Below are 72,089 nucleotides of genomic sequence, written 5' to 3'. Positions count from 1 at the left end.
GTTGAGTTGAAACACTCATTTGTTGTTATTACCGAGACTGTCCATGAAATTATTTCTCAAATGAAATTAAGGTATCAGGAACGTCGTAGAATAAAGAAGAACTTTTCAGTCTTATGCAGAACACTAGCAAAGGGAAAATAAATGTGTTGAGGCGTATTTCTGGTTGTTCAAACACATTGTAGGCTACGAGTCACGTTATAGGTGACGATTAAAGTGCTTACGATTGAGATACCAAACAAATGTCCAGATGAAGCTGCATGTCATGATTGCCATTATGCCTATCAGTTGCGTATGGACAAGCACAGGATGTTCAGCGTTACCACCCAGCATTCTTGGAATTGCATGGAATCATCAACAGACCTCTTATTACTCTTAAAAATTCAATGGTTACCAAAAATACATGAGGTATCCAGAGCAAACATAACACTAGAGCAAACAAACTTGTAGGAGAAACCGTATCTAAATTGCATCAACATACGCAATCACTCAGAGGCCGCAAATCACATTACAGCATTACCCAGAAGAACTTAATATTCGGAAGTTACATGTATTACATGCAGAGAAAAATTCTACAAACCCTGTCTCATATGAATAATATCGGTGGTTTTTAGTTACTGATTGTAACATAAGGTTTTGGAACCCAAGAGCTGACACTTGTTCAGTGAGTAAGAAATTTAGAGACACTGTTCTAGAGTTGATTCAGGTAAACAACTAGAAAGATGCAAACCAGATGCAAACTTCGAATAAGCAGAAACAGCATCTAACGACTTAAAATGAACTACATAAGAGGACACCAGACAAGTTTTACGCGTCTAAACGTTCCGAATGTTTGAAGTCCACAAAATCTGTGATTAAGGAAGCAATCTGCATGGATTACCACAAGAATTTTCCGCTTCCTAATAAATCAAGCAGTGAAGCGTATTAGCGTAGGTAGCTATCATTTTATTCGTTCAATACAAATGACCCAAGGTGGCATCAAATAACTTTCACGATCTGAAACAATCAGAACACTTGCAGGTAATGTTTAGGAACAACTAAGATGGCGGACGTTTTTGGCGTCATGACAACTATCCTTACTTTTACCTTCATGGACGTAACATACGCATCATAACAGACTCACTGTGTCAATGATATTCGTTACTTATCGGATTTTAAAGACAACAGCAATCACGGTGTAGGCCGCTGATAATAAGACCAATCAACACGGATTTCAGCTTAATGTATCCAATACGTGAGTCGAGATGCAGCTTTCATCCACATTTCTTTACATAATTTCATCATTAGTTTCTTATAGGATATTTTGGAAAGTTCACAACAATGAACGGACGTAAATTGTTATATATATGGCCAGGCATTTTTTTAAGTAAAGAAATGAAAAAAGAGAAAATAAGAGATAAAGCAAACAAACTATAAAATTTAGCCCTATATTAGATAGCAAATTCCATAAAGATACATTTTCAAAGAATACCACTCATAGATGTCCCATCAAACTACAGTTTATTGGAAATGAGGAAAGTTGATATTATCCTGTAACGAAAAGAAAGAAAGGTACATCAAATATCAACGATGTGTAATAAAATGAAATTTAAAAAATTCGGAAAAGTGAAACTTGTACTGAAAACAGTCACATTATAAGAAAATAATACCTGATTACATTATATAAAGAGGGACAGCTAAATCGTATCTCTTCTTTCGTATTATTTGCTGTTTCTCTTTCGTGACATTTTCAGTGAGACATTAAACATGCGTTTATTTAGACATAGCGATTTACGTTCTTCTATCCCTAAAGGTCCATTGCAATGAGAAATGCTGAACTCGCTTCAGGGCAGCTGACGAATAAGTATATCTTATGCAATTAATCACTGCCTTGAAAAATGAACTTTGAACTTTTTTCCTTTGCGATTGAAACAGGCAGCTAAGGCAACAATTTGAGACGACAGACACTGCTTGATCTTTCACACGGTCTAGAACCTTACAAGACATCATGCACATTTGTTAACAACTTCAAAGATGCGTAGTTTATGACGAAGATACAGATTCCAGTATCATGTGAGCATCTGTTTTATTACTGAAGGATTCTAACGTCATTCTAGAGTACACGTTCTGCACTAAATAAATGTTAGATATAATAAGAAACATCCACCACTGGAAAACAAACGCATGACAATGTAATGCATCTGAAGAATATAAAGGCTATCCATCGCAGGATGTAGTAGCATCTAGCGTGCATTCTGTTGACGTAAGATAGTGTGCCAATACAAGTAACATTATTACGAGAAATATTATGCCCTCTTGGAGACTTTAGATACTTTGTCGGCTCTTACTTCATATGAGAGTACAAATCAGCCACTGGACGAGACACTTTAGAGAAAAGAAACAGGAAAAGAGAAGTAGTAAATTCCAGCGCTGTTCACTGCAGTAGGGACAACGGCTAGGTGTACCATACATTATGATTTGTACCTGTAACGTACATTGTAGGGAAGCAGCATACTCACGCCTTATAAAATTCACATCAGTCTTTCCATTGTGCGCCATCCTAGTCCGCTGTAACTAGCTCTGACGTCATAAATGTTGCGCAATACTTTAAAAATCAAGTAAATAACCTGAAACGTTTCTAGAATGTCAGGAGTAATACTAAATCAATATGTGTTGGATATTAGTTCAATAACTTTAACCATTTTCGAAATTTGGGTGTTTTTCTGTAAAAATCATTGGCGCAACAGAAAAGAGCTAGCAACTTAAAAATTTATATTTAGATTCATTTTTCATAATAATTTAGTAGAAACAGTATTCTGGATCTCACAAATTAAAATTTTAGTTGAAATTCATGATTTTCTGGTTTTTGTCTTAGAAATTAAGGAAGCAAGATAGATTAAGTAGGCGAATAAATAAGGCTAAGATGTTTAATTTAAGTAGAGGGGAGATCCGCTATAATCATAAAGATGTGAGAAGTTTCAACTGAATAACTATAACCATATAGCGATAGCGTATCTCCAAAGGGCAAGTTCAGAGCTCGTCTACTGCGTGTAGTCTAATTAAATTAATTCTCTCACCCAAAATATTTGTCTTAGCCACGTCAGACTTTCATTATGATTCTACACCTACATCTACATCAATACTCCGCAAGCCACCTGACGGTGTGTGGCAGAGGGTACCCTGAGTACCTCTATCGGTTCTCCCTTCTATTCCAGTCTCATATTGTTCGTGGAAAGAAAGATTGTCGGTATGCTTCTGTGTGGGCTCTAATCTGATTTTATCCTCATGGTACCTTCGCGAGATATACGTAGGAGGCCGCAATATACTGCTTGACTCTTCGGTGAAGGTATGTTCTCGAAACTTTAACAAAAGCCCGTACCGAGCTACTGAGCGTCTCTCCTGCAGAGTCTTCCACTGGAGTTTATCTATCATCTCCGTAATGCTTTCGCGATTACTAAATGATCCTGTAACGAAGCGCGCTGCTCTCCGTTGGATCTTCTCTATCTCTTCTATCAACCCTATCTGGTACGGATCCCACACTGCTGAGCAGTATTCAAGCAGTGGGCGAACAAGCGTACTGTAACCTACTTCCTTTGTTTTCGGATTGCATTTCCTTGGGATTCTTCCAATGAATCTCAGTCTGGCATCTGCTTTACCGACGATCAACTTTATATGATCATTCCATTTTAAATCACTCGTAATGCGTACTCCCAGAAAATTTATGGAGTTAACTGCTTCAGGTTGCTGAACTGCTATTTTGTAGCTGAATGATGAGGGATCTATCTTTCTATGTATTCGCAGCACATTACACTTGTCTACATTCAGATTCAATTGCCATTTCCTGCACCATGCGTCAATTCGCTGTAGACCCTCCTGCATTTCAGTACAAGTTTCCATTGTTACAACCTCTCGATACAGCACAGCATCATCTGCAAAAAGCCTCAGTGAACTTCCGATGTCATCCACCAGGTCTTATGTATATTGTGAATAGCAACGGTCCTATGACACTCCCCTGCGGCACACCTGAAATCACTCTTACTTCGGAAGACTTCCCTCCATTGAGAATGACATGCTGCGTTCTGTTATCTAGGAACTCCTCAATCCAATCACACAATTAGTCTGATAGTCCATGTGCTCTTACTTGCTTCATTAAACGACTGTGGGGAACTGTATAGAACGCCTTGCGGAAGTCAAGAAACACGGCATCTACCTGTGAACCCGTGTCTATGGCCCTCTGAGTCTCGTGGACGAATAGCGCGAGCTGGGTTTCACACGAGCGTCTTTTTTCGAAACCCATGCTGATTCCTACAGAGTAGATTTCTAGTCTCCAGAAATGTCATTATACTCGAACGTAATACGGGTTCCAAAATACTACAACTGATCGACGTCAGAGATATAGGTCTATAGTTCTGCACATCTGTTCGACGTCCCTTCTTGAAAACGGGGATGACCTGTGCCCTTTTCCAATCCTTTGGAACGCTACGCTCTTCTAGAGACCTACGGCACACCGCTGCAAGAAGGGGGGCAAGTTCCTTCGCGTACTCTGTGTAAAATCGAATTGGTATCCCATCAGGTCCAGCGGCCTTTCCTCCTTTGAGCGATTTTAATTGTTTCTCTATCCCTCTGTCGTCTATTTCGATATCTACCATTTTGTCATCTGTGCGACAGTCTAGAGAAGGAACTACAGTGCAGTCTTTCTCTGTGAAACAGCTTTGGAAAAAGACATTTAGTATTTCGGCCTTTAGTCTGTCATCGTCTGTTTCAGTACCATTTTGGTCACAGAGTGTCTGGACATTTTGTTTTGATCCACCTACCGCTTTGAAATAAGACCAAAATTTCTTAGGATTTTCTGCCAAGTCAGTACATAGAACTTTACTTTCGAATTCATTGAACGCTTCTCGCATAGCCCTCCTCACACTACATTTCGCTTCGCGTAATTTTTGTTTGTCTGCAAGGTTTTGGCTATGTTTATGTTTGCTGTGAAGTTCCCTTTGCTTCCGCAGCAGTTTTCTAACTCGGTTGTTGTACCACGGTGGTTCTTTTCCATATCTTACGATCTTGCTTGGCACATACTCATCTAATGCATATTGTACGATGGTTTTGAACTTTGTCCACTGATCCTAAACACTATCTGTACTTGAGACAATACTTTTGTGTTGAGCTGTCAGGTACTCTGTAATATGCTTTTTGTCCCTTTGGTAAACAGAAAAATCTTCCTACCTTTTTTAATATTTCTATTTACGGCTGAAATCATCGATGCCGTAACCGCTTTATGATCGCTGATTCCCTGTTCTGCGTTAACTGTTTCAAATAGTTCGGCTCTGTTTGTCACCAGAAGGTCTAATATGTTATCGCCACGAGTCGGTTCTCTGTTTAACTGCTCAAGGTAGTTTTCAGATAAAGCACTTAAAAAAATTTCACCCGTTATGAACTTTTGAGTCTCCCAGTCTATATTCGGCAAATAAAAATCTCCACCCAGAACTATAACATGGTGGGGAAATCTACTCGAAATATTTTCCAAATTATCCTTCAGGTGCTCAGCCACAACAGCTGCTGAGCCAGGGGGCCTATAGAGACATCCAATTACCATGTCTGAGCCTGCTTTAACCGTGACCTTCACCCAAATCATTTCACATTTCGGATCTCCGTCAATTTCCTTCGATACTATTGCACTTCTTATCGCTATAAACACGCCTTCCCCTTCACTGTCCAGCCTGTCTCTGCGGTATACGTTCCAATCTGAGTTTAGGATTTCATTACTGTTAAGTCTGGTGTCAGCCAACTTTGTGTCCCTAGTACTACACGGGCGTTGTGACCGTTTATTAATGAGAGCAGTTCTGGGACATTTCCATAGACGCTCCTGCAGTTTACTATTAGCGCATTAATATTGTTATTCCCTGTTGCATTTTGCCTACTCCTACCTTGCCGCGTCTCAGGAGGCGTCTTGTCGGGCCTAGGGAGGGAATTCTCTAAACCTCCCATGTGCACTCCACACGTACTCCGCTACCTTTGTAGCCGCTTCCGGCGTGTAGTGCATGCCTAACCTATTCAGGGGGACCCTACATTTCTCCACCCGATAGAGGAGGTCGTGAAATTTCCACCCTAGATCTCCGCAGAACCGTCTGAGCCTCTGGTTTAAGCCTTCCACTCGGCTCCAAATCAGAGGACCGCGATCGGTCCTGGGAACGATAGTACAAATAGTTAGCTCTGATTCCACCCTGTGAGCGAGGCTTTCCGCCTTCACCAATTCCGCCAACCGCCTGTACGAACTGAGGATGACCTCTGAACCCAGACGGCAGGAGTCATTGGTGCCAACATGAGCAACAATTTGTAGTCGGGTGCACCCAGTGCTCTCTATCGGCGCCGGTAGGACTTCCTCCACATCTCGGATGACACCCCCCGGCAAGCAGACAGAGTGAACACTGGCCTTCTTCTCCGACCTTTCCGCTATTTCCCTAAGGGGCTCCATCACCCGCCTAACGTTGGAGCTCCCAATAACTAATAAACCCCTCTCCCAGCATGCCTGCTCGGACCTTGCTGAAGGAGCAGCCACATGTCCACTCACAGGCAGAGCGGGCGATGCCACACGGCCAGCCTCCACATTTACCCTCCGCCTCGTGCGCCGAGAACGCCGCCGAACCCGCCACTCCCCTTGGGGAGAGGGTGGCCCAACCGCGCCCAGTACCCGCGAAGATGTCTCGACAGCAGGGACAGTGGGTGAAGCATGTAACACCTGGGGTGTACCTTGCAACGCACCAGACGCCCCACTGCCACTGCACTCCGAGGCAGCAGCCGGAAGACGGCTGTTCGCGAACAGTGGCCAGCTCCTCCTGCATCTGTACACAGCAGTCACTCATGCTATCCATCCTAAGGAATCAATTTACTGAAGAGAGTTAATCAACTTTTTACTGGACTGCTAATTCACTGAAGCCGGCTGATTATTGACTAAACTGCGATTGCTAGCCACTTCTTGTAGAAAACAATGAAAATAGCACTCCCTGTCTCTGGACTGTATTGAAAACAAACACTAGCACTACTGGCACTATGGTTGAGTAAAGGGACTGTCTCTGACTGTATTCAAAACGAATATGAAATCTATGGAACACTATTAATAGCACTTACCTGTGTGCTGATTGCACATTTAAATTGAGAGCTTCATTGGCCATCAGCAAAGGAAGCAATGATTTATTCAATAACTTAAAGTGGTGCGTTACTAGCCCAGCAGCTAGTCGGGAGAGCAGATTTGATCAGGTGTTCCCTTAGCCGTCCGCACCGCAGCTGTATATATAAGAACGCTGCAAGAGAGAAAAAGGCCCCAGTTCTCTCCAGACGCTGATTAGCGCACCACCTGTGCCGGGAGTCGCGTCGCGTCGGTATCATTGCTATAAACAGCCTCGGATGCCGTAATAAGTTACTCGTGATACGCGTAACCATGAAAACGTTTTTGAGTGAAGTGTTAATTCTGGGATGACTTTAATGATCTATCTTCAGTTTGCTTATGTCGTATTTTCACGTGCCGCCGCGGGACAGACATTCTACCATTATTTATCGTGGCGTTTGATGAACATTATCATCAAATTATGGCGAGCATTCACTTAAACATTTAATCTGAACAGTTATAGCTGCATCAGCGCATTAGACTATGAACTGCTCTGGTAGTTGGTTTGTGTGGATTCTTTTTTGGTCTGTGACTTTCAGAACATAGTGAACATTTTAGAGAGAATCGTTTTTGATTATGAATCCCAGACAATCTCCTAATTCCTCAAAGCTATAAGCTGTAGCTCTAAATGTATTTCTCAGATGATGTGGGCACTAGGAATTCTAATTACAGGCTTCACGTTTTGCTAATCACTTTCTGGTTGCCAATATTGTAGTTAGAGAGCCAGTGTTGAGAACGGCAAACAACAGTATTAAATAAATAACAGGAACACATAGGATAAATTGCATTCTTGTACTCAAACATATATATCTCCAAAAACATTACTTTTAAAATAGTAAAACTTGAGACTACTGTGTACAACATAATGCTGGATACTCTATGCCATTTTCTTCTGAAAACGCTCATCGACATACATTTTATAAGCATTTCAATTTTTAATTACCATTGTTTCTATAATGTACCTTTTCTCGTAAACTAAACAAGCAACAAAACTAGGATTTCACGTTTACATCTGCGTAAGAAGCTAAAAAAAACTTGTGGAAGAGATTTTTGTTTTAGGTCATAGTTGATTTGAAATTAATTTTTAAGTACTTTGTTACCTGGGACTGCTCTATTTTTCTCAAATTTTAAAGGGGAACTTTTCTCAGAGAAACGATAACGGAAAATTGCTCCACAGGATTATTCAGTAAGTAATTCTTAAGAACTATGTCAGATCTCAGGATGTTAGCTTTTATATTTCCTGGGAAAAGGTACATTATAACTCAAAAAAGTTTAGGGCAACTCACATTTAAAGTTTTTATTTCAGTTTTTAACAATATTGCTACACCTCTAGTTTCTAATGCTGTCCATATCCATGATCATTATTCACATCCTCGTGTTCCTGCAATGATTTCTTCCCCTGCCTTCTTTGCCTAGATAACTCTTGGATTTTTCTTCTGCTGCCCAAGCTTTGTCTGTTCGATGTTTCTCAGTATCTTCAGTATCAATGCACCTGGATGGAAGCCTAGTCTCTGCAGGCACTTAATCCTACATACATTTCCACTATTTACCTCTAGACAGGCATCCCATACAGCTATCTTCACAAAAATTGAGGAAACAAATATTATTTTGGACAACGCATCCATGTAAGACGATTTTAGCTTTCATCTTTATTCTGAGTTTTCCCATATACGCATTTTTTCAGCAGTTCACGATTGGCTAGGTACCTGAATGCTTCTGCCTGAAGATATTTCCACCACGATACGTCACAAAGTAGCAGCATCTCTAACATTGTTATTAAAATTTCCTGTACATTTTACTCGTGAAATTCGACATTTTCTCACTTTTTTGAGTATACGTTTACTGTTACGACCCATTTCGAGCAAAACAGGTTGATATATGAAAACCTAAAAAGTGAAATACGTTTGTACCACGTACTATTAAAAAATAGCACGTTGTAAATAAAGCAACAGGCAAAGATCATCTTTCTCACAGGCTTGTAGACTTACCTGCAGTTCGTTTCGAATATGTGAACGAAAAACTAATGCCCAAAAACTTTCTAGCGTAGAGAAGGTGTGGATCTCAACATAGAAAAAGGAGGGTGTAGCAGGCACAGACACCCAAATAAACTTTTTAAAACGTATTTCTAGCTAGAAGTCTATCATGAAACTTTCTGATGTAATTCTTAAAAAATCAATCTATCAAATTATGCATTTAAAAATTCTGAATTTTTTCTCAGTTTTGCCCTACATCTGGCCTTAAACGGGAGCATTTGGTGAGACCAAAGATAACTGCATGTGATCCATTCAAACAATAACAATTATTTCATAAATTTACTTCATAATTTAAACCACTCCATATTATTTCTAAATTGGGAATTTAAATACAAACCGAACATATCATCGCCATTTACAAGATTGATATGAGCTGTATTGGCTTCACTTAAAATAGCAAACATGTAGAACAAAAGAATTGAACGAAAAATTGAACACCACCTCAAACAAATATTATGAAACTGATCTGACGTCGACTTTTGTTTTAACCACTATCACTACTAACGCAGAAAATGTTTTTGTGCGTTACCCGATATGTATCGTAGAACAATTACCAAACAATAGTGGTGATTTGGGGTTGTTTAACTACCGATGACGTAGAAAAACGAGCATAGGTACTCTACTACCTATGTAATTTAAATTACAGACTGGTGTACCACCACACTTTCCTCGGATCTTAAAATTCGAATATTTATCAACTTAATAAATGCTACGCCTTCAGGTTCTCCAATCACGTAAAGTACAGTGATTAATACATTAAAACAGCGATGGGAGGGGCTAGATTTTGAATAACTTCCTTCTATTAAAATTTCGTTTACCGTTGTTTTCTTAAATCACTTTAGGGATATACCTGCAGGGTTCCTGTGTAACTCACTGAGATTATAGCCAGTCTCAGCTGATCTCTATGCTGAATAGTCGCTCAAGTCGAACATTATGTTTCTTAATGTACTTGATGAACTAGTCGTGCTGTCTGTAGTAACTTGCATAGGAGATAAGAAATTGCACCAAACCCAGGTCGGATGAGGGCCGTGATAAGAGGTCATTCTAACATCCTGCTGCTTAGAACCCGCGGCAATGAACCGCTGGCCTTTAGAGCTTCATATCTTTTGATGGTGAAAATGATCTACCAAAATGATAATCTATGATAAATGCGGAAATGACTGAGAGCAGTTTATTGACACGCGAACAAACTAATATCGGTATTTATTTATGCTGTGGAACTTAGATTAACATTTTTAATCTTTGGAGAAAGAGAGATGTCTGAAGATAACTGATGTTTATTTCAAAGAAAAATTACTTTCAAAAAGGATTCTCATCTAAAACTGTTTTTACAACTGTAGGCAATTTACTTTTTAGAGAAATTGTAGTGAAAATCAAAAACAGATCACTAGCTGCAGTGAAACGTTTTTTCCGGAAACGTAAAACCTGTGACAGGGTTCGCAAGAAGCGGAGCAGTGCACTGTTCAAAGACTGCACTCGAAACCACTGCTCTTTACTATCATGGAAGTTTGCACTTGATGGCCTCATACCTCCTAATCACGTTACTTAACCACTATGGCGGACTTGCAGTCCCGTTCAAAGTTATCACTGGAATCGAGGTGAAGTTTACACTGAGGGTCTGTCAGAATCTTCTAACGGTGATACGGAACCGTCCTATTCTCTACCTTTATAACATCCATGTGAGCAACTAAAGAGTTTTGGAGTATACTCATATAAAGTGTAGTTATGTTAACAAACTTGCTACAAATGTTAGCTAGTTAAATGGTAACACTTTATTTAGCTGAGAGTATCTTTTAAGGCTCTATTCTACCAAAAGACTGATGCCATTCTTCACCTATTTAGTGCTAGTCCTTCCTGCTCTACATGCCCCTTGTAGTTTAATATCTCTATAATCTGTGCTGTACATTGTGATCTTCTCTTTCTGCTGGCCCTCACGAATTGGCAGTATCAGTTGCTTGATATCGTACTAGATGACCCACTAATCTAAATACAGAACGCGTAAATATTTTCGGCAGATGTATTTTGTGAGCGTGTTTTTTTCTAGTAGTCTCCCTGTTAGTTTCGTACCCAGTCAGGCTGAATAACGCTCAATATTCTTGATACCATCATTTGATCCGCCCCAAAAGCTGAGTGGTCAGCGTGATGGATTGCCGTCCTATGGGCCTGGGTTCGATTCCCGGCTGGGTCAGGGATTTTGTCCACTCAAGTACTGGGTGCTGTGTTGTCTTCATCATCATTTCATCTCCATGCGGCGCGCAGGCCGCCCAATGTGGCGTCCAATGTAATAAGACCTGCACCAAGGCGGCCGGACCTGCCCTATAGGGGGCCTCCTGGCCAATAACGCCAAAAGCTCATTTACATTTCCAAGGCATCATTTGAATAAGGAACTGGTATGAAAATAAACCCCAAAACCTAGTAAGATAAATTAAAAAATGATAACTATATGAAAACATTAATGTGTCTACTTTCTGCAGAAATTAATTCTTAGGGGTGATGCCACATTTGTATTTCGATTCTGAGATCAGAGGGATACTCAGTCGGAAACTTATGGATTCAAGTGTCACACTGTAAAAAAGTCCAGTTAGTAATACACCCTGAGGAAGGCGTCTTACTATAGTCGCCGAAATGTCGGAATTTTATAGTTGGCAATGCGGTCCCAAACACGGTAGAATTTTATTGACTGTAGTTTTTTATGTTGGTGTTTCCTTCTACAGCACTGAAAAGAAACTTCGCGGCAGCTCTTGATACGAGTGTTTGAGTTAATTTTATAATTAACATTAGCACAATAAAAAACAATAAATTTCATGATATTTAGGGAGTTGCAGGGGCTTGGCTTGAGACCCCATCTGTTGTCCGTATTACGGCATGTGGAGTGCAATGGAGCAGGCAGGTCAATGCGCTGAGCGCTAATGATACATCATTAGTGGAACGAGAACTGATTCCATTAAAGTTTACAATTGCGTATTCCTCTCTGTTTCGGCGCCCAGGACAACGACAACGCGGCACACGGCCTTCGAACATGATGACACAGCTCATCGCTGCCTCAGCAATCTGCAGAGGAGGGCGTCGCCCGGCGGCGACCCGTTGACGTAATTAAGGTGTCAGGCGGGTGGTAGGCCTCGGTGGCGACAGGCATAGTCTGCACAGCAGGCGTTGTTGCCCACAGCGACTGGGCATTACAAGCGCACTCTCGTAGACATCGAAGGATTGTGCTTGGGGAATCTCTCAACAACTCTGCGTCGCATGGAGATGAAGTATAGCATAACTTCCCACCGAGGAAGTCTCCTTCTCACCAGCGCTTGCGAGGTCGGCACCTCACAGCGACCGAGAAGACAGGTAGCAGTCTCGAAGACGAGCGATCTCAATGCATCACAGGTTTGACCTCAAACCTGGTCTACTGCAAAGTAAAGACGTTGAGGCTCGGCGCTGTATTTGTTACGTCAGATGCAGTGATGCTGTGTCTGGCTGGCGATGGCTGAATTTGGCCTACTTTTTCGGGCTACCAGTGATGTTCACAGGCCCTCTATTTCGCAAAAATGCCTTCCAGGGTTTCAGCTTGTTGCCTTTCTGCCGCATCAGCAGGCTGATAGGCGTTATTTTGAAACTTTTCCTCTTTTAGAATGACATGGTGTCTTGTTGCTGAGTTTGCGATTCCGACTTCTCGTTCGCGGGAGGTGAGTCCAGGGTTTTTTCTGCTCTCCACAGTGTTGGCTTCCTGCCTGTTTACTGTTTCGATTCCGATGCGGGGTGTTGTCTGGTTTACCTTCGCTTGGTACTGACTGGTGAGGACTTTGAGAAAATTTTAGATTTTCCCGTAATATAAGGGGCAGTCAAATCAAAACCGAATACCTGCCACAATGGAACCATGGAATTCGTCTGTTCAAAAGACGATCAATTACTGTTTCGTAGAACGCGGCTGGCCCTGACGGATTCGCAACCGCAGCCACTCTTGCACTTCCTCACTGAAACCGACGTCTACTTACCTCTCTCTTCAGGTTGCCAACGATGTGAAAATCACATGGCGAAAGATCCAGACTGTACGGAGGATGTAGCAGTGTTTCCCAACGAAATCGCTGAAGCGTAGGTTGACAGTGTCGGGGCGGGATTTATCATGCAGCAGGATGATTCCGTGCGACAACATTCCTGGCCGTTTTATCTTTGTGGCTCGTCGCTGTGTCTGCAATGTTTCTTCATAGTCCAATAAAATTTTTCTGGGTTTGTGACCGCATTGTCAATATATATAAAACTACCGACGTTTCGGTCCCTGTTGCGACAACCTGAAGAAGGTCGCTTGCAACAGAGACCGAAAGGTCGGTAGTTTTATACATATTGACAATGCGGTCACAAACCCAGAAAATTTTTTATTGAATTTGACAAAGGCCGCGGTAGCCTACGTTTATATTTCTTCATAGTGCTGCGCAGTGATTGTGGTTGAACTCGACGAGCAGAGGAAGCATGCTGTACGGTAACGCCCGCCCCAACACTGCCAATCGGACAAAGGCTGCGCTTCAGCGATTTCGTTGGGAAACACTGCAACATTCTACGTACAGCCCACACCTTTCGTCATGTGATCTTCGCATCTTTGGCGACTTGCGAAATTGCATGCATGGGCGTCGAGGAAGAGCAAGATTGAGTGCGGTTGTGAGCCGCGCTCTACGAAACAGGAACTGATTGTCTCGTCTCCCATTATGACAAATGCCTATGATAATTATTTTTAAATGGAACCATTCCATGGCCTCATTGTAGCGGGCGTTCGGTTTTCATTAGACTGCCCCTCATAAATTTCTGTTGTGTAACACAAGTAATTTGTATGCAGTGTTGACTAATTTCTACCTCCCAGAGACCGTTGTCCTCGGTTTCCATGAAATATTACGAGAGTAATGTAATTATTACTTTTTATTTAGATTATGTGTAACAGGGATCTATTGAGTTACAGAATACTGTCATTCCATCAATTTTTACATGCAAATAAAATTCACTTACGGTTTTAAGAATAAAAAAGATGTGGTGAATAAGAAGGCTAAGTATGTATCAACATTCTCGGCAAGATGCCTCTTACGTGTTGATCTGCGACCAACTACAGTTCCTAAAATCAAATTTCGCCTCTCGTCTTTAATAGCCAGGTCTCGGCGTTGCTATGTGCTGTTCGATCGATGGTTTCTCTTTATTGGGTTTTATCTTAAATAACAGTCAAGTGCAGGATCAACTCAAATTATTGTGGACAAAGTCAAAGTTAATAGGTCAAGTAATTCCGTTCGTAATCTACTAGCACCTATACATCCAACAATATGCACTATTTTCTTTTCCTCTTTGTCGTCTCTGTTTTTTTACGATATTCATACGTCATTTGACATTTTCATATAAAAACAGGAAACAAACACATTTGAAAAATAATTTCATACATTACAACACTTCCACATTCCAGTCTTTCGTACGGAAATCTGCAAGAAATAGTCCATTGAATTATTTCTTAGATGACTCTTTTGTAGAATTCAGATTCCATGACCATTCACGTCAAAATACGTTCATAAGCTTTACATATTGGAATCTTGAGAAAATTCAGGAACGTAATCCTGAATGTAGTATGACGTGTTACCTACATTCATCCAATAAGTAGGCTAGATAGTATAAGTTGTTCGTTAGTTTAAGCCCAAAAATTACACGAATTGTGTGTGCCATGATCCACGTTGTTGCGTGTCGCTTTTTTTTGGGGGGGGGGGGGGGGAAACGCTTTCTATTCGGGTATCATAGCGTTAAAAACCTGTATATTGCGTATGTCCGTTCCATTGATCAGTCGAATCATGTCCCTTGCTGTGTTACATATCACGACAGATTTCGGGCACTCAAGGCGATGTTCGATTTTGTCCTCCGAATTACAATTTACACATGCCGCTGACGTTTTTAACTAGATAGAGTAAAGCTTGGAGCTTTGACTATTACGAATTTGGGTTTTAAGAGGTCTGTTGGTATTTAACTTTTACTGAGATAATAATTTCGGCGAGTGTGATTGCTTTCCTATTACACACTTAGTTCTGTTGAGGAGTAGTGCCGTGTACTTTACGTGAAACTCTGTCAGTCCTAGTCCACTCTCATTTAAGGTGAGGGTGCAGGTCTGCAAAGGAACCTTAAGCTTTCACCCCTCCATATAAGCTAGTATATCGCTTGCTGTATAGCCCTCCCTGTTATTTTGGTCACCGGGAAGACCTGAGGTAAGTGCCACGCATTTGCGAGTAGTTGTGTATTGCACAGCTTGACTTTTTCTGTCATAACTAAATTTCTGCCCTCTTGAATATTTATTACCGCCACTATTTTATGTAGCGCCGTGCGCCAATTGAGAGCCTCCATTCTTGGCGTGTTATTTTTCCATTACGACGCCTAGCATTTGGTGCTGATTTCTGACAGTAAACCAATTCCGCCGTATATTCCACTTATTATTTGCAATTGGCAGCATAACAGGCTTTGTGGAGTTAATAAGAGCATCTCTAGCATCTTCGTGCACGGAGGATGTTATGTAAGATATGAAAATCTCGTTAGCTTTCCATGAAAACACCCAAGTTCAAAAATGGTTCAAATGGCTCTGAGCACTATGGGAGTTAACATCTGAGGTCATCAGTCCCCTAGAACGTAGAACTACTTAAACCTAACTAACCTAAGGATATCACACACATCCATGCCCGAGGCAGGATTCGAACCTGCGACCGTAGCGGTCGCGCGACTCCAGACTGTAGCGCCTAGAACCGCTTGGCCACTCCGGCCGGCAAACACCCAAGTCATCAGTATCATCGCTGCATATTAGCCTTTCATTTCCTATTGATATTCCTTGGCAATCACAACATATAGTACGGAGCTCCTTTAAGAGGTATGGCAGGCAAAATACACTGTCCAAGCAATGGAATTTCCTGTCTTTTGTAAGCAGTGAGGTGCTTGCTAGATTTAGAGCCTAACTGTTGGTACGTGGCACTATTAAACAAAGTGATTGGTGCACCTGAAAGTTACACGAAGGCCAGCAATTCGTAATGAGACAAATAGTTTGTTAGAACGTCGTTGCACAGCACGAGGGCGAGAAGGAGGCACAACTTTAATCTCACTTTTGTCAGAAACTGTTATAGGTTTAGAAAACACAGCGTTTATTACATGTGCACGAGCCTGTTTCTTCTGAGAGCGGGCAAAATCGGGGGTTTTTGTGCCGTTGTAAACAAACAGCTTGAACATGGCCTTTTGTTCCACACGTGTAACACGTTGCGTTCCGTGTGGGCAGTCTTGTCTTTAATGGCGAGCAAAACATCTAGGGCAAGACTTGACTAAGTTCACCGATCTGTTTACATGTTTACGTGGCTGTCCGCGCGGCTGTGTACGCGCTCGCTATTGTGGCAGTTTGGGGAGGTCGCGAGCAAGGGGCGACCCGACCCAACAAATCGGGGCCTGGTCAAACTTATCGGCCACAGTGGCACCCGAATCATATTGCTGCAACATTTGAGGAAGTGAACGATCAGAGTACTTTATGATGTGTTCCCGTATTCTACTATCAGGGTCACTGAACGTTATAGCATCTCTAATCATTAAGTCACTGTAAGAGTTCCCACAGCTACACATGTGAGTGAGCGAGAATTCCTAAGGGACAAAACTGATGACGTCATCGGTCCCAAGACTTACACACTACTTAAACTAAATTAAGTTAACTTATGCTAAGAACAACAAACACACACCCATGCCTCAGGGAGGACTCGAACCTACGGCGGGAGAGGCCGCGCAGTCCGTGACATGGCGCCTCTAACCGCGCGGCCACTCCACGCGGCTCAAATTTACGCTTGCTAGTCATGCTGGTGATTTCTGTAAACCACTGACGGTACGTCTGTTCCGATTTTTTTTGTAAACGAAAAAATTTGTTGGTTATGAAACTGAAAGGCTTGTTTTAGATCCATCACATTGGCCATCTGCGGCTGTGGCGCGGGGTCAGGGGTTGGAAGGGTGGTGTACCCATGGTTTACACAAATACGTTATAGTAAAACAAAAAAAGCAAGCAAAGCCTCTGAAAAGAGAAATTTGCGGCTCCCCTCCGGGAGTACACGCAAGAATACAACCATAAATTATCAAACACATTAACAAGAGCACCCCTGCAATCTGAAATACAAGAGAAGCAAGCAAAATCTTTTTCACTAACTGATCACCGTCGCCATCTTTCGTGTGGTCTCGTTGCCTCTGTAGAGTTGTACCACGGGAAGCACTTTGTTTGGTGGCCGGTATCCTCTTTCCATAATACAAGCACCACGGAATTATTAACTGGGTTGTTTATTTACATAAACAAAGAGCTACTTAATTTAAGTTTAAATATACTGTAGTGAAAGATCTCTGTTCTAGGCTAGTATAGATTCACTGCTGGTGAAGTATAAAGTCCGCTATGTACACTTTTATGGTTGCTATGAGCTGCCTGTCTCTAAGCTAGAGCCTGTGACTGCGGCTCCAACTCGGTGACATGCTGGAACTCACTCTGTGCTATCGACTCCGACAGACTCCAAGTAAATAGCCTTCCATCTTTTTTTTCCTTTATTGAGATTCGATTCCCCCCAAAGAGGGCGGGCTGGCAGCATCTTAGTACGCCGCTCTCCAGCCTACAGAATTTGCTTTAAATAAATGAAGTTAATAAATAATAAAAACAGGCGATAAAATCAGTGACTTACATGCTAAAATAGCAGAAAATTGTGGAACTTAAAACATAAAACAAAGGGTTGGCGATGCTAATAAAATACACAGTAAGCAGACAGGTAAAATAATAGACAGACAATTAAAAAACACAGCGACAGTCTGGTTTCTGTTCGCAAGAGATATAACAATCACACCCAGCGACAGCATGTTTCTATTCACAACATTTTGGGAAGACACACAACACTGAACACTCACGAACCTGGACAGGTGATGGGAAAGAAAAGGGGGGAAGCAGAGGAAAAACGAAGAGGGGGGAGGGGGGGGGAAGGAGCCGACAGGGGACGAGGACTCATAAGAGGGGGGGGGGGGGCTTGGCAGACAAGAGAGGGAGTCGGGAAAGGCAGAGGAGGGGAATGCAAAAGGACTCAGAGCAGGGGGGGGGGGGGTTGCCCTCCAGTCCATATCAGCTATTTAACTACTGGCGGCTGAGAGAGCTTTGGCGGCGCGTTTCCTGTGAGTCTCTTTTTGGCCTCTGTCGATTTTCGCGTAACCTCTATGCTGCATGCCTATGCTGGCACAGTATGGCACATTATCCACACAATAACGGAATTGGGTGGAATATTAGGAACCCCTCTTCCACCGAATTCTGTCGACATCAGCTAGAATTTCAAGAAATTCGCCAGTTAGTGGAAACAGTTTCTTGTACATAACTTTCTATCAAATTAAAACCATGTCCCAGACTAGGCATTCACTTTTAATTTCTCAGGTAGTATAAAACCAATGCACACTCGGCTGCAAAGAGAAAATTCGTTCTAATTTCTTGTATCTTGCTGCAAGTACTTGCCAAATTTGTCATTTCGTAAAAGTTTTTCTCAAACGTGCAGAAGCTGTGTGCATTCAGTACTGGTGCGAAAATATCAGTGTCGAAGAGGAGAATGGCACAAAGACCGATGGGTCAAAACAAATATACCATTGGAACCCCTAAACACATATATTTGGCACCACCAGTCTAGGGAATGCGAAATAAGTTTACCAATCAATTCGTTTCACTAGAAGAGAAAGTTGCATGGGAGTATAGATGTCTTTATATTTCAACTGAATTTTTAATGTTACTGTCAAGAATAGATGTATTACATTATTAATAATAATAGTAATTACTGCTTGCAAAAATATAATGGCAACAGAAATGTAGTCTCTTCGTGACATATCGCGTCGAATTTCTGTTTCCTGCTATGGAATGTTTAATTACACACATACAAAATGTTTTGAATCACCTCAGTTCCGAGAGTTCTGGAACATTTACAGAAAATTGGCACAGAGATCAACACAAACATCATTTCCGTCCTTTTTATTGCTAATAAAAACCACACATTGCATGTTGTAGCACAATGCAGCAAGACCTTCAGAGGTGCTGGTCCAGATTGCTGTACACACCGGCACCTCTAATACCCAGTACAACGTTCTCTTCTGTTGATGCATGCCTGTATTCGTCATGGCATACTATCCACAGATTCATCAAGGCACTGTTGGTCTAGATTTTCAAACACCTCCCTAAGTTTGGTTGGTGGGCCACGTCGTCCATAAACAGCCCTTTTCAGTCTATCCCAGGCACGTTCGATAGGGTTCAAGTCTGGAGATCATGCTGGACACTTTATTCGAGCGATGTCGTTATCCAGAAAGAAGTCATTCACTAGACGTGCACAACTGGGTCGTGAATTGCCGTCCATGATGACGAATGCCTCGCCAATATGCTGCCGATATGGGTGCACTATCGGTCGGAGGCTGACATTCACGTATCATACAGTCTTTACGGCCACTTACGTGACCACCAGCGGCGTACGTCTGCCCAACACAATGCCACCACAAAACAGCAGGAAACCTCCACCTCTCTGCACTCGCTGGTCAGTGTGTCTGAGGCATTCAGTCTGACCGGGTTGCCTTCAAACAAGTCTCCGACGATTGTCTAGTTGAAGGCATATGCGACACTCATCATTGAAAAGAACGTGACGCCAATTCTGAGTGGTCCATTCGGCATGTTGTTGGGCCCATCTGTAACGCTCTGCATGGTGTTGTGGTTGCAAAGATGGACCTCGCCATGGACATCGGAAGTGAAGTTGCGCATCATGCAGCCTATTACGCAAAGTTTGAGTCGTAACACAACGTCCTGTGGCTGCATGAAAAGCATTATTCAATATGGTGGCGTTGCTGTCAGGATTCCTCCGAGCCATAATCTGTAGGTCATCCGCTGCAGTAGTGGCCATTGAGTGGCCTGAGTGAGGCGTTTCATCAACAGTTCCTGTCTCTTTGTATCTCCCACATGTCCGAACATCGCTTTGGTTCACTCGTAGACGCCTTGACACTCCTCTTGTTGAGAGCCCTTCCTGGCACTAAGTAACAATGCGGACGCGATCGAACCGCGGTGTTGACCGTCTAGGCATGGTTCAACTACTGACAACACGAGCCGTGTGCCTCTTTCCTGGTGGAATGGCTGGAACTGATCAGTTGTCGGACCCCCTCCGTCTAATAGGCGCTCCTCATGCATGGTTGTTTACATCTTTGGGCAGGTTAGTGACATCTCTGAACAGTCAATCTTCAGGATTTCTGGGGACCAGGTTGATGCAAAACTAAAAATAAATATATGCTCTCTACAAAGGTTTTCTGTTTTTTATGTTTGTGTTCAACACGATTTTTGTACATTAATAATAATGCAATAACAGTGGCGGGCGACTGCTCTGGTTTTTAAGAAAACTGCCGTTCTTCAACAAGCAATTGTTGCAGTAAGTTACTGAAATAAATTTGCCCTAGTGACTGGAAGCAGTCAGTTGAGTAACACCACAGCAAGTGCTTGCAGAAGTTACTTGCTAATGGACACAAGCCTTTCGCAATACTTGGCGACTAGGGGCTGCTTGACGTTGGCAGTACTGAGACAAATGAATATCTTTCCAGTAGTGCCGATTTTCTCTGCTTCCTAGCGAAATCGTCAAGTTATCATGGCCAAACAGCAGTAAGGTCGATTGGACTATTCCTTTACTATCGAGGTCTTGCAGACAACTCTGATAGAACTCTCGGGTTGATCAGAGTCAATGGGCTTTTACGACACTATATCAGATTAATAAATTTCAAACAGCAGGTTTAGCTTCCGTGCGTAACCATTCCAATGAGTGTTTAGCGTCGACCACTTTTTGAGTACCTCTTGCGATGTGACCAATAAATCTTGTCAACATGTGATCTTCCAAATGACTAATATTAAGCTTTCAAATGTCTTAACAATGACGAAAATGTGTTTTCGGGAATTTAATTTTACAATTTCAGATTTACCAAACCCGTAAGTCTACTCATCAGAATGTCTGGCTGCACCAGATCAGAAACCAAACATCAACAAAGACAAACTACGTCCTGTCGTCTTTTTACGAATCGACTCCTACGAAGCTCATACGTGGAATGCCGATCCTTCTCAAGTAAAAAGTCGTTTGGGAAGCACGTAATGCCTCCCCCGACTTTTGACAGGGATTTCATTATTATTATGGGTCTTCGGTGTGCTCGAGCTTCGGCCAGCAACTCCGCAGTGTCGTTGCATCTCTGGTTTCTCCAGCTAACGGCTGCCTCGCTGCTACTTCGTACCTTAATCTCCTTTTGCCCTCCAAGGAACCGTGTATCTAGAACACTGTAACAACAAACATACAAAATATGTTATACACAGAGTTTTACGTAGATAAACTTGTTTCCTGGCCCATATGTAGTCGGAACAAGAGTAAAGGCGAACTTACCTCGTCCCCATGACACAGCACAATCGCCCGACATGAATTCCACAGAACATTTATGGGACGTAATCGAGAGGCAAGTTCGTGCACAAATTCCTTCACCGGCAACACTTTCGCATTTCTGGACGGCGATCGAGGCGGCATGGCTCAGTACTTCTGCAGGGGACTTCCAATGACTTTTTGAATCCATGCCACGTCAAGTTGCTGCACTATGCCGAGCAAAAGGAAGTCCGACACGATATTGGCAGCTTCCCATGACTTTTGTTAGCTCAGTGCACCTTGCGAAAACAATTTAAAAATTTCCATACAGAAAACGAAACCTACAACGTGCTGACATGAGGAAAGTTTATAACCGATTTCTCATACACAAACAGCAGTTGACCAGCGTTGCCTATTGAAACGTTGTTGTGATGCCTCGTGTAAGGAGGAGAAATGTGTACCATCACGTTTCCGACTTTGATAAAGGTCGGATTGTAGCCTATCGCGATTGCGGTTTATCGTATCGCGACATTGCTGCTCACGTTGGTCGACATCCAATGACTGTTAGCAGAATATGGAGTCGGTGGGTTCAGGAGGGTAATACGGAACACCATGCTGGATCCCAACGGCCTTGTATCACTAGCAGTCGCGATTACAGGCATCCTATCCGCATGGCTGTAACGGATCGTGCAGCCATGTCTCGATCCCTGAGTCAACAAATGGGGACGTTTGCAAGAAAACAACCATCTGCACGAACAGTTCGACGACGTTTGCAGGAGCATGGACTATCAGCTCGGAGACCATGGCTGCGGCTGCCCTTGACGCTGCATCACAGACAGGAGCGCCTGCGATGGTGTACTCAACGACGAACCTGGGTGCACGAATGGCCAAACGTCATATTCTCGGATCAATCTATAGTCCGTGAGACGAGTGATTGGTACTGACAGTTCCGGCGGGCAGACGGCGCTGTTGCCGAACGTGGCTCACAGCACGCGGCACCCTGTCTGCTACACGCATTCTCTAGCAGCAGAAATAAAAGCGAGACAAAATACAAGTCGTATTGATACGCGTGAATTTATTTAAAGTTGATGCTTGAAATATATTAACTCGAAAACTGATAAGAGCTATTTAGTACAAGTATCTAAGATGCTGAAACATAATAAAGTTATTTGTTAAACTTCGCAACTGAAATGAAAACTATTTTCGCAAGTTGATGAACATTAGCAGTTTTGGTTTCCATTGTTAAGTATTAGCATTATTAATTTGTTCTACTACAAGCTACAGAATAATTGGTCAGTGTATTAAGAGCTATAATCTGAAGAAAGTACTCACAATATGATGATCCGGTTGTAGATCGATAGCAAACTCCCTCCTTACATTCCTGAATACGTTGTAGTTACTGTAATGGAAAAACACCACTCACATCACTGTCAGAATCTGATTTGACATTGTCTTCCTCAGCACTACTCGAACTATCACTGCTCTCTCCCAGATGTATAATTAAATTTTCGATGCATTCTTCCACAACCCCTTCGGTTTTGGCCGCCTCTCTGATGGCACTTGCAGTGCTGTTTACAATTTTAGCCCATGTCTCGCTTGTCACTTTATTGATAGCTGCTGGAAGGAGAGTTTCCACTTCAGAGATCGTGAATTTTTTATTGTTTGCAGCAATTAATTTTTTATCTGCGCCCACACTCCTTCAATTGCATTAAAGTGACAGTGGTATGGAGGAAGCCGAACGATTTCATGCCCGAGCCTTTTAGCAATCTCGTCAATTACATATGTTGGAAATTGGGGTTTCTTTTGTGCCACAATTTCGAGCAGTTCCGCCTTCCTTAAATCTTCTCTGAAATCTACTTTTCGCCGTTTCAACCACTGAATGATATCGTCGTTTTTTGTTGCCAAGGTTGGTGCCTTATCGTGAACAACGGAATGATAAGGTGCATTGTCCAAACAATCACTGATGGACTTGTCAGATTCGTCATAAGCGATGTCTCGAACCATTCTTGAAATACTACACTGTTCATTTCTTCATGGTAATCTCCCGTCTTTTTTGACCGAAACATTTTCAAGCAGTTTGGCACAAAACCTTTCGATGTTCCTGCATGTAAGACAATAATACGCCCTCCTTTGCCAACAGGCGCTGCCATTGTCCCCTCGGGCGTTCCATCATTCCAGCCTCTACGTAAAGAATGGCTGGCATTGACCCAAGTTTCATCTAACCACACTATACTTTCGAATTCCACACCCGTGATCCTGCGCAGAAATCTGCACCGCCATGCAACTACATCTGTCCTTTCCATTAATATTTTGCGTCCGTTAAACAGTGAATAGCTGAAGCCTATGTCTTTCAACACTGTACGCAATGAAAATTTGCTCCCTTTAAAAAGATCGTCTTTCTGAAGCGACACCTGTAATTCAGATAGAGTGGGATGTTCCCTTCTCTTATAATAGCTGTATATATGACGACGAATAGCGTCTTTCTGAAAATCGTCCAAAGCTGTCACCTGCTTATTTCTCGGTCGCTTCTTTCCTGGTGTGTGCAGCTTTGTTGTGCCACTCTCGTCACAATCTACACTATACTGTTCTTTCCCTATCTTTACAACAGTGTTCTTATTTTCAATGCTGCTGCAGTTCTCTTCACAACCTGAACAACAGGAATTAAGGGCCCACCTTTGTCCTTTTCTTTCTCAAAGTAATCCCTCACAGAGCACACGAATTCACGGGCCTGGGTGTGTAGCACACTTTTCTTCCTCCGTTTCACTTTTTGTGTTGGGCTGGTACTACCCGCCGCACTAGACATTGTTTACAACGAAACATAAACAAAGAAACACTAAAAACAACAAAAACGAAATAAACTGCGAATTCAACTTCAGACAAACGACGAACGACCGCACCGCCTGCACGCGAGACACTGGTAAGTTTCATAAGCGCGCGCGACCGGGTTTCAGAGCGGCAACGTGGCCCTTGCTACCAGCTCAAAGTCAGGCCGTCATTGGCTGCCTGCCTGCGGTCGCTACGCAACGGAAAGACGCTACCGAGCTGTCAATACCAAAGACTCGTCTCCCAGACTATAGGTTCTATTTACAGCAACATGATGGTCGCATCCGTGTTTGGCGACATCGCGGTGGACGCACATTGGAAGCGTGTATTCGTTATCACCATACTGGCGTATCACCCGGCGTGATGGTATGGGGCGCCATTGGTTACACGTCTCGGTCACCTCTTGTTCGCATTGACGTCACTTTGAACAGTGGACGTTAAATTTAAAATGTGTTACGACCCGTGGCTCTACCCTTCATTCGGTCCCTGCGAAACCCTACATTTCAGGAGGATAATGCACGACCGCATGTTGCAGGTCCTGTACGGGCCTTTCTGGATACAGAAAATGTTCGACTGCTGCCCTGGCCAGCACATTCTCCAGATCTCTCACCAATTGAAATCCTCTGGTCAATGGTGGCCGAGCAACTGGGTCGTCACAATACGCCAGTCACTACTCTTGATGAACAGTGGTATCGTGTTGAAGCTGCGTGGGCAGCTGTGCCTGTACACGCCATCCAAGCTTTGTTTGACTCAATGCCCAGGCGTGTCAAGGCCGTTATTACGGCCAGAGGTGGTTGTTCTGGGTACTGATTTCTCAGGATCTACGCACCCAAATTGCATGAAAATGTAATCTCATGTGAGTTCTAGTATAACGTATCTGCATTTCTTCTTGGTGTGGAAATTTTAATGGCCAGTAGTGTAAATTCTTTCTTAATAAGGTCTTCAACCGTCCGTGTAGCTTGCCTTACAGGTAATTTTTAATGATTGTTTTAAAAATTATTTTGGTGTTTATAACTTGCAATTGTCTTCCTCATTTGTAATTTAAGCTTTCAGCTGTTAATTGTTCTCAAGTATTGCTCGTGGCCTTCAGCCCACAAATAATTTGAATTCTTTCTTAATAAGGCCTTCAGCCGTCAGTTTAGCTTGTATTACAGTCAATTTGTTTTTAAATGAGTTTTTTAAAGAATTATTTTGTTATTTTTAACGTGTCATTGTCTTCCTCATTGGTGATTCAGGCCTTCAGCCGTTAGTTGTTCTGAAGTATAGCTTGTGGCCTTCATCCGACAAATAATTTTAAATTCCCTCTTAATAAAGCCTTCAGTCGTCAGTGTAGCTTGTGTTGCAGTCACTTGTTTAGAAAAAAAAAGATTGTTTTTAAAAAATTATTTCCTTAAATAATATGTGTTTTCTGTGCAACCAACGGTAACTGATTAGGCCCCGTCCACATCTTTTCCTGCATTCCTTAAGTCCCACGTCTCATAGATAATGGAAGCAAGACTAAAGAAAAATCGATATATATTCGTAGGATTTGTCGACCAGGGAAAAGAGTTCGGCAGTGTCAAATGCTGCAAGGTGTTTAAAATTTTGAGAAAAATTCGGCAAGTTGTAGAGAAAGATGGGTAACAGGCAATATGTACAAGAGCCAAGAGGTAACATTTATGAGTCGAGGACTAACAACGAAGTGCTCGGATTAAAAAGAGTAGCCTTTCGCCCCTACTGTTCTATCTATACATCGAAGAAGCAATGACGGAAATAAAAGAAAGGTTCAAGAGTGGAATTAAAATTCTAGGTGAACGGATACCAATGATAAAATTCGATGATGACACAGATATCCTCAGTGAAAGTGAAGGAGAATTACAGAATCTGCTAAATGGAATGAACAGTCTAAAAAGTGCAGAATATGGACTGAGAGTAAACCGAAGAAAGACAAAAGTAATGAGATGTAGCAGAAACGAGAACAGCCAGAAACTTAACATCAGTGTTGCTGAACGCGAAGCAGATGAAGTTAAGAAAATCTGCTACCTAGGCAGCAAAATAACCCATGACGGACGGAGCAACGAGGACATCCGGAGCAGACTAGCACAAGCAAAAACGGCATTCCTAGCAAAAAGAAAGTCAAATAGTATCAACTATAGGCCTTGCCTCGAGGAAGAAATTTCTGAGAACCTATGTTCGCAGCTCAGCATTGTGTGGTAGTGAAACATGCACTGTGGGAAAACCGGAACAGAAAAGAACTGAAGCAATTGAGATGTGGTGCTACAGAAGAATGTTGAAAATTAGGTGAACTGACAAGGTAAGGAATGAGGAGGGTCTTAGTATACACACCAAAGTCACTCAAAAAATAACAGCTATGAATAAATCAAAATGCACATATGCTTATAGATACAAGAGTTTGAATACATTCAACAGTAATAACAATAGTTTCAACAATAAAAATAATTATAATGAAATACATAATCAAAACAATTCCAGTGCATCGTAATATACTGATAGCTGAGTCTTTTAAGTAATTTCGCTTTTTGTAGTACATCCTCATTTTGTGCCGTCCGATGTGACCGAGTAGTTCTACGAGCTTCAGTCGGGAACTGCGCTGCTGCTAAGGTCGCTTGTTCGAATTCTGCCACGGGCATGGATGTGCGTGGTGTCCTTAGGTTAGTTAGGCTTAAGTAGCTCTAAGTGAAGGAGACTGATGACCTCAGATGCTAATCCCATAGTGCTTTTAGCCATTTTCCTCATTTCGTTCGTGCTTTTCTTTTTGTTTTTGAGTCACCTGTCCTCTCACTGGCTTGATGCGGCCAGTCACGAATTCCTCTCATACATCAGCCTCTTCATGTCAGGATAGCACTTTCTACCTACGCCCTAGTTATTTGCTGAATGTGTTCCGATTTCTGTTTTCCTCTACTTTTTTTACTCTCTATAACTTCCTGTAAGACCAAGGAAGTTATTCCGTGATATGTCTTCTTCTTGTCACTTTATTCCACATATTCCAGTGCTCGATGATTCTCTGGAGAACCTCGTCACTCTTTACCTTATCAGTCCGCGTAAACTTCGACGTTATTCTGTAGTGCCACATATCAAATGTTTCTGTTCTCTTCTGGCCTCGCATTTCCGAAGTCCATGTTTCACTACAATAGAATGTTGTGCTCCAAACGTACATTTTCAGAAATTTCTTTCTCAAAAAGCCGGCCGAAGTGGCTGTGCGGTTAAAGGCGCTGCAGTCTGGAACCGCAAGACCGCTGCGGTCGCAGGTTCGAATCCTGCCTCGGGCATGGATGTTTGTGATGTCCTTAGGTTAGTTAGGTTTAAGTAGTTCTAAGTTCTAGGGGACTAATGACCACAGCAGTTGAGTCCCATAGTGCTCAGAGCCATTTTTTTTCTTCCTCAAAAAATGGCTCAAATGGCTCTGAGCACTATGGGACTTAACATCTACGGTCATCAGTCCCCTAGAACTTAGAACTATTTAACCCTAACTAACCTAAGGATGTCACACAACACCCAGTCATCACGAGGCAGAGAAAATCCCTGACCCCGCCGGGAATCGAACGCGGGAACCCGGGCGCGGGAAGCGAGAACGCTACCGCACGACCACGAGCTGCGGACATTTCTTCCTCAAATTAAGATCTATGTTTGATAGTAGTACACTTCCCTTGGGCAGGTATGCCTTTTCTTCTCAATGCTGGTCTGCTTTCCTTAGGAAAGAAATACAAGGTAGTTAGCGGAACATACAAATAGCTTAATTTCAGTAATAATTTTGTTTGTTACCTTTGTTGTTCAGAGAATGCTGAACTGTTGTTATGACTGCACGTGATGGAGTCCAAAACTTTTTCCAAAGGAGGGCTGGCGTTTTTACTTACGCAGTTGCAAGTCGTGGTGGTGAGGCAGACTGGTTGGCATAGCAGCAGAACCAAGCGGACGACTGCCGCAAAGTCACAAAAGCAATGAAAAACAATAGTTCTTTAATTCATGGCGTACAGTCCAGCAGTCGAAATGATGTCTTGCCTGTGCCCATTGAAAGTGTGCGCAGCTCAACACGCAGCCTCGGGAGATGAACCAGCGCCCAGAGTCGCCTCGCCAGGCAGGCGGCAGCGATGACGAAAATACGTTGTCAGCACCGTCTCACGCCCAAGCAGGAGGCCAGCACGCGTTCACGACAGATTACGCAGTAAGTATGTCCTACCATGTAGCGGACATGCGCGTCTTAGTGCACCCGAGAACAGAGCCTAACCGATTATCCTATCAAAGAACGCAGCCGCAGTAGCTGGCAAATGCACCTGCAAGTGGCCGCCCTTCAGTACGCCAGGCCCAGATGTGAACCATGGCCAGGGTTCCTGAAGTCGGCTGAAGTTAGCCAGCAGATGGGCCTTGCAGATGGGAGACGTCGGTTCAGCTCGCAGCGGCATGAGGCCTAGCCACAGCCTGTAGTTCTGCAGCTAGCAGAGGCGGCGCCCGGTAGCTGTAGGTTGGTGACATCACGTCGACACCCGTTATGGAGTACCTGTTGGAGCTGGGTGCTGATGGCGACAGACGCTGCATAGCTGGAATGGGCGGTATATATGGTCGCTCGTCCCATCCCTGTTGTGACAGAACATCATTCTTCCTCTAGTCAAAAGCAAAGTCAGGCGAGTTAAATACCTTTGGAGAATACTCAGTATTGTAGAACACTCAGTATAATGTCGTTTTATTGAAACTGAACTACTCTTCTCGAACAATCACTGTATACACACATAAGCAAATATCTTGTAAACGACCATTCATCAAGAGCGTTGGTGAGGTCCGTCGGAGCTGGTCCTAGCTAGGCGAGGAACTGGCTGTACTGCTGCTGCACTGGCCTTATAAAGCCGGCGGAGGACGGCGAAGTACTCCAACTTTCCCTGTATCTGGCAAGGTGACCTCTGCAGAAAAAGTTTCGCATTAGTCTCTAGCAAGTTCTGTTTGTTTTGAAGAATTGTTTTCCTCTTGGTTGCGCCTGCTAGTGCTTGTGTATGTTATGTGTTACACAGGGGTGTCTTGAGTGTAGTCTGCCTGGCAGGGGCCGTCTGTGGCAGACGTAACAACCTTAGTTCGGGAAAACATAATACAGATATTGAAAATGATGTAAGAATGAAAAAGACAAAACATACAAAATAATGTAACATTTAAATAAATAAAATATTGACAGTCAGGAAAGAATCTAATTACTTACCGTACTATAAAACACCCTGCACAGATGTGCAAGACACACAGATGGTTCTGTCTAAACCAGATAGCAACGTAGACTTTAAAGGAAGTAGAGGATCCAAAAACTTCTAGCAAGAACAGGAAGACTCCAGGATGAGATAAAATCAATATGTTGTAGAACTGATAAAACATGCACCAAATATTGCAATAATAAAAATACTCGATTTCATGGATACTGCTGGCAAAATGGTAATATACCTAAAGAATGGAATACAGCCCAGATACGCTAACTTATAAGAAAGGAAACAAGCTTAAATGACAGAACTGCACAACTTGCGTTATAAATTTTGTGCTAAAATTCCAACACAACGACGATCGCTAATCGCTGAAACAGTATTATCTGATACGCAACACGATTTTCGAAAAGGCAGATCACGCTCGGACTTTATCTTCACCATGAAACCACTAATATAAAACCACCGTGAATTCAATTTACAAGCGTTTCTTGCCTTCACTGACTACGAAAAGGTATTTGATAAAGTAAATCGAAACAAATCGTGGGAAATTTTAAGAAACAGAGGGATCCCATCTCATAAGAACTCTACAGGGTTTATATACGAATAACAAAATAAAAGTTAAAAAGTTAAAACAGCAGGCATAATGTGGGTGAAATAAATTAGTCAATCAAGGGATCCCCCCCCCCCACACCGCTCCACGCCGTTCATACACACGCACACACACATAGTGTGGGTGTTAGTATACTAGTTGTTGACCCACTAACTCTTAGCCAGAGTGAAAATGTCTTACAAGTAGATGTCTTTAATAATGTAAAGGAGCCAGAAAAATACAATCTGAATGTCTGCATCAAAAAAACAAAATCAATGGTATTTTTAGAGCAGTAGCCCATGCGAATTTACATTGTAATTGAAAAGCAGATCATAGAGCACGTTAGTACATTTAAATATTTAGGGTGCAGTATTACACACAGGAAAAACAATACAGTACGAAATAAGTTAGAACTATTTAACTACTTTTAGAAGAACATCGGGAAAATAAAGTTCGCGGAGATACTCCACTATAATTCTATAAGGTTACGGCTAGACCAGGTATGCTCTATGGATACGAAACGGGACCCTTAAGATAAGAGATGAAAAGAGAATAGAATCACGTGATATTAATTTACTTAGATACGTGGTTGATATATTTTGACGGATAAAAAAATTATCACATACGGGCTGAACTGAATATACAAAAATAAAGGACATAATAAGTCGATGTCAGTTGAGACTGAAAGGGCATACTCGTATAACCGTATTCCAGATGTAAGAATCACTAAAGCCATAAAACAAAATAAACCAAGAGGCAAAAGATCTTTAGGAAGATGCAAAATATGACTGACATACTAGACCGATATCAGATGAGACTCAAAGGGCATACTCGTGTAACCGTATGCCAAATGCAATAATCACTAAAATCATATAACTATTTAAAACAGGAGGCAAACGATCTTTACAAAGACCAATGAAGAGATAGCTTGACCAATTTTGAAGAAGACGGAACAGGCCGAAAGGGTCAGTCCCTAATGTAGATGATGACGATGATGATCATCACCAATATTCCTCACGAAGGCAAAGGAAGCGGTTTGGTAATTCAGGTCACCACTGCGATATTCCAATCCTGGAAGAAGTGTCGAGACCGGACGTGTGTTGACTAGCGCTGCCCTATTGCGGAGCCTTCCGTCACTCCCGTTTGGCCGCTCTAGACCTTTCATCACGCTGCGGTGACAGCTTTTTCGTTTGCTTGACCAAGCGTTACAGACGCCAAGTTAAAAGTCAGTGGCGCAACAATTCCGTAGATTCGCATAGGGTAGCATACATGTCCTTATCTCATGCATATTAGGCATCTTTGGTGAAAGTTGGTCATTTTGATCCTGCCACAGGACGTTGTACTGGAAGAACAAGGAAAGATGGGAACTTTAGCCTAAAACACGAAGCGAAAAAAAAGATTAGCCTTTCGTAATAGTAGGTATTTGACTAATTATAATTTGCTATATACGGGAGTAAGATCTCCGATTGCTTTTGTGAAATATGGTCCCTCTTTCTTCACTTTGTAGTTGTATTTCCAGATTATGGTGGAATTCATGTAAATATGCGTCGGTAACGTCCTTTATCATTTAGGATATGTCCAGGTGTAGATCAAGTGCGTCTCGCAGGCAGACAATTTGGTTGCAGACCCTCGACTGGGCTCCTTTTAACCAACATGCGGCCGTCATTGGCACCGAGACAGAACCAGCTTTCATCATAAAATATAACAGATCTATATCTGGACCTCCAATGAGTTCTCGTCTGGCACCACTGAAGCTGTAAATGACGTGGGTTTGACGTCAATGAAATGCATGCTACAGTTCGTCTGGCTCGGAGCTGTCCTTGAAATAATCGATTTGTAACAGTTCGATGTGTCATCGTGTTGCCAACTACTGATCAAATTGTTGTTGCAGATGCAGTGCAATGCGCCACAGACTGATGCCGAAAACGATGGTCTTCCCTATTGATAGTGCCACGTGGCCGTCCAGAAACCGATCTTCTTGCGAACGCAGCAGTCATGTACAGTGGGTTCATTCCTACCAAGTTTTTCTGCACTACTGCAGAAGGAATACACGTTTTCTCGTGGCCCTATTTCACCATCTTGTCCGAACTCAGTGAGGTCTTTGTCGTCTTAAAGGCGTTCTTCATTAACATCATCTCGCCACGTCCAATATGAATGATAACTAACGCTCTCGACCCTTGCGGCGTGTAGTTAAAGCAAACCTGATTTGCTAGCGCCACTTTTATGTGACTGACACGAAATTTGAATAGGTGTCATCTTTCAGATGTAGAAACACACCTACCAACTTTCGTTTGAGCTGCACAACTCCTCCTTGGTGCTGCAATTTGTTTTTGCCCTCAGTGTATATGATACCCACCCGTTCTTTCAGTCACACAAAGATAATTGTAATGTTAATTTCTATTTCGATGTGAATCGCATTCAGTATACAAAATACGTATTTTGCAATAACAGATCGTATTCTATTTTATTATTTCTATCCACTATGAAGTCATTTCGGATTCTGTTAACGTTTGTATATTTTTGGAAGTGCTCATTGCGCCTAAAGTAATTGCTTTTCAAAATAATAGTGTCTCTGCTCTTCCTTACGTGAAGTATTCCTTAGCGGGCCGTAAAAAGGATATTCCTTTTTTTCGGTGGTCGTGGAACCGTCCGTTACTTTCGGACAAAATCCCTCTTTTGCTTATCGAGTGGGAGTTAGTTGGTCTGTGATGATTTACGTGTAGAGGTAGTGTAGAACTCTGTTTCATTATTCTGATTTTCGTTCCATTTTCTAAGCTGGTTGGCTCCTTATTTTGTCTCCCGATCGTTGCATGTATTAATATGTAGTGTTTCGCTTAGGAAACTGCATACTGCCGTCTTTCATTGCAATAATCGGACAAATGATCCGTTCCTGAAAGTCGTGGGCACATTGCCATCGAGAATAAATGTTCCTCTTTATTTGATAACCACTTGCTCCAACCTCGCAAGAATTTCTGTGATAAGTGAGGTATTCTACTCGTTCTCTAGACGAGCGTACTACGGTCTTCCGGAAGATGAACTCTGGCCACGTCCGCCACGTCTTCGGTGAAATTTCTGAGCGGTACCCGAGGGTCTAAAAGTAAAAGAGCTCTCAGCGGGAACGAAGCTGGAGTAAAGCCCTACGGTAATTCTGTAGAGGAGCAATTTTGTAGGGATAACTCACTTTCTCGCTCCTGTTTGTTCGCGGAAACGCGACTAATCAATGAGGGACCGGGAGATGCATCAACTGGCGGAAAGTGCATTACTTGGGGTGACTTGCGCGCCTCCCCGCTGATCAAATTCCGCTGTGCCGCTTTATGGGTTCCTGTTTTCATGGACAGGGGGAAAAATGCGGAATGAGCAATTTCATTACAGCAGAAAATTTTCAAAAAGAAAATTTCGTTTTCTAGTTAACCGAACTAGTATCGAAGGGTGGTGCAGACCGAACTTGTTACTGTTGGTACACTCGGAGTTTATGATACTTTTGTGTTCTTTTCGTATTCATTTCAGTAATTCAGGGCGGTTCTATGTAACAGCATGCTTAAATTCATATCTGTTGTCGACAAGATAGCTGTCAAGTTAGCCGCTCCATACTTCTGAAATACAATTCCTGAAACGGAATGTCTCATTAGTTACTGTTCGTTAGGAACCGAAATTCGGGAACGTAACAGGCAAATCATCTTGAACTATATGGAAGAAAACTACTAAAAATTTCAAATGATAAAACGTTACCTCATATTTGTTCCTATAAGCTCTAATTGATTAATAACACTTAAACTGGACATTATAACTCATTAATTACATGTTTCAGACAGAATGCTGGACAGCTGGTAAGACAGTAGTAGAGAAAGTTCTCAACTTTTTCTAATAAAGATCCAGATTCCTTTCTAATAAAGATCCAGTGATTTTTACTTCAGTGTCTTTAAAATATTTTACTTAAACGTATCGAGGTGAAACATGTAATAAAATTTTTGTATTCTTAAAGGCCTAGCGTAAGTCAGTTGAGTTATACAGTGTTACTTATAATCCGTCTTGATTGCAAACACCGGTCACATGACCGGTTTCGGTTCCTCTAGAACCATCTTCATATCTGCAATTTCGGTTACAGGAGTAACCCGTCCACACACAGCAGCCTACACATGCTGCGTTATTAATGTAATTAATGAGTTATAATGTGATGCAGCATGCGAAGATTGATGTGTGTGGATGGATTACTCCTGTAACTGAAATTGCAGATCTCAAGATGTTTCTAGAGAAACCGAAACCGATCATGTGAATAAACATTTTTGCAATCAAGACGGATTATAAGTAACACTGTATAACCAGTGATTGCGGTATCCCGTCAGACATTATGTCTGTTTTTAGATCAGTTGAGTTAAGAGAATTATATCTAAAATTACTTAATTAATAAACTGAGAAATGTAGCAAATTTGGAAAAATATTGTTGGATGAGTATTCCCTTCAACAAACAACATTTAACTTTTATTCTGTTTCCAAAATACTCGTACATTAATTTTAAAAACAAGTCACCAACATTGTAGAACTGTATTTACCTACAAGATTATTGTTGGAAGTTAATAGACGAAAGTAAATTGTGTCTGCTAAATAAAATATGTTTCTAACAAGTGCACCACATAAAACCCTATATTAGCGCCACAATACAAGTTCGACCGCTATATCACCAACTCGCTACCTCGCTACTTAGCTATTAACAAACAAGGCAAGCTACCATTGTTGCTGCATAGTGAAACTACCAACTGAGAGCGGCGTATCCACTGCGCACGGCTGCTAACTCCCAAAAATATTAGCCCCCTAAACTCAAGGAAAAACATCCCTAAGACTCAGTATTCATGATCTAAAACCTCTAAAAGGAAACATACATATTTTCCTGTTGATTTTACTTATTTGTTTTCAAATTATTCAAGATTTCAAACATAATTTCAGTTTGTTATGAAGCATTCGAAGTTTTAATGCTAATGTCAAAAAACATTATTTTGAATGGATAATGCGTAATACAAGATCTGCATTTTGTTACAGCGAAATATGAAACATCGAAACCGTCTTGGTCATTTCAATGCATAACCTGCTCCATAGCATTTTTTTAAATTTTATTATAATAATGTAAATAAAAACGTGCGTCAATAAGCAGCATTTGAAATTGTTATGCATAAACCTAGTATAAATCAAGGAGAAAGAGAGAGTCCATATAATGAAACATCTTCGTTATCATACTGTTGAAAATGAAGAACTCCAGAGTGAACGTATTACTGTGTTTATAACTGTTCCATGTCATGGACAGACATGTGAAAGTCTGTGGAGGATCCATACAAATACTGTTAAGTACCTAAATAGTAGCCAAATACTTAAAAGTCCGTTTTTTAATTCGCGAATATTGGTGCGATCTGGCTGTCATCTATTTCGTGATACCTTTATGGGAACGAGACAACAACCAGTTGTGTTCTTGAGCAAGAGTAATAGAACATGATTATGTACGTCTTTTTTATTTTATATACGCACAAAACTATTGTCTATATTAATGTGTTCAGCAATAAATATTTCCAAATTTTTGTGGTAGTCAATGCTTCTTTCGTAAGTCGGAGCACACTGTTTCTGTACCGTAGATAATTTTCAATAAGATCCTTGATTTTATGAATAATTTGTATTCCCAACTTGTTCTCACATTCCTTTATTTATGTAAGATGAATTTGCCGCCCCCATATATGTGCCGTAAGAAACGTCGGAATGAATCGCAAAGTAAAGAAAATAACAAGAAGTCAGGTATCAAGAATTAGAGGAAGCGAAGATAATAGGAAAAGTAGACGGTATGCATATAGATGAAACTGATATCATGACAAGGAAACCTTCGAATTTAAGATGCGATACTTCACTTAAGAACAAGAAAAAGAGCAGGTGGAGGGAAACATAAAAAGATTGAAGGCTGGGTGATGGAATACAACTGAACTGAGGCTAGAGATGAGGAGTCGAAAATTAATCTGGAGGAAATAAGTGATCGGATATGACTGCAGGCAGGAGTTTTCGGCCATACACCTCCAGACGTACTGACGATTATGACAGGACTAGGAACTAGAATGTTACTTGAAACGGTGTCGAAAATCTATGAGGCAAATGACACGAGAAGATCAGATGATCATTCTGATGTGCTACAAACGTTAAGTGGCGAGTGAAATAATACACAGAAAATCAGAGAACTAAAGAGGCAGTGGAGCAAGATCAGTTTGGTTTCACGAAAGGAAACTGAAGCTGTACTGAGTAAAACACACACACACACACACACACACACACACACACACAAATATTATTCAACAGGAAGAGCTTCACAAAACTAGCACGACAGTAGCGCATTGGTAGTTATTCAGGTTGGCGCTGACATACAGTTGTTGGATGTCCTCCTGAGGATTCCGTGCCAAATTCTCTCCAACTGGCTCGTTGGATTGTCAAAATCGCGAGCTTGTTGAATGACGTTACCCGTAATGCTGCAGACGTTCTGAATTGGGAAAGATCCGGCGACCTTGCAGGTCAAGGTAGGGTCTGGCAAGCACGAAGAACTTCAGTTTTAGCTCTGGGGGGGGGGGGGGGGGGTGTATGCATTAGCTTGCTGAATTATAAGTGCAGGCTGACTTGCCACGAAGCGAAGCAAAACAGGGCATATAATATCGTCGACGTACCGCTGTACTGTAAAGGTGCCGTGAATGGCAACTGATTGGCCTTTGTTATGGGAAGAAATGGCAACGCAGACCACCACTCTTGTTTGTCTGGGCCGTCTCCAGACACGTCTTCATACTGGAATCTCATTGACTAGAGTAGAATAGTCTTCAGTGATGAGTCCCGCTTCGAAGTGAGTCCTAATGACCAGCGAAACTAGCTCGTCTAGCACTCCTAGAAGAAAGAATACTGCAGAGACACGACTTAGCTACAGCGTGGGGGATGTTCCCAGAATGAAATTTTCTCTCTTCTGCGGAGTGCTGAGAGCTACAGTTGGACGGGTAGTGAAATGTGCTTGGGTAGCGTCAGTACAGCATTTGCCCACGAAAGGCTGTGATTCCGAGTTCGAGTCTCTTCCAGCTCTCAATTTTAATCTATCAGGAAGTTTCATACGAGATCAGAGACCTCTGCAGGTCGGAATTTAATTCTGGCATAAGACACGCTCCTCCCTGCACGTACAAAATTTGCAAGATTTCCTGTACCCTTCTGACGTTGATATACAGTCCAACCTCCGTATAACCATTACCAATACAACGATAAACCTGGGTACAGTGATAATTTTATAGGGTCCTGGATGATTTCCTACTTGTACTATATTAATAACCCATCATTACAGCAATGAAGTAAATTTAGCAACACCCCTTTATAACGAAGACAAAATTTCGAGGAATTTATTATTTCATACTTCTAAGAAGGCCACTATAGCGGTAGGTATTGTTTATTTAGCTACTAGACTTCGGCGCTGTATTTCCAGAAGCTTCGCCACATACTTCAGTACTGTATTAAATTCTAGCGGTAAAGAGAATAGCGTACACACGCGGGAGAGCTGTGCTGAGCGACAAACGTCAGAGAGTACCTTTCTTTGAACGAGTGTTTAGTTTGTCCATTGTTGATATACAGTGGCAGACAGAAGTGTTTTGTTGGCCGTACATGCAGCTTTTCTCCGTGATTTACGCAATCGGTGAATGTTTTTAGTCGATGTAACCGCTTTGGACTTCGCTACGATTTGGACAATGCCTGGAACTCGGAAACAAATAAGGTTGGAGCCAAAAATGGAGGGTTTCAAGTACATTGATAATCTAATGAAACAAGTAGACCTGGCGACGAAGTATGGTCTCGAATAATCAACGTTAACTGCATTCCTTAAAAAACGAAAAGAAATTTAAGAAAGTTTCGCAGGTGTCAAGTTTAACCCTTCAGGAAAAAGAATGAAGCGGGCTGCTGCTGACGATGTGGACAGTGCTACACTGCGGTGGCTTAATGAGATGCGTGCGCAGAGTGTACCAAATAATGGTCCGTTGATATGTCAAAAGGCTTAGATTTCGATAAATTGCTTGGCGATTCTAATTTTGAGGCAAGTAATGGATGGTTGCAAAACTTTCAGGACAGGCATGGGATCATTTTTAAAGTGATTTCAGGAGATGAAAAATCAGCACCTTTAGGTGATGCAGAATTTTGTAGGATAAACACCATGTGTAAACTTTTTAGAAAAATACAGCCCTGAAAACTTGTACAATGCAGACGAGAGTTGATTGTTTTATCAACTCATGCCAGAGAAGACGATGGCCTTTAGAGAAGAAAAGTGTAAAGGAGGGAAGCAGTAAAATGTACGCCTATCTGTTCTGCTCTGCAGCAACGCGCCAGGGACACACAAATAGACACCACTGGTGATCGGACAATCAGCAAACCCACGGTGCCTTGAAACTGTAAGAAGCTTACCAGTTAAGAGGGTGCCTACATTTTATTTTACTTTCTTTTAATTTATAAATTAATTCAGCACAGCATAGCTTTAGCTGTAATGTTTTGTTACAGCAGTATTGTAGGAATGATTTCTTTTATTGTAGTCAATTACAAGCCAAATCGAAAATCATGGATGACGTCTACATTTTTTAGTGAGTGGCTGCTTTCGTTTGATAAAAAGATGTCAATGAAAAATAAGAAAATTGCATTGCTGGTGGATAATTGTAGTGCGGATAACAACATGCCAGCGTTGAAGAACGTTGAAGTATGCTACTTCCCCCTGAACCACACTTCCATTTTTCAGCCACTATATATGGGGATAACTAAGAACATTAAGATAAAATGCCGTTCACGTTTATTTCAACACGTCATCGCAAACATTGAAAGAAAGGTAAGCAAACCATAGAGTTTCAATGTGATTGCTAGTTCCTGGAACAGTGTACAGCCGAATGTGATTGTGAACCGCTGAAAAAATGCAAGAATTTCCGAAAGCGTAGATGTTGGTGAGAATTTTGTGGTGGATCAAATAACGCAGGATGATATTCAAAGTCATATGGCGATTTATTCAGCAGTTACTGGTAAAACCATAGATGCTTCAGTAGTTAAATACTTGTCAGTGGATGATGGGGGGTTGGTGTTTGGAGCATATAACGACGAATCTATCATCGAGGAGTTTATTCGCCTGTTGAAGATTCTGACGATGACAGTGGTGTGGTAAGTGCTAGTCCCCCTCCTCTGAGGGAGCTAATAGGTCAGTTGGAAACCACTCAGCAAGTAGCATCTTCAATTCCCCGTGTTTCAGCGCAGCAGTTGATTGAGTTAGAGGAGATAAAGACAATATTCACAAGAGAATCTTTAAGAAAAAAGAAACAAAGGAAAATTTGTGAATTTTTCTGCATGAAAAAGTAAGACACCATGCAGGTGCAATATTAATAAATGAAGCGAACGAAATGTGTTTTATTATTTGTCTTTTAATGTTATTTCTCATCAGAAAAGTACTACAGAAATGCACTTCTCAGCACAAAACCATGGCTCCTTGCTTCACGTCACGATAAGAAAACCTAGTTATGACAATATCCTTGGTACAACAATTTGATTTTCATGGTGCCATGAAATTCGTTATATCGAGATTTGACTGTATTATCGTTTCAACAGAGCTTAAGTCAAAGGAGACCCGTGGGTACAGCGCCACCACCAGGCAAAGTGGGAAACGCCGTTCTTAAGAAGCGAGGCGTCAATATCACACTAACAGAAAATCTGGCAAATACTAGAGGGATAGAAGCAACTATTGCAAACCCCCGCATCACCAGTGTTTACGCACTGTCTGGCAACAACAACAAGAATGCAAAGAAAAACTTCTCCGGTAACAACTACAGGCGCACTAGAGCTGAATTTCTTAAAAGTGAAATCGTTCGTCTATACCGTAGTCATCAACGCCACATAATCTCAGCCAGTGACAAAGAGGTCAGACACCGAATTTTAATAAATCTATAGAACTGGAGCGTATAGTCTACCAACTGCACTTAATCGGTGTGCGGGAACATACCCACGATGCAGCGCCAGGCTGTATTTACTGTATCAGTCATTCACCAAGCGGGCTGGACAGGATTTATGTGTCAGACGATGTAATGACCCACGTTCTTCAGTCTGAAGTGTGGCTCACTAGTTTCACTGCTCATGCTGCGTATATCGCCACAGTTAATTTGCTGAGATAAGTGTCTTAACAAGCTAGGCACATATGGAAACTCGATATCTTACAAGATGATGAATGCCGCTCGGCGTTTGCTTACACTTGGAATGACTGTGAAAGCAGATTTCCGTTCTACAGTTCTGCCGTACAATGATGTAAGCTATGTGCAAAACCCAAGATAATAAAAACACTGACTAAATACTCACGACACCAAAATACATGGCGTAAAAAGACGACTGAGTTTTATTTTAACTGTCTTAGAGATTTGTACACCTTCGACACGCAAGTAATAGAGAATTATGCAAGGATTCAGAAAATGAAAGCGAAAATCTTAGCTCTGAAACAGCAGCAGTGAGAAGGTTGTAAAATACAAGAGAGGGGACAGGAAAATAGTGACAGAAATTAATGCTACTGATAGAAAAACTGTTACAGATAGAACGAAATCAAGGACGCAGTTCACAAACAGATCTGACACCTAATGTCCAACAAATACACCGTCGACAGAGAGCGGCAAGAGTGCACAAGGAACATGAAAGGCCGAATCAGGACAGACGGAACAGAATATTTCACAGCGGGGGTACGAGTAGAAGAGAACGAGCTTAAAGAATGCGTAGCACGGAGTCCTAAAAACAGATAGCCAGGACCTGATGGCATCCCGGTAGGATTCTGCCAAGTACTCTGGCCACAAATAAAAATAAAGTAGCTATGCATGTACATTGGACTCATTAACGGGAACTTCGACATTCTTAAGGAATTTCCGGAAGGAATAATAGTCCTAAAAAAACTGAGTAAGGAAAGGAATTGAAAACATACGTCCCATCACACCATTCAACATGTTTAGAAGATAATGGCCCGCAATTTGGCAAGAAGAATGAAGGGTGTGATGAATTCAGTAACCGTCCAGTACCAAACATGTGTAGGCAAAGACAAAAATATCCATCAGAATGCAAGTAAATGTAGGGACATAATGTCAGCTGCAGAAGTCTGTCGACTAAAGTGTGGACTAGCATAATCAGTCTTCGAGGAAGCGTTTGATAAAGCAAATGGCTCAAATGGCTCTGAGCACTATGGGACTTAACATCTATGGTCATCAGTCCACTAGAACTTAGAACTACTTAAACCTAACTAACCTAAGGACAGCACACAACACCCAGCCATCACGAGGCAGAGAAAATCCCTGACCCCGCCGGGAATCGAACCCGGGAACCCGGACGTGGGAAGCGAGAACGCTACCGCACGACCACGAGATGCGGGCGATAAAGCAAATCATGAGTACCATATAGAAAGGATGGAAGCCATGGATTTCCGCCACGAACCATGCGGATTATACAAAAAATATTAAGAAGTTACTGAGATGAACAAACCCGTACCACAAGGCTGACCCTTGTCAATGCCACTATTCGCAATAGCACGGCATTTCTCCTCTCGACACGCGACGCGTACAAGGACTGTACACATATGACCGGAGAATAGTATGTAACGCTTAAGCAGGGATGTAGGCTTCCTGGCTGCGAACGAAGATGAATTGACACAAGCTCTTCAGACTGCTAGCACATATGAACTTGCATCTGGTGCTTAATTAAATAAAAGAAAGTTCGGCTTCTTGAACGTGGTCAGGGGGATACGAAAGCACAGAAACAGACATCTGACAGATGTATCCAAAGTAAAACGTTTGGGTACTGAATTCCGGAGCAACATCCGGCACACTGACGAGTACACGAGCATCTGTACAAGCAATCACTCTGAGGCAACCTGCTGAGATTTAGAGAACCACCCTCGTCAATGTACACATAACTTCTACGTTTAACTACGTTGCACAAGCTATTCTTATGCTTTTAGGAACAGGCGAAAGAATCAAGTCGGCGTTTGGCAACTTATTAACTCAAGCCAATATTTTTAATGAGACATCCTAAAACTCCCTACAATAATTGGGGACTGAACCTCACTGAAGTTACGATCCTTATAGAAATGTAAAATGTGCAAACTATAGAAACAGCCACCATGTAGTTTATCGGCGCACCTGCTGAATGAAATAGCTCCTGCCAGCCTAAAACCTCCAAAAGCATTCTTTGGTGAAGCTCCAGGATACTAGCAAGTCGGGTATTTAACTTCTTCTTCTTTTTTCATAATTAAATTCTTAAGTTAATAGCAGTGGGATGGATAGGGCGCACGCGTGCAGTGTGAGGGCGCTGGACGCAGTTCGCGAACACTAAAGACACTTACGGCCATAACCAGCCTGAGGGTGTGGCGGTAGTGGAGAAACTGAGGCACGCGTGGGAACCTTCAGGTGTCTCTTATTTTGCCCATGGGTTCTGCCGTCGAGGCACTTTCCGTGTACCTAACGCGGGGGATCCACGCCGACTGCGGGGTGTATGGCGGGCTGGTACACGATCACATCAATCGATGCGGAGAGTCAGTGTTGAGACCAGCCGTCTGGTCTCGCCCATTCACCCTACGAGCGGACAGGTGGCCACTCGCTCAGCAGCGTCCGAGCAGGCACACGGGGGGAGGGATCCACTAGCTATCGGAAACTGCAATGTTAAGCGCATTATGGAGAGAATTCCAATATGCACTCGATTTATTTGCTGGGGGAGTGGAGGGGGAAGGGGAGGGCGTCACCCGTAATGTGCCTGCGACTGTCAAGTGTGCAGAGTGCAGTAGTCTGCCAGTTGTGACTGACGCCGCCACAAATGACAAGTGTCTGTTGAATTCCGAAGCCATCCTCAGTTCCTACGGATGGGTGGCAGAAATAGGATTACTAAAGTAAATGACTCCAGTAAGAAAGCTAGGAGAACATTTACACTAGGAAACGCGGGTAAACAATTGTTAGCGTCCCACTTAGACAATGAACAAACATCATTTATCTCGAATGTGATGGACGAAAGTGGATTATGGGCCAAGTTTAAACTAATTTTAAATCGCGCTCTGGAGACATATGTACCAAGTAAGTGGATGAAGGACGGAAAAGGCCCTCAGTTGTTTAATGATCAAATTCGTAAAATACTCAGGAAACAGATATTGCTGCACTATCGCTCAAAGAGGACATGCAGATATCTAGACGCAAAAGTTTAAAAAAAATCGTCCTTCCGTAAGAAGCTCAATGAGCGAAGCGCACAACTTTCACCATCGTAGCCGGCCGGAGTGGCGGAGCGGTTACAGGCGCTACAGTCTGGAACCGCTCGACCGCTACGGTCGCAGGTTCGAATCCTGCCTCGGGCATGGATGTGTGTGATGTCCTTAGGTTAGTTAGGGTTAAGTAGTTCTAAGTTCTAGGGGACTTACAACCACAGCAGTTGAGTCCCATAGCGCTCATAGCCATTTGAACATTCACCATCGTACCTTAGCGAAAGATCTTGCCGAGAAACCGAGAGAATTATGGTGTTACGTAAAAACCACCAAGCGAATCAATAGCTTCAGTACTGTCGCACGCCGACCAGTCTGGGGTGGCAATAGAAGATAGAAAAAGGAAATCTGAGGGTCTCAAGAAATCATTCACACAGGAGGATTATACAAACATATTGTCGTTTGATTGTCGCACAGACTTCTGCAAGATGGACATAGCAATGTGCATCTCTGTCGAAGAAAAGCAATTGAATGAGTTGAAAACAAATAAGTCGCCAGGCGCGGATGGGATTCCAGTTCTGTTTTACAGAGAGTACCCTGCGACATTTACCCCTTACTTAGCTTGCATTTGTCGCAAATCTCTCAACCAGTGAAAGTCCAAAGAAACTGGAAAAAAGGCGCATCAGATTCATGTTCAGAAGAGTAGTGGCGTACTTGTGTAATCCAAGCTTCCGGGAGGCTGTTATGTGGGAAATATCTGGAAACAACTACAGATTCGGCCGTTTCATGAGCTCAGGAACGACCGCAATGCCTTCATCGAGCTCTGCAGATTGACAGATTGCAGTGCGGAATTTTCGGCTGGTGGTGGCTTGGGGTTAAGAGAACTCGAAAGGAGTGAGCAAAACTACATCGGGAAACCGAAACAGACGACTCATAACGAAAAGATTGCGGAATGTACTGCAAAAGCAAAACTTCGAGAAGATGAACTCTGAAGCCGTTGGTGCCGTAACAATTATTCCGTGCAGCAACGATAATCTAGGAAGGGCGAGGCGTGGGCGTCTCTCGACCACACAACAAAATCACCCAGGACGGTCGATCACTCGACTCGTGGGTCGATGAAGAACGCAGCAAATTGCGCGTCGACATGTGAACTGCAGGACACATGCACATCGACGTTTCGAACGCCATTGCGGTCCATGGATTCCGTTCCTGGGCCACGTCTGGCTGACGGTCGGCGTATATATCGAGTAGATTTCCTGACCATGTTACAGTTCTGGGTGGAGATTTTAATTTGCTGGATACAGACTGGGAGACTCAAACGTTTATAACGCGTGGCAGGGACAAAGAATCCAGTGAAATTTTTTTAAGTGCATTGTCTGAAAACTACCTTGAGCAGTTAAACAGAGAACCGACTCGTGGCGATAACATATTAGACCTTCTGGTGACAAACAGAGCCGAACTATTTGAAACAGTTAACGCAGAACAGGGAATCAGCGATCATAAAGCGGTTACTGCATCGATGATTTCAGCCGTAAATAGAAATATTAAAAAACATAGGAAGATTTTTCTGTTTTGCAAAAGTGACAAAAAGCTGAACACAAAAGTTTTGTTTCAAGTACAGATAGTGTTTAGGATCAGTGGACAAAGTTCAAAACCATCGTACAATATGCATTAGATGAGTATGTGCCAAGCAAGATCGTAAGATATGGAAAAGAACCACCGTGGTACGACTACCGAGTTAGAAAACTGCTGCGGAAGCAAAGGGAACTTCACAGCAAACATAAACATAGCCAAAGCCTTGCAGACAAACAAAAATTACGCGGAGCGAAATGTAGTGTGAGGAGGGCTATGCGAGAGGCGTTCAATGAATTCGAAAGTAAAGTTCTATGTACTGACTTGGCAGAAAATCGTAAGAAATTTTGGTCTTACGTCAAAACAGTAGGTGGATCAAAACAAAATTTCCAGACACTCTGTGACCAAAATGGTACTGAAACAGAGGATGACAGACTAAAGGCCGAAATACTAAATGTATTTTTCCAAAGCTGTTTCACAGAGGAAGACTGCACTATAGTTCCTTCTCTAGATTGTTGCACAGATGTCAGAATGGGAGACATCGAAATAGATGACACAGGGATAGAAAAACAATTAAAATCGCTCAAAAGAGGAGAGGCCGCTGGACCTGATGGGATGCCAGTTCCATTTTACACAGAGTACGCGAAGGAACTTGCCTCCCTTCTTGAAGCAGTGTACCGTATGTCTCTAGAAGATCGTAGCGTTCCAAAAGATTGGCAAAGGGCACAGGTCATCCCCGTTTTCAAGAACATCGACCAGATGTGCAGAACTAAACACCTATATCTCTAACGTCGATCAGTTGTAGAATTTTGGAACACGTATTATGTTCGAGTATAATGACTTTTCTGGAGACTAGAAATCTACTCTGTAGGAATCAGAATGGGTTTCGAAAAAGACGATCGTGTGAAACCCAGCTCGCGCTATTCGCCCACGACTCTCAGAGGGCCGTAGACACGGGTTCCCAGGTGGATGCCATGTTTCTTGACTTCCGCAAGGCGTTCGATACAGTTCCCCACAGTCGTTTAATGAACAAAGTAAGAGCATATGGACTATCAGACCAATTGTGTGATTGGATTGAAGAGTTCCTAGATAACAGAACGCAGCATGTCATCCTCAATGGAGAAAAATCTTCCGAAGTAAGAGTGATTTCAGGTGTGCCCCAGGGGAGTGTCATAGGACCGTTGCTATTCACAATATACATAAATGACCTTGTGGATAACATCGGAAGTTAACTGAGGCTTTTTGCGGATGATGCTGTGGTGTATCGAGAGGTTGTAACAATGGAAAACAGGAGGATCTGAAACGAATTGACGCATGGTGCAGAGAATGGCAATTGAATCACAATGTAGACAAGTGAAATGTGCTGCTAATACAGAGAAAGAAAGATCCTTTATCATTTAGCTACAATATAGCAGGTCAGCAACCGGGAGCAGTTAATTCCATAAATTATCTGGAAGTAGGCATTAGGAGTGATTTAAAATGGAATGACCATATAAAATTAATCTTCAGTAAATCAGATGTCAGACTGAGATTCATTTGAAGAATCCTAAGGAAATGCAATCCGAAAACAAAGGAAGTAGTTTACAGTACACTTGTTCGCCCATTGCTTGAATATTGCTCACCAGTATGGGAGCCGTACCAGATAAGGTTGACAGAAGAGATAGAGAAGATCCAACGGAGAGCATCGCGCTTCGTTACAGGACATCGAAATAAGTGTCCAAGGAATAGAAAAGCAACTGGAATCACTCAATAGAGGAAAGTCCACTGGACCTGACGGGATACCAATTCGATTCTACACAGAGTACGCGAAAGAACTTGCCCCCCTTCTAACAGCCGTGTACCGCAAGTCTCTAGAGGAACGGAGGGTTCCAAATGATTGGAAAAGAGCACAGATAGTCCCAGTCTTCAAGAAGGGTCGTCGAGCAGATGCGCAAAACTATAGACCTATATCTCTTACGTCGATCTCTTGTAGAATTTTAGAACATGTTTTTTGCTCGCGTATCATGTCATTTCTGGAAACCCAGAATCTACTATGTAGGAATCAACATGGATTCCGGAAACAGCGATCGTGTGAGACCCAACTCGCCTTATTTGTTCATAAGACCCAGAAAATATTAGATACAGGCTCCCAGGTAGATGCTATTTTTCTTGACTTCCGGAAGGCGTTCGATACAGTTCCGCACTGTCGCCTGATAAACAAAGTAAGAGCCTACGGAATATCAGACCAGCTGTGTGGCTGGATTGAAGAGTTTTTAGCAAACAGAACACAGCATGTTGTTATCAATGGAGAGACGTCTACAGACGTTAAAGTAACCTCTGGCGTGCCACAGGGGAGTGTTATGGGACCATTGCTTTTCACAATATATATAAATGACTTAGTAGATAGTGTCGGAAGTTCCATGCGGCTTTTCGCGGATGATGCTGTAGTATACAGAGAAGTTGCTGCATTAGAAAATTGTAGCGAAATACAGGAAGATCTGCAGCGGATAGGCACTTGGTGCAGGGAGTGGCAACTGACCCTTAACATAGACAAATGTAATGTATTGCGAATACATAGAAAGAAGGATCCTTTATTGTATGATTATATGATAGCGGAACAAACACTGGTAGCAGTTACTTCTGTAAAATATCTGGGAGTATGCGTACGGAACGATTTGAAGTGGAATGATCATTTAAAACTAATTGTTGGTAAGGCGGGTACCAGGTTGAGACTCATTGGGAGAGTGCTTAGAAAATGTAGTCCATCAACAAAGGAGGTGGCTTACAAAACACTCGTTCGGCCTATACTTGAGTATTGCTCATCAGTGTGGGATCCGTACCAGGTCGGGTTGACGGAGGAGATAGAGAAGATCCAAAGAAGAGCGGCGCGTTTCGTCACTGGGTTATTTGGTAACCGTGATAGCGTTACGGAGATGGTTAATAAACTCAAGTGGCAGACTCTGCAAGAGAGGCGCTCTGCATCGCGGTGTAGCTTGCTCGCCAGGTTTCGAGAGGGTGCGTTTCTGGATGAGGTATCGAATATATTGCTTCCCCCTACTTATACTTCCCGAGGAGATCACGAATGTAAAATTAGAGAGATTAGAGCGCGCACGGAGGCTTTCAGACAGTCGTTCTTCCCGCGAACCATACGCGACTGGAACAGGAAAGGGAGGTAATGACAGTGGCACGTAAAGTGCCCTCCGCCACACACCGTTGGGTGGCTTGCGGAGTATCAATGTAGATGTAGTAGATGTAGATCATTTAGTAATCGCGAAAGAGTCACGGAGATGATAGATAAACTCTAGAGGAAGACTCTGCAGGAGAGACGCTCAGTAGCTCGGTACGGGCTTTTGTTGAAGTTTCGAGAACATACCTTCACCGATGAGTCAAGCAGTATATTGCTCCCTCCTACGTATATCTCGGGAAGAGACCATGAGGATAAAATCAGAGAGATTAGAGCCCACACAGATCATACCAACAATCTTTCTTTCCACGAACAATACGAGACTGGAATGGAAGGGAGAACGGATAGAGGTACTCAAAGTACCCTCCGCCACACACCGTCAGGTGGCTTACGGAATATGGATGTAGATGTAGATGTAAAAGAATAGACCCGCATAATTACAGCCCACTTCCATTGACATCGGTTTGTTATAGTTTTTTGGAACATATTCTGAGCTCGTGTATACCAAATTTGAGACCGGAAAAGCTTCCGGCTAAAAAAAGCTTTTAGTTAGAAAGCTTGCCCTTTTCTCACATGGTGTAGGAATAGACAGATTCCATGTTCCTAGATTCCTGGAAAGCGTTTCACATGACGTCGCACTGCAGACTGTCGACGAAAGACCCCACATATGTGAGTGGCTCGCAGTCTTTTTCAGTAACAGAACCCAGCACGTTATCTTCCAAGGCTATTGTTCATCAGACACGAGGTTGTCGTCAGCAGTGGTCCAGGAAAGCGTAATGGACGCACCGTTATTCTCTATATATACATAAATGATCTAGTGAACAAGGATGGAGGTTTTTTTTTTAAACTCTGTTTGGAATCCTGCTCTCTCTCTTGTCAAAAAATAGAGGGACAGAGTCAATATTACCTCACTGGCTTGTTCATAGTCTCACTATCGATATCTCTGACTTTGGTCATCTTTGGTGGCACTAGTGTTCGGTGTGTGTGATCTTTCCTGCGTTAGTCCAAGAACCGTGGTTTTAAATTTGCTTGTACATCGCCTGTCCGTTGCAGTTTGCCTTGAAAATAGCGGGGTGTGCTCCCGCCGAAATATCGGCGGTCGCTGTTAATATTACCTGGCTGAAGTCCCGTAAGTTGTTTGAAAACTGTATACGCTAGGAGAAACTCAGGTCTCACAGGGTTAGCAGCAATTTACGGCACTTTGCTTTTGACACTGTGTTGTACGGGAAGGTGTCGCCGTTGAGTTACTGCCGGAGGTTACAGGATGAGTTAGACAGAATTTATAGTTGGCGTCTTGAATGTGAGCTTGCTCTAAGTTGTGCTATCTTTTAAACCGTGTTGTGAATGAGTAAATTTAGCAGCGTCCAAAATAAATATTTATTCAATTACTCCGTTACCCGGCTAGAATATAACATGAGCATGAATGTGAACTAAATTGAAACACTCAACCGCTTTCATATGTTGTCTATAAAGAAGTGTATCTGTTTAAAATTATTCAATTAAGTTCGCTGACCACTTTCATACAAACTTAGCTCACTCTCGAATATCACATCACTTTTATAACACGGAGACACACAACACGGGAATCGGCGAATTTTACGGAAAATTTTTTTGAGCTTTGGCTGACAAAGTTTTATGCTCCGACAGCAGCATAGAATGGTAGAAATAAAAGTAGTTTCTCATAGCATAGATTCTCAAATACAATATGATTACCTTTACGTGGATTCTTTTTACAATGGAATTTATGTATATATATATATATATATATATATATATATATATATATATATATATATGAATTATTCGGCAATTTAAACTCGCAATTTAAACTGATTAAATGGCGGCAGATAAATGAACACCTGTGTATCATAGAATCGACCTGTTCCGATTACATGAAAATAATTGACTGAATTCGACTACAAAGAACATTAATCAGCATTAAATGATTGTTTTCAGCATTTTCAATCTCAAATAAATCTTGCCAATAAAATCATATAAATATATTACCGCTAATGGTGGCGTTGCAGCTCGTCCGCAGCGAAACAAAGATGGAATCCAGAGGATCAAGATTAGTAATATTCTTACAGAAAATATGAGATAAACTTGAATAACATTGTTCTCTATTTTTCTCCAATAATTTACAATAGGTAGTTGACATAATAGTATTAATACCAGACCTTATCATAGGCGGCAGATTCAAATGTGTCTTGCTAGCATCATGGCTACTCGAACAAGAAGAAAGAATGCAACAAAAAATTAGTGATAATAATAATTATTCTTATAATTAAAGGATATCATTGTTTTCAGTCTATTTGCTGTGGCTTCTGAAGATACTGTTACACCATCTCTGCGCTAACAAAACCAAACTGTTCCTCTGACAACACACTTGCCTCTCGCGATATCACATATTAAAAGAAATAATAAAAAAAACCAAATATGTGTGAAATCTTATGGGACTTAACTGCTAAGGTCATCAGTCCCTAAGCTTACACACTACTTAACCTAAATTATCCTAAGGACAAATACACACACCCATGCCCGAGGGAGGATTCGAACCTCCGCCGGGACCAGCCGCATAGTCCATGACTGTAGCGCCGTAGACCGCACGGCTAATCCCGCGCGGCAAAATATAATAAAAAATAAACATAGCACCCCTATGAAATAGGGGTGTGGATGCTATGTTGCCCCCCGAACTGTTAAAAAAAATTGTGAGAAAATTGTTTTCAACAGTCCACGACAGCCAAGACATGCACTGGTTTTAGTCAGAATTATTCACTGTTTGGGTGTCTGATAGTCTCATTATACTTACAAGGGAACCTCCCCATCGCACCCCCCTCAGATTTAGTTATAAGTTGGCTCAGTGGTTAGGCCTTGAAAAACTGAACACAGATCAGTCGAGAAAACAGGAAGAAGTTTTGTGGAACTATGAAAAAAATAAGCAAAATATACAAACTGAGTAGTTCATGCGCAAGGTAGCCAACATCAATGATAACGTGAGCTCAGGTGAGCCGTAGTCCCGTGGTTAGCGTGAGCGGTTGCGGAACTAGATGTCCGTGGTTCAAGTCTTCTATCGCGGGAAAAGTTTAATTTATTTTATTTATGATTATTACATCCATAAGAAAACCTAAATCGAGCAAGGTAGAAGGATCTTTTTACCCATTCGCAGAGTGTACAAGTTAGGTGGGGCGACAACATATTCTTGTCATGTGACGCACATGCCGTCACCAGTGTCGTATAGAATATATCAGACGTGTTTTCCTGTGGAGTAATCGGTTAATCTATGACCTTGCGATCAAATGTTTGCGGTTCGCATTGGAGAGGCACGTCCTTTTGCCTACTAATCGCGCGGTTTTTCGGTGCTGTCGCAAAACGCGTACACTAGACTTATTACAGTGAACAGAGACGTCAATGAACGAACGGACAGATCACAACTTTGCGAAAATAAAGAAAAATATTTTCGCTCGAGGGAAGATTTAAACCAGGGACCTCACGTTCCGCAACTGCTCACGCTAACCACGGGACCACGGCGAACACGGATTCACATGTTCCTTGATGTTGCTTATGTTGCACATGGACTACTCAGTTTGTAAATTTTGCTTATTTTTTTCGTAGTTCCACACAACTTCTTCCTGTTTTCTCGACTGATCTGTGTTCAATTTTTCAAGGCCTATCCACTATGCCAACTTATAACTAAATCTGAGGGGGGTGCGATGGGGAAGTTCCCTTGTTAGATACATAATAGGTTCGATGTTGTTACTGTTGTTGTTGTTGTTGTCTTCTATCCTGAGGCTGGTTTCATGCAGCTCTCCATGCTACTCTATCCTGTGCAAACTTCTTCATCTCCCAGTACTTACTAAACCTACATCCTTCTGAATCTGCTTAGTGTATTCATCTCTTGGTCTCCCTATACGATTTTTACCCTCCACGCTGCCCTCCAATGCTAAATCTGTGATCCCTTCATGCCTCAGAACATGTCCTACCAACCGATCCCTTCTTCTTGTTAAGTTGTGTCACAAACTCCTCTTCTCCCCAATTCTGTTCAAAACCTCCTCATTAGTTATGTGATTTACCCATCTAATCTTCAGCATTCTTTTGTAGCACCACATTTCAAAAACTTCTATTCTCTTCTTGTCCAAACTATTTATCGTCCATGTTTCACTTCCATACATGGCTACACTCCATACAAATAGTTTCAGAAACGACTTCCTGACACTTAAATCTATACTCGATGTTAACAAATTTCTCTTCTTCAGAAACGCTTTCCTTGCCATTGCCAGTCTACATTTTATATCCTCTCTACTTCGACCATCATCAGTTATTTTGCTCCCCAAATAGCAAAACTCCTTTACCACTTTAAGTGTCTCATTTCCTAATCTAATTCCCTCAGCATCACCCGACTTAATTCGACTACATTCCATTATCCTCGTTTTGCTGTTGTTCATCTTATATCCTCCTTTCAAGACACTGTCCATTCCGTTCAACTGCTCTTCCAAGTCCTTTGCTGTCTCTGACAGAATTACAATGTCATCGGCGAACCTCAAAGTTTTTATTTCTTCTCCATGGATTTTAATACCTACTCCGAACTTTTCTTTTGTTTCCTTTACTGCTTGCTCAATATACAAATTGAATAACATCGGGGATAGGCTACAACCCTGTCTCACTCCCTTGGCAACCACTGCTTCCCTTTCATGCCCCTCAACTCTTATAACTGCCATCTGGTCTCTGTATAAATAGCCTTTCACTCCCTGTATTTTACCCCTGCCATCTTTAGAATTTGAAAGAGAGTATTCCAATTAACATTGTCGAAAGCTTTCTCTAAGTCTACAAATGCTAGGAACGTAGGTTTGCCATTCCTTAATCTATTTTCTAAGATAAGTCGTAGGGTCAGTATTGCCTCACGTGTTCCAACATTTCTGTGGAATCCAAACTGATCTTCCCCGAGGCCGGCTTCCACCAGTTTTTCCATTCGTCTCTAAAGAATTCGCGTTAGTATTTTGCAGCTGTTACTTATTAAACTGATAGTTCGGTAATTTTCACACCTGTCAACACCTGCTTTCTTTGGGATTGGAATTATTATATTCTTCTTGAAGTCCGAGGGTATTTCGCCTGTCTCATACATCTTGCTCACCAGATGGTAGAGTTTTGTCAGGACTGGCTCTTCCAAGGCCGTCAGTAGTTCTAATGGAATGTTGTCTACTCCAGGGGCCTTGTTTCGACCCAGGTCTTTCAGTGCTCTGTCAAACTCTTCACGCAGTATCATATCTCCCATTTCATCTTCATCTACATCCTCTTCCATTTCCATAATATTGTCCTCAAGTACATCGCCCTTGTATAGACCCTCTATATACTCCTTCCATCTTTCTGCTCTCCTTTCTTTGCTTAGAACTGGGTTTCAACCTGAGCTCTTGATATTCATACTAGGGGTTCTATTTTCTTCAAAGGTCTCTTTAATTTTCCTATAGGCAGTATCTATCTTACCCTAGTGAGATAAGCCTCTACATCCTTACATTTGTCCTCTAGCCATCCCTGCTTAGCCATTTTGCACTTCCTATCGATCTCATTTTAGAGACGTTTGTATTTCTTTTTGCCTGCTTGATTTACTGCGTTTCTATATTTTCTCCTTTTATCAATTAAATTCAATATTTCTTCTGTTACCCAAGGATTTCTACTAGGCCTTGTCTTTCTACCTACTTGATCCTCTGCTGCCTTCACTACTTCATCCTCAGAGCTACCCATTCTTCTTCTACTGTATTTCTTTCCCCCATTCCTGTCAATTGTTCCGTTATGCTCTCCCTGAAACTCTGTATAGCCTCTGGTTCTTTCAGTTATGCAGGTCCCATCTCCTTAAATTCCCACCTTTTTGCAGTTTCTTCAGTTTGAATCTACAGTTCAGTTGTTATTAATATATATATATATATATATATATATATATATATATATATATATATATATATGTTAATATATATATTAGATGGGTATATACATATAACAATAAGCATTTTTGTAATAGTCACGTTTACTTCGGTAATTAAAGATGCCTTGGAAATAGCGGCGGAGACTTCCCAGATTACTTCTCTCCCCCCATTCGGGTTCGCTGGATACGGAAAGCTGGGAATATAACCGTCCAAGGAGCTTCAAGACACCCATAACTACTTACTTTCTGAGTCTGGTATAGAATTTTGTGGTATTAACAAACATTTGTTGACAATAAGTTCACATTATAATTATATGGGTATTTCTTACGAAAATTTCTGTGACTATTTTATAGGAACTCATTTCTACAACAATATTTTAAAACTTTCTGATTGACGTAAGTCATTAAAACCGTCGGTCGGCGTGCCGATGATGAGAAGGTCTTCCACTGTGTCGAATCTCGATAACGTCGGCAAGTGGAGCTGCATCGAAGTCTGGATCTGCTGCTGGACCAGATGCTGCAGTGGAACAGGTCAGGATTGTCACCTCCCATTTCCTGCTCGTTCACGAAGGGTTCATGAAAGCCGAAAATTAGTTTTAGTATACATGTCATGTATCGGTTGTGCTCTACAAAAGAACGGTTAGATTTGGGCTCGCTTTCACACAAACAGATCCACTCTATATGCAACTCAGTATATGTCCTGGAATCATAACATTCTCCTCTCATTTTAGTGTAGTGATCCACTATTTATTTATAATATTTTCTAAACTACAAAACACCGGTTAATTTTTGTGGTGTCTGTCATGATAGTTTGTTTCCATCACCACTGTTTATAAACATTCCTGCGTAACGTAACGGAGCCAGTGACGTAGCACACATTGTTGGTGCGCCACAGCAAGTATAGTCTGATTCAAATATCTTACTCACAAAGCATAGACGCTATTGCACTACTAAAGGTCTGGCATTTTATACTGTTTTAAGTTGTTAAATGAAATTAATGCCTTTAATCGTCGCAACTAATATTATTTCACTCTATGAGCATCCATAAAATCATTTTGTAAGTTATGATATTGTTTATTTAAAAAATTCACAGTTTATCATGTGTCTAGCCAATCTTCTTTACACAGTTTTTAGTTACATATGTTACCCTGTCCAATTCACTACCGGTGGTTTTACATTTCACACAACAGCTACATCAGTTTCGTTTTGTTATAACATATTTAGCGACCTTGTTATTGGATTACATTTTGTGGCCTGTGTCAAAACAAATTTACAAGGATAACATAAACATTGACATTTATTAGGCTGATCCTCTACATCAATCGTCATCGGATCAGATCAGACCTGTGATGATCACAGTACATAGTCCCTTCTATACAAACTCTTATTACGTTCATCATCATTCATATGGGTAACATTACTTATTGAAAGTATAGGACAAATGTCCATGTTTGGCATTTCAGTCAGAAGTGTGTACTGAATACTTTAGGAAGAAACTCTCTTAAGTCAACCTGTACCCAAATGGTACATAAAATCTTACTCAAGCTGAGCCAAAGTCAATAATTTAGAAAATATGCGGACTCATGTGCAACTTATGCTCAACACATGTATATGTTCAAAAGTTTTCTATTCACTGAATTATTCATTTAAAGATACGGGATAATACATGAATATTAATATTATGCACATGGGGTAGAAAACAAACAATGTACTACGTTTTTCCTAATCTGGCACAAATAATAAAATTCAATATATAAAGTACTGAAATGATATAGAAATTGACTAATCTTAGAATGCAATTCACATATCTCCGGCCTGATTGGCCCTAGTTCCTTTATATTAGATTTCTGCATTTTCTGTTCGTGAAGTGAGCTAATCTGCAATTTTAAAATTAACAAGACACAAATAAATTTATGGAATGCAGTAAGTACTTGACTTATAACTCCTACATACAATACTTATAGAAGTGTACCAACACTTGGCAGAAAAATGTTATTTACATCACTTCTGTAGTTATTACCATTGAGTGAAGGTCTCTTTAAATCTCTGAGGCAATACAACACTTTTATGTTGTCAATGTTAACTTCTGCTAATAAGTAACATCCCTCATGTGGGATAAACTGATTTTGTAGGGACCTGTACATAGCAGGTGCCACTAATTATTCTGATTCTTTAAAAGTGGTGCCTTGGGATGTCTCCAAATCAGCACTAATTTATTTACAGCATATTCTTGTTGTTTGGTTAATTTCCTGTCGAACTTGATTTTATGGAGTTCTGCTTACCTATTAATATTTCGTAACGCTATATCCACCTTTTCTTGGTGTGACTTATCTTCGTTTTGTAACTCAGATGTAGCCTTAGCCCATTCGTTCTTCTTCTGACTATTACCCATTAACTCTTTTGGTGTAAATCCTGTTATAGGTAAATCATTGTATATTTCTACAAAGTTGTTTAGATATTCAATCCATTTTATTTGCTTATTAGATGCGTAGGTCCTGATAAATCTGTTCAATTCCCTGAACGGCACTTATATTTAAGCCCAAGAGAAGGACAGAAAATGGATATTTTTGCTCTCCATATATGGTTCAAATGGCTCTGAGCTCTATGGGACTTAACTGCTGGGGTCATCAGTCCCCTAGAACTTAGTAATACTTAAACCTAACTAACCTAAGGACATCACACACATCCAAGCCTGAGGCAGGATTCGAACCTGTGACCGTAGCAGTCGCACAGTTCCAAACTGTAGCCCCTAGAACCGCTCGGCCACTCTGGCTGGCCCCTCCTTATACAAATGCTGTATATTGTCTGGACTGCTTTGACAACATGATTTGCCAGAGTGACCATCTCAGATCTAAAGAGCTTAAGTATGTTTTGCCATAAAACTTCTGGATCTGCTCCTCTAAATTTTCGGGCTTGGTTTGCACTGGTACGATAATTTTGTTAACGTCCCATGCATCAAGACTCAGTCTAATACTTTTATCTGCTTTACTTATTGCTAGCAAAGGACTACTATATGGGGCATTGGATGTCTAAATTATACCCCAGCCCACAAGCTTCCTTATCTCTTTCACGACCTCTTCCTTTTTGGTCCAAGGGAACGAGTTACATGATCGACAATAGGTCTTATGTGACTATACCTGTATATCATAGGCATATCCTTCCACAATACCAGGATTATCTGCAAATACTGCAGGGTATTTAGATAATAACTCTATAAATTGTTTAGCTTGAAACTCCTCAATGTTTGTTGCTTCATTTACCTTCTCCTGATAGTCTTGGAATTGAGTGCATCATTATCCTGATGCTTATGACAGAATTTCGTTTGTTCATACTTCAACATGTGCAGTTTCGGAACACCAATGGCAAAAACAAATTCCTTATCAGTGAATGGCCTGCATCAAATTCATGCTAGACCTCCATAGTCATCTGGTGCTGATGGTATCTAAAGGTGAAGGTTCTACAGGCATGGTCTATTATTGCCTCCTTCACCCACATAAAATCTGGTCCTAGTAAGACTGGTACCTAAAGACTCTCTACTGAAAGGAATGTACCTGTTATGGCTCCAGTTTCCATTTGAATTTTGGCTTGAGTCTGGAACGTGAATGTTTAGGCCTTATGTCCTAGTGCACCAACGACTTTGCAGTTTGAAATGGACAAAACCGGTAATTTTCTAATCTGTGAGGCCCTTTTATAGAATTGCATATTCATAACTGACACACTCGCTCTAGTATCAAGAGGTATAGTTGTGGTCACACCACTTATAATTGCAGTTATTCCTGGTTGAATTATTTCTTTCTTCCCTTTTTCTGAAATGGTGGGTTCTTCATATAATTCTTCACAAATGTCCCTACCATTCTGGTATCTAATTATATGTATATTTTTCGACCTATTGCCTCCATTTCCATGCTCGGTCACCTGTTAAAGGCATACTGGGACCAATTTTAGTTTGACAGTTTCTGATAATTCGGTTCCTGCTAGGTGGCATCCCCACTATCCTTGCATTTTGTTGGCAGTTAATGGGAGATGGTGTTACTGATTGATTGCGCTGTTGTGGATAAGGAGTATCCTACATGAGTATAGCTTGTATAAAATGTATTGGCAGTGAATTCGAAGTATATGTTGGTTGTGGATTACAACCACTATGACCTGGCTGTTGCCAGTATCCTTGCCCTGACTGCTGTTTACTTTCATTTTTCCTAGGACTGTTATCGCCCTTGTTGAATGTGTTCCCATTCCATGATGGTTTTACGTTATTATTATTATTATTATTACCCTTGTCACTTCCTTCAATGCATTTTGTTACATTCTCCAGTACCAAATATGATGACTCAGTTATGTTAAGAAACTCCTTTATATGAGTATCAGGGACATTAAATAATTGTTGTCGAATAGTGAGTGGTAGTCTTGCTTTCAGAACTCTCAACAAATCTCTATGTGCTACCGGCTCATCCCAGTGATGGGGCATATTTATATATTTTTTAAAGTATTTCCTTTGCGTACCCATCTTTGAGTTATACATTTCGGCACTGTACACTATTTTCCGTAACCTTTCTTGGATAGATGCAGACCAAAATTGCTCTAAAAATTCCTTTTCAGATTCGACAAAACTCTTGCATGTTGCAACGGCATCAAGTGCCCACAGAGAAGAAAAATCTCCAGTAATATGAACGACTTCATGCTGTATCTCTTGTTGTTCTGTCCAGGTTTTTGGTAGTAAACTCCTAAAGTTTGGAATGAAAACTAATTGGTGGATATCCCGTTTATTGTCTTCATTGAATACATTATATGGCCGGTGCTTGATAAGGCTTTCGTCATGCATCAGTGCGTTTAACTGTACTGTACTATTATCGTTAACCTGCGTTGCACCGTCATGATAGCACGTACAGTCGGTTTCCTACTTTGGCCTATGTTGTGACGTAACCTGTTGCAGTACAACACGTTGTTTGCCATAACTCTGCTCCCTAGGTGTCTTTGAATAGCTTGCTGGTGAATGTGATACACTGTATGGATCCTCATTGCGTGTTGTTTCATTACACCGCATTACTGGCCTTTCGATATTCTGGTTTTCTAAACACAGTGCTTGAGCCACTTCCTTACGAACTTGGGATTCGATATCTTTTTGCATATTGCCCTGTATAGAATCCACAGTAATGGCCAAGCTCTTAAACTGCTTATCTAAGTTATTAACTTCCTGTTGCATAGTATCAGTCCGACCTGGAACATCTTCCAGATGTTTAATAGTACTTTTGACAATATCAGTTTCTTTGTTGAACTGTTCGACACTAGCCTTGTCCCGTTTAACCAAGATTTGACTGAATTTGTCTACTAGATATTTGTCCCTCTCAACAAATGTTTTATTTTTTAAATCTACAAATTTTCTTTCTCGTTCTTGCTCTTTGAGCTCACGTTGTTGTTCCCTTAATATCTCTTCCTCTTTCGGTTTTGCTCTTATAGAGCCCTAGATTCCCTACGTTTTTGTTCCATAACATTGAGTCTTTGGAACAGAAGTTTTATTAAATTATTATCAGACGTAATTGGAGTTGACAAAGTAACAGGGTCTGTCCCCTGCTCTGTTACATTACTCTTTCATATCGACAACTCTTGTCTGAGGATTGTCTGTTATTTTAGACTGATCTTCGACTTCATAAAATCATATAAATATATTACTGCTAATGGCGACGTTGCAGCTAGTCTGCAGCGAAGCAAAGATGGAATGCAGAGGATCAAGATTAGTAATATTCTTACAGAAAATAAGAGATAAACTTGAATAACATTATTCTTTATTTTTCTCCAATAATTTTCAATAGGTAGTTTAGATAATACTATTAATACCAGACCTTATCATAGGCGGCAGATTAAAGTACGTGTTGCTAGCACCATTGCTATTCGAACAAGAAGAAAGAATGCAACATAAATCAGTGATAATGATAATTGGTCTTATAATTAAAAGATATCATTGTTTTCAGTCTATTTTCTGTGGCTTGTGAAGATACTGTTACACCATCTCTGCACTAGCAAAACCAAACTGTTTCTCTGACAACACACTTGTCTCTCATGATATCACATATTCATAAAAAATAAATAATAAAAATTATTTTTATTGACTATAAAAGTGCTATAGCGTGTAGGAACATGGAAGTTAATGCGGATGCACTGTTTGATAGATCGATTAAATATCTAGGCGCAGCATTGCAAAGCACTACGAAATAGAATCAGCACGCCAGGCTTGAAGTAGGGAAGGCAAATGCTAGACTTCGTTTTATTGGGAGAATTTTGGGAGAGTGTGGTTCATCTGTACATGCGGGACACTAGTGCGACCAATTTCTGCGTACGGCTAGAGTGTTTGCTATCAACACCAGGTCGAATTAAAGGAAGGGCTAAATTATAGAACGTTTTTTAAACTTACAGTAGTCCATATCGTCAATATCAAGGACGTAGTTTATAAAGGTAGTACAAGTTTATGCACCCAATGATACAAACTAGGATACCAGATTCCAGATTTGTAGCACTTTCAGATGCTAGGAAAATTAAGTGTAGGCCTCGTGTTCTTATTTTTCTCAGTATTTCCGAACATTAAATGATATTCCATCAACGGCATCCTGGAGCTGACCAGAGCATTGTTTAAAATATTTTTATAAATTACTCTTTGGACTATAATAAATAAAATCTAAAAAGTGGTAATTTCAGACAACTTTCCCATGTCATGCGGTCTTACTGACGTGGTTGAAACTATCAATTGGAAGGAATCGAGTAAAAAAGGATCGGCATTGGAATGAGGTACTCGTTTTCAGCATACCCCGCAATTTACATTACCCTAATTTCTCGTATTTTATCTTCGCGGTCCATCTGCGAAATGTATTTTGGTGGCAATATGATCGTTCTGCAGTCAGCCTCAAATGCTGGTTATCTAAATATTCTCAAAAGTGAAACTCTCTGGCAGATTAAAACTGTGTACCGGACCGAGATTCTAACTCGGGACCCTTTGCCTTTCGCGGGCAAGTGCTCTACCATCCGAGCTACCCCATCACTACTCACGACCCCTCCTCAAAGCTGTACTTCCGCCAGTACCTCGTCTCCTACCTTCCAAATTTCTTAGAAGCTCTCCTGCGAAACTTGCAGAACCAACCCCCCGTGGATGAAAGGATTTGCCAATACTGTTCATCGAAAAGGACGTCTCATTTCCTCCAGGGGTTCCCATATGAGTTCCCGAAGCAGCTCCATAATACTTACATGTTGTTCGAACCTACCATTATCAAATGTACCAGCACGCCTCGAATTTACTTTGAAGTCTTCCTTTAATCCGACCTGGTGCGAATCCAAAATGATCGAGCAGTAGGTGAGAACTGATCACTCTAATGTCCTGCGGTCTCTTTTATAGATGAACCAAAGTTTGCCAAAATTCACCCAATAAACCAGAATCGACCGTTCGCGTTCCTATCAAAGCACTTACATGCTCGCTCCGTTACATATCACTTTGGAAAGTTAAGGCCAGATATCTAAACGACGTGACAGTGTCAAGCAGGACACTTCTAATGCTGTACCCGAAGATTACGCGTCTGTTTCTCCTACTCATCCGCATTAACTTACATTTTTCTACGTTTAGAGCCAGCTGACATTCATCACACCAACTGGGCGCCTTTCCAGGGAATGAAATAATAGGCTCTTGGGCTGGAGGGACTCCTCATACAACTCAATTGTGGGGCTCCCGCCTGAAGCGGGGTCCCTCAATTAACAGACCGCTGGGACGTAACAGTATCCAGCGAAATTTGCTGTCAAGGTCTGCGGAAGGGTCAACAGATATAGTGTTCGCAATGTTTAGCTTGAACAAGTATCAGATAACCGGCAGTCTTGTGCTTATTACATATTGAAGTTCTTCCTACGTGATATTCTTCACGGGTTTGTAACCGGAACATGTCTGGACGACGACATGATCCGGCTGCAAACCCGTGGGAATATCATCAGTTATTACGCCGGGAAGGTCTACGAAATTCTTCCTACGTGTTTACCAACCAATTTTATCTGTCCTGTATCATCTTACAGTAATTCGTCTTCGACATTTTCCTGTGCACTACAGCATCAACAGCAAGCAACCGCAGATTGCTCACCACCCTATCCGCCAGGACATTTATGTATTGAAACGTCCACTTAGAAAAATTTATGAATGGCTCTGCTGATAGACCTCTTACATTATTTGATATTCAAACAGCTGAGCAAACCTGAACATACTGAGACATTTCTCTCTTTACTTATTCTGATCATCACTAAACTGACACAAAATATTTTTAGCGCAACGCAGTCTGACTTTCAATAATCCATACAAAAGAATGGCCCTGACTAACAATAACCTATACCTTTCATGAATCACTTACCTCACAAAAATCTTCGTTACAAGAACTACTGCAACACAGCGAGCGCCACTACTGCCAGTTAAATAAAAGATTCTAACTACTGAAGGCACTAACTACTGATAGGCACAGTTAGCAAATGAAAAATTTTGATAGAGAACAAACAATCTCTTTACCTTAATAGTGTTCAAAAGTCATTATATATATATATATATATCAGTTCATGACATTTAGTCTTACAAATTTACTCTCACTGATGTACGCACGTCCAGACCATCTTCTCTCAAAACTCCGCCATCTCTCTCCCCACATCAACCACTGTTGGCGGCTCACCCCCAACTGCGCAACACTACAATAGCAAATTCCAACAATGCAAACCAGCCACAGACTGCACACAGCACAGGCAGTGATTTTCATACAGAGCGCTAGGTGACATTACCAACATAAAAACCTAAACAGCCTACTTACAGTATATACAAAACAGAAGCGGCCGTATCACACTTCCCTGTGGCACTCCAGACGATATCCTTGTCTCTGATGAACATTCGCCGACGAGGATAACATACTTGACTGTATTACTTAAGAAGTCTTCGAAGCACTTTGGGAACCTATTTCGTATGCTCGTACCCTCGTTAACGGTCTGCAGAGGGTACTTTGTGAAATAATCTTCATAACAGAATATTTGGAAATACTCTCGTTACGAGTGTTTCTGTTCGTCCGGTACTCGATCCAGTGTACATTCCCACGTTTCATTTCGTACGCATGTAATTTTTTTGAAATCTGAGAAACAATTTAAAGCAGTCTTAATAGTGCGAAAACACCGTGGCCCTTTAATACGGTCCCTCCTCCGCGGCGGCCAGTTTGTGAAAGCCAGCGCTGGCAGTGGCGGTGGATCCGCTGGACGTGCCGAAGCGTCGCTGGCGGCTAACCGCACCGGCCGCAACTCCTCGAGGCAAATGAGAGGCTGCAGCCGCTAATTCGCGCCCTAATTGAGCCGTGGACCGGCTGAGGCGGCGCTCCAGTCTCAGCCAGCTAGGGCAAGTGGCTGCGCTATGCCGGTGCGTCGCTCGCTAGACCAACCGGCAGCGGGCCTTCAGCGCCGGCACCACAAGTCGCTGGGCTGGCCGGCGTTCCAGGGAATGCAATAATAGGCTCTCCGGCTGGAGGGGCTCCTCAGACAACGCAATTATGGGGCTCCGGTCTCCAGCAGGGTCCCTAAATTATCAGGCCGCAGGGACGTAACAGTACCCAGCGAAATTTGCTGCCTCTGGTCCGCGGAAGAGTCAACAGATATAGTGTTTGCAAGGTTTGGCTTGAACGTGTATCAGATAACCGAAAGTCTTGTGCTTATTACGTATCGAAGTCCTTCCTATGTGTGTACTTGCAAACATCCTACCGAAGTCGGATGTTACGCTAAAGAGTGAAGATACTAGTTCAGAAAGCACAACGTATTTGTTTAAACTGAACAATCAAAGCTAGACAAATTTTGAATTCCTAACCACAGCTTGTAATGTAACTACACTGTCATACACAAGATACCAAACTTCACCATTCGTGTATGCTGCTTGTAATAAACACTAATTTCCAAAACTTAAGTAAGAGTGATTTCAGGTGTGCCGCAGGTGAGTGTCATAGGACCGTTGCTATTCACAATATACATAAATGACCTTGTGGATAACATGAGAAGTTCACTGAGCCTTTTTGCGGATGATGCTGTACTATATCGAGAGGTTGTAACAATGGAAATTGTACTGAAATACAGGAGGATCTGCAAGGAATTGACGCATGGTGCAGGGAATGACAATTGAATCTCAATGTAGACAAATGTAATGTGCTGCTAATACATAGAATGAAAGATCCTTTATCATTTGACACAATATAGCAGGTCAGCAACTGGAAGCAGTTAATTCCATAAATTATCTGTGAGTAGGCATTAGGAGTGATTTAAAATGGAATGATCATATAAAGTTGATCGTCGGTAAAGCAGATGCCAGACTGAGATTCATGGGAAGAATCCTAAGGAAATGCAATCCGAAAACAAAGGAAGTAGTTTACAGTACACTTTTCGCCCATTGCTTGAATACTGATCAGCAGTGTGGGATCCGTACCAGATAGGGTTGATAGAAGAGATAGAGAAGATCCAACGGAGAGCAGCGCGCTTCGTTACAGGATCATCGCGAAAGCGTTACGGAGATGATAAACTCCAGTGGAAGACTGTGCAGGAGAGACGCTCAGTAGTTCGGTCCTGGCTTTTGTTGAAGTTTCGAGAACATACCTTCACCGAGGAGTGAAGCAGTATATTGCTCCCTCCTATGTATTTCTCGCGAAGAGACCATGAGGATTAAAATCAGAGAGATTAGAGCCCACACAGAGGCATACCGACAATCTTTCTTTCCACGAACAATACGAGACTGGCATAGAAGGGAGAACCGATAGAGGTACTCAAAGTACCCTCCGCCACACACTATCAGGTGGCTTGCGGAATATGGATGTAGATGTAGATGTAGAACGTACATTTTGCTTGAAGTGTCACCGCCGAGTAAGGTATTGAGTTAGTGCATAATTTCGTACTATTTTTGTTTTACATGTTGGTTTCCCGGTCGCTCTCAATACATTTATCGATTGTCATTTTTTTAAATTTGTATCTAACTGTTACTATCTGAGTTCTCATATTGTCATTTTGTCATTCGGAAATAGTGAGTGGAGCTGTGTTCACTAGAAAACGGAGTGGCAAGTGGAAAAAGCGGAACAATACCGACATATTCTTCTGTCTGAACTCAGCGCAGGCAGCCAGAAACATTGGAGCCGTGTATGGGGATGATGGCGTTGGACAGCGTACGGGAATAAAATGGTTTTCTCGTCATAAGGAGTATCCTTTATACGTCAGTGACTCTCCACGTTCAGGAAGACTTTCGGGGTTCGATGAAGATCATTTAAACCCATTACTTCACAATGATCCATATCAGCGTACTCGAGAACTGACGAATATGATGAACTGTGATCATTCCACCATCGTGCGACTTTTGTTTGCAATGGGGATGGTTCAAAAATCTAGTGTGTGGGTACGGCATTCTCTAACAAAATCACAAAAATCAGCCATATGTGCATCTCTGCTTGCTCTCGCCTCGTGAACAACACCAGCCATTCCTATACTGTACCGTTATTGGTGACAAGAAATAGTGTCCTTATGCTAACATAAGGAAAAGAAAGCAATATTTGATTCCAAACAATGCACCAAACTACCGTACAAACCCCCCTGCGCGTCCGGGGGTTAGAATAGGCCTGAGGTATTCCTGTCTGTCGTAAGAGGCGGCTAAAAGGAGTCTCAAACGTTTCGGCCTTTATGTGATGGTCCCCCGTAGGGTTTCCCCAAGAGCGAGCCTATTGGGGAAGGGCACCTTACATGGTGCATGGTGTCCATCATCTCATCCTTCGTCGACGTGGATCTGCACTTCCGCTCATTCTCCAGCTGTTGGGCGCGGTCAACCCTTCTGGGTGCGTTTTCCTTCATCCTCGATGCAGTATCGCGTTCTGTGCTGCCGACGATAATGGACTTCTTAGCCCGTTTGCGCCTGATATCCACCTGATATCCACCACGGAGCTAGTCCGTTATGGTGGGGCCACCATGTACCGTACCCTCTTGGTTGTAGCCCCTGACCACACAAGCATTGCTGTGCTGATGTCTGCGCCATTAACTCCCCACGTATGCCAAAGAGTAGATACCCATCACCCTGGGGCATTGGGACTCCTGGCAATGGCCATCCTGCCAGGTGGCCTTCGCTGCGGCTGGGTGGCGCCTGTCACGAGGACCCCTGGTCGAAGTGGATGGCATCTTGTCAATGAAATAAATGGTTCTAATGGCTCTGAGCACTATGGGACTTAATATCTGAGGTCATTAGTCCCCTAGAACTTAGAACTACTTAAACCTAACTAACCTAAGGACGTCACACACTTCCATGCCTGAAGCAGGATTCGAACCTGCGACCGTAGCGGTCGCGTGGTTCCAGACTGAAGCGCCTAGAACCGTTCGGCCTCACTGTCCGGCTTGTCAATGAAACCTCAGTTTTTTGTGGAGCATTTAGAAGACGAGTTTGTGAAGGTGGAGTGCTTGTCCAAAATGCAGTCAGGGTAGGTCTTGAGCAAAGCAGCATCCTCTGCCCAGTCACAGGCACTACTCGCCAGTGACTAGCTGGGGGATGTTTCTGTTTCAATCGCGCCCCATAAGAGAGTAAATATGGTCCAGGATATCATATTTCACAGGGACTTTCTTTTGCAGTCTGACGATGGGCTGCACGCCAATTTAGAATGGCGAGGTGTCCATTTCGTCTGGCGCAACCACTGGGGTCTGAAGGATAATCAGTTTGACACCGGTACCTTCAACTTGGCCTTCGAGGGTGACACATTACCCGAGTAGGTCAAAGTGATGGTCTACTGGTGTGATATAAGGCCGTATATCCCTCCCCCAATACGGTGCTTAAAGCACTGGAAGTTTGGCCATATGTCTTCCTGTTGTACTTCCAGTGTCACCTGTTGGGATTGTGGACGTCCTTCACATCTCAATATTCTCTGTGCTCGGTCTCCCATTTGTGTCAACTGCAGAGAGCACAATTTGCCTTGCTCGCCAGGCTGCAGTATTCTCCCAAAAGGAAGAAAAACATTGGAATACAAGACCCTGGACGGACTGACCTACACTGAGGCTAAGAGAAAATTTGAGATGCTTCATCCTGTGTATATGATGTCAACTTTCACTGCCGCTATGACAACGGTTCTACCATCTTCCGTTCTGCGATGTACCCTTGGCTCTCAGAGCTGTCAGACTCCACCTGCCCGTTGGGGGGCACTTCCCTCCCTGTTGCTCCTGCACAACCTACGTCAGGAGCAAACACTGCCCCCCCGCCCCCTAACCATCAGGGACGTGGTGTTCAGCTGGAGAAGCGTAAGTCTTTTTCGGATCCTCTTGCCAGGAAGGGATCCCTTGGGTAACTCCCTTCCCAGGTTCCTACCAGGAGAAAGCTGACACCTGCCAGTGGTTGAAGGAACCACAGGTAGCTGCTCGTAGGGCTTCACGGCCATCCTCAGTCCCTGAGACTAAGAAAGCTCTCCCAGCCAGACAAACATAAGGAGCAGCGAGAGAAACCTAAAAAGAAAAAGACCTCCAAGAACCAAGACACTACGGTGGCACCCACACCATCACTACCTACAAGCTCTGTGTCTGAGAATGAGGTGGAGAGTTTGGTGTCCGCTGAGGACCTAGATTTCGCTGAGCCCTCTGTGGATGTCGATCGGCAGCAGACGACCCTGATGCGTAGACTGCCTCATTGAGTGTTTCATGCCTTCCCAGTCTCACGATCACGTAATCCTCCATTGGAATTGCAGCGATTTCTTCCACCACCTGGCTAAGCTACGGTAACTGTTAAGCTTTACACCTGCTTCCTGCATTGCCCTCCAGAAAACCTGGTTCCCAGCAATGTGGACCCCTGCCATATGCAACTATAAGGGATTTTACAGGAACCATAGTGACTATAATGTAGTGTCAGGTGGAGTTTGCGTCTATGTCCTGAACTTAGTATGTAGTGAATCCGTGCCCCTTTAAACCCCTCTTGATGCATTGATGTTGTGGCTGTGAGGATAAGGACGAAGCAGGAAATAACTATCTGCAATGTATATCTTCCTACAGATGGTGCTGTGCCCATGGACGTATTGGTTTCACTCATTGATCAACTCCCTAAGCCTATCCCACTTTTGGGAGATTTTAATGTGTATAACCCCTTCTGGGGTGGCGCTATGTTTACTGGCCCAGGCAGGGAAGTCGAAAATTTACTGTCACAACTCGACTTCTCCCTCTTAAATACAGGTGCCCCCACACATATCAGTGTGTCACATGGCACATATTCGGTCATTGATCTCTCCGTTTGCAGTCCTGGCCTTCTCTCATCTATCCACTGGAGAGCACATGACGATCTGGGTGATAGTGACCACTTCTCCATCTTCCTGTCACTCCCCCCTGGCGTCATGCCCACAGACGCCTACCCAGATGGGCTTTAAACGAGGCAGACTGTGAAGCCTTCACCTCTGCTGTCGCGTCTGAATCTCCCCCACATGGTGCCATCGATGTTGTCGTTGAGCAGGTCACTACAACGATCGTTTCTGCGGCAGAAAACGCGATCCATCGTTCTTTAGAGTGCCCCCAGTGAAAGACAGTCTCTTGGTGGTTGCCATAAGTCGCTGAGGCAATTAAATAGCGTCGGCGAGCTCTACAGCGACTTAAGCGGCACCCTTCCGTAGAGCACATTTAAGCGTCTTCTTGCCCACGTTCGTCAGATTATGAAAGGACGGAAACAGGAGTGTTGGGAAAGGTACGTATCGACCATTGGGTGCCATACGTCACCTTCCCAAGTGTGGACGAAGATCAGACGTGTTTGTTGATACCAAACCCCAACAGGTATCCCTGACATTAACATCAATGGCGTGTTGAATACTGACGCAACGCGATTGACGAGCACTTTTCTGAGCACTATGCTCGAGCCCCTGTCTCAGAGAACTAACTCCCAGCCTTTCGCACCCTCAAACGGTGGATGGAAAGAAAAGTCCTCTCTTTCAGTACACGCCACAGTGTACGCTATAACCCCCTATTGAGTGGGAGCTCCTCAGCCCCCATCAACATTGCCCCAACTAAGATTCTGGGCCGGATCGGATCCACAGTCAGATGACTAAACATTTCTCGTCTGACTACAATGGACATCTCCTCGTCATTTTCAGCCGGATCTGGTGCGATGGCGTCTTTCCATCGCAATGGCGGGAGAGCACCATCATTCCAGTGCTCAAACCCAGTCAAAACCCTCTTGATGTGGATAGCTACCAGCCCATCAGCCTCATCAACTTTTTTTGTAAGCTGGTGGAACGCAAGGTGTGTTGGCGGTTCGGTTGGGTCCTGGAATCACGTGGCTCCATGTCAGGGCGGCTTCCGCCAGGGTCGCTCTAAAATATAATCTTGTGCCCCTCGAGTGTGCCATCTGGACAGCCTTTTCCAAACGACAAAATCTGGTTGCCATCTTTTTTTACTTACGTACAGCATACGACACGACCTGGAGACATCATTTCCCTGCCACATCGTATGAATGGGGCCTCTGGGTCCCGCTCCCTAATTTTGTCTAAAACTCCCGGTCGCTCGGTACTTTCCTAGCCGGTACCTCCCATAGTTCCAACCATATTCAGGAGAATGGCGCTCTGTAGGGCTCTGTATTGTCTGTCTAGTTTTAGTGGCTATTAACGTTCTAGCAGCAGCTGTAGGGCCGTAATTCTCACCTTCTATGTATGTGGATGACTTCTACATTTCGTACCGCTCCTCCAGTACTGGTGTTGCTGAGCGGTGCCTACAGAGAGCCAGTCACAAAACGCAGTCATGGACTCTAGCCCACAGCTTCCAGTTTTAAGTCATGAAGTCGTGTGTCATGCATTTCTGTTGGTGTCGCACCGTTCATCCAGAACCAGAACTTTACCTTACTGACGATCCACTCACTGTAGTGGAGACATATCGATTCTTAGGACGCCCGATTGACTTGGTTACCTCACCTTCCTCAGGATAAGCGGAAATGCTGGTAGCACTTCAACGCCCTCTGCTGCCTGAGAAACACCAACGTGGGTGCAGATCGCTCTGCGCTGCTGCAGCTCTACAGAGCCCTTGTTCAAGTCCGCCTTGACTATGGATTACGGTTCGGCGGCACCATCAGCGCTGCATTTACTCGACCCAGTGCACCACTGTGGCATTCGCCTAGCGACGGGAGCTTTTAGAACGAGTCAAGTGACCAGTGTCCTGGTGGAGGCCTGAGTCTTCCATTGAAGGTTAGGCGTCCACAACTGCTCGCCAGTTACGTTGCACACGTTCTTAGTTCTCCTGCGCATCCGAATTACCATCTCCTATTCCCAACCACGGTGGTTCATCTCCCACAACGGCGGCCCATGTCAGGGCTTACGATTACGGTTCGTGTCTGGCCCCTTCTGTCTGAACCGAAGTCCTTCCCATTACCACCTCTTCTCGAGGTCACCCCCATGGCATACACCTAGGCCTCAGATTCTTCTGGATCTTTCACATGGCCATAATGACTCTGTGAACCCTGCGGTTCTCCGCTATCACTTCCTCTCGATTCTCGACATGTACTGGGGCCGGGAAGTGGTTTACACCGACGGATCGATGGCTGATGGTCTCATGTAGGCTTTGCGTATGTTTATGGAGGACATATTGAACAGCTCTCCTTGCCAGATGCCCGCAGTGTTTTCACTGCAGAGCTGGCGGCCATATATCGTGTTCTTGAGCACATCCGCTCATACCCTGGAGAGCCATTTCTCCTGTGTACTGACTCGAGCAGCCTACAAGCTTTCTACCAGTGCTACCCTCGCCATCCTTTGGTTGCGTCCATTCAGGATTTCATCTATGCCCTCGAACGGTTCCGTCGTTCAGTGGTGTTTGTGTGGACCCCAGGACACGTCAGAATCCCAGTCAACGAACTTGCCGACCGGCTGGCCAAACAGGCTACGCGGAAACCGCTTCTCAAGATGGGCATCTCCGAAACTGACCTGCGTTCTGTTTTAAACCTCAGGGTTTTTCGGCTTTTGGAGACGGAATGGCATAACAGTACGCACAGCAAACTGTATGTCATTAAGGAGACTACGAACGTGTGGAAGTCTTCCATGCGGTCCTCTTGCAGGGAATCAGTTTGCCGGCTCCGCATTGGCCATACGTGGCTAAGGCATGGTTACCGCCTCCGTTGCGAGAACCCGGTGGCTGAGTGGTCAGCGCGACTGAATGTCATACCTAACGGCCCTGGTTAGATTCCCGGCTGGGTCGGAGATTTTCTCCGCTCAGGGACTGGGTGTTGTGTTGTCCTTATCATCATCATTCCATCCCCATCGACACGCAAGTCGCTGAAGAGGCGTCAACTCGGAAGACTTGCACCAGGCGAACGGTCTACTCGACTGGAGGCCCTAACCACGCGGCATTTCCATTTACCTCGGTGTTGCTGTGGCTCACAAATGACGGTCGTCTACTTCTTGCTGGTCTACCCACTTTTAGCCGCTCTGCGGCGGACTTTTAACTTTCCCAGCACCCTACCTTCGGTGTTGAGCAACTATGTCACAACAGCAGCTTTAGTTTTCGTTTTATTCGTGAGGGTGCGTTTTATAATTTGATCTAAGTTTTAGCGCATGTCCTTTGTCCCTTTGTGTCCTCCACCATAGTGCTTTTAGGGTGGAAGTTTTAATGTGTTGCAGAGTGGCTGGTTTCTCCTTTTTATTCTCATTATCAGCCAGTCATGGTAATCTGCTCTCTTGTTTTGATCCATTCTATATGTCTCTTGCGTCTCTCTATGGTTTACTTGTCCGATTTGGCCCATTTTAGTGTTTTTTGACCTTATGTTGTCCTTGTGGTTTTCTCCTTTCTTCCTTCTTCTAACTGTGTTTTGTATGTCTCGACTACTTAACTCCCACCCTTGTGGAATTATTTTAATCGGAACGAGGGACCGATGACCTAGCAATTAGGACCCCCCCCCCTCCTCTTTTAAATCAACCAACCAACCTATCGTACAAAGACCTGCGCACATCCACAAAACATAGTATGCATCTGATGGAACAGCGACGTTGTGGTGTACTACTAATTGCTTCTCCGGGGTGTAACCATCACTGCTGACATTTATGATCAACAACCGAGACGTCTTGCAGACGCAACTCAAGAACAACGACCAGGGCGTGA

At 42.6% G+C, this 72,089-nt stretch overlaps 1 pseudogene; it reads left to right on the top strand.

Moving 5' to 3' along the window:
* Nucleotides 1-44,430: 44,430 nt before the first annotated feature.
* Nucleotides 44,431-44,584, top strand: LOC124796939 (annotated as a pseudogene).
* Nucleotides 44,585-72,089: the final 27,505 nt, after the last annotated feature.

Source organism: Schistocerca piceifrons, chromosome 4, assembly GCF_021461385.2.
Source record: "Schistocerca piceifrons isolate TAMUIC-IGC-003096 chromosome 4, iqSchPice1.1, whole genome shotgun sequence".
In the NCBI taxonomy this organism is placed as follows: Eukaryota; Metazoa; Arthropoda; class Insecta; order Orthoptera; family Acrididae; genus Schistocerca; species Schistocerca piceifrons.
This window is presented reverse-complemented; position numbering and strand designations above follow the sequence as displayed.